Source organism: Pipistrellus hanaki, assembly GCF_964339955.1.
Source record: "Pipistrellus hanaki genome assembly, chromosome: 3".
In the NCBI taxonomy this organism is placed as follows: Eukaryota; Metazoa; Chordata; class Mammalia; order Chiroptera; family Vespertilionidae; genus Pipistrellus; species Pipistrellus hanaki.
Window position 1 is genome coordinate 90,503,737 of NC_140505.1, and position 72,089 is coordinate 90,575,825.

The 72,089-nt window shown below is 43.9% G+C and overlaps 1 protein-coding gene across 1 annotated transcript; it reads right to left on the reverse strand.

Moving 5' to 3' along the window:
• Window positions 1-27,727: 27,727 nt before the first annotated feature.
• On the reverse strand, window positions 27,728-36,760 carry AMER3 (APC membrane recruitment protein 3). The gene is made up of 2 exons (XM_084876427.1): window positions 36,674-36,760; window positions 27,728-30,374 (listed from the first exon to the last, which is right to left on the reverse strand). Exon 2 carries the CDS (start codon window positions 30,355-30,357, stop codon window positions 28,498-28,500), a length of 1,860 nt encoding a protein of 619 aa, XP_084732553.1. The 5' UTR covers window positions 30,358-30,374; window positions 36,674-36,760; the 3' UTR covers window positions 27,728-28,497.
• Between the last annotated feature and the right edge of the window lie 35,329 nt (window positions 36,761-72,089).

Sequence of the window (72,089 nt, forward strand, 5' to 3'; positions counted from 1 at the left end):
TTCAAAAAAAAAAAAAAAAAAAAAACAGAAGGAAGGCCAAATGGCATATGAAAATATGCTCAAAGTCACTAATTATTCTAGAGATGCAAATCAAAATAACAATGCGGTACTATCTGACACCTATCAGAATGGCCAACATCAACAAATCAACAAATGACAAGTGTTGGCGAGGTTGCGGAGAAAAATTAATCTTCGTGCACTTCTGGTGGGAATGCAGACTGGTGCAACCAGTGTGGAGAATAGTATGGAGCTTCCTCAAAAAACTGAAAATGGAACTCCCATGTGACCCAGTAATCCCACTCCCAAGAAACCAGAAACACCAATCAAAAATGTACATGCACCCCTATGTTCATAGCAGCACAATCTACAATAGCTAGGATTTGGAAACAGCCTAGGTGCCCATCAGCAGATGATTGGATCAAAACAAACATGGTACATCCACACAACGGAATACTATGCTGCCATAGAAAAGAAGGGATTCTTATCATTTGCAGCAACCTGGATGGAATTGGAGAACATCATGCTGAGTGAAATAAGCCAGTCAATGACATAGAAACACCACATGACCTCACTCATTTATGGATAATAAAGAACTGATGAACCAAAAGATAGATATAGAGACAGTAAATCAACAAGCAGACTGTCAAATTACAGCAGGGAGAGTAGGGAGATAGGGGGTGATAAGAGATCAACCGAAGGACTTTTATGCATGCACATAAGTTTAACCAATGGACACAAAGTTCTGGGGAGGGAGGCCATGTTTGGAAGTAGAGGTGGGGGCAATGGTAAGATTTGTACACATATAATAATTTAATAAAAAAATAAACTTAGAGTAGTTTTCATTCTGTAGATGTACCATGGTTTTTTAATCCACTCATCTGATGATGGGCACTTAGGCTGATTTCAAATCTTAGCTATGGTGAATTGTGCTGCTATGAACATACGGTGTATATATGCTTTTTGATTGATGTTTCTAGTTTCTTTGGATATATTCCTAGAAGTGGGATCACTGGGTCAAATGGGAGTTCCATTTTTAGTTTTTTGAGGAAACTTCATATTGTTCTCCACAGTGGCTGCACTAATCTGCATTCCCATCAGCAGTGCAAGAGAGTTTCTTTTTCTACACATCCTCACCAGCACTTCTCTTTTGTTGACTTGTTGATAATAGCCATTCTGACAGGTATGAGATGGTTCCACATTGTTGTTTTGATTTGTATCTCTCTGATGTGTAGTGACATTGAGCATGTTTTATGTCTGTTGGCCTTCCTTCCGTCTTCTTTTAAAAAGTGTCTATATAGATCAGTTGCCCATTTTTTGATTGGGTTTTTTTTTATGTTCTTTTTGTTAAGCAGCATGAGTTCCCTGTAAATTCAACCTTTATAGTTGATATCAATGACAAGTATGTTCTCACTTGCAGTGGGCTTTCTTGTTGTTTTATTGATTGTTTCTTTTGCTATGCAAAAGCTTTTTATTTTGATGTAGTCCCATTTGTTTATTTTTTCTTTAGTTTTCATTGCTCTATGAGCAGTATCAGTGAATAAATTTCTTTGGCATATGTCAGAGATTTTTCTACCTATAAATCACTCTAGTATTTTTATGGTTTCCCATCTTATGTTTAAGCCCTGTATCTGTTTTGTGTTTATTTTTGTGTATGCTGTGAGTTAGTAGTTTAGTTTCTTTCTTTCTTTCTTTCTTCCTTTCTTTTTTTTTTTTTTTTGCAAGTATCTGTCCAATTTTCTCAACACCATTTATTGAAGAGACTGTCTTGACTCAATTGTATGTTTATGCCTCCTTTGTCAAATATTAATTGTGCATAGTGATTTGGGTTGATATCTGGTTCTCTATTCTATTCCACTGATCTATGTGTCTGTTCTTGTGCCAGTACGAAGCAGTTTTGAGAAAAGTGGCTTTGTAATACAAATTGAAATATGGTTTAAGATCTCATGTACTTTGTTAATCTTTCTCAGGATTTCTGTGGCTATTTAAGGTCTTTTTTTATTCCAGATGAATTTTTGGGAAGTTCATTCTAGGTCTGTGAAATATGCCATTGATATTTTAATGGGGAGTGTATTGAATCTATAGATTGCTTTGGGAGCATGGACATTTTGATGATGTTGAATCTACCAATCCATGAACATGGTATGTTCTTCCATCTGTTTACATCTTCCTCTATCTCTTTTTTCAGTGTCATGTAGTTTTCCAGGTATAGGTCTTTTACCTCCTTATTTAAGTTTATTCCTAGGTATCTTAATTTTTTAAAAAATATATATTTTATTGATTTTACACAGAGAGGAATTGAGAGGGATAGAGAGTTAGAAACATTGAGGAGAGAGATACATCGACCAGCTGCATCCTGCACACCCCTACTGGGGATGTGCCCGCAACCAATGTACATGCCCTTGACTGGAATCGAATCTGGGACCTTTCAGTCCGCAGACTGATGCTCTATCCACTGAGCCAAACTGGTTTTGGCAAAAATTTTTTTTGGTGCAATGGTAAATGGGATTGCTTTTTTAGTCTCTCTTTCTGTAAGTTGATTATTGTGTATAGAAATGCCATAGATTTCTTGGCATTGATCTTGTATCATGCTGCCTTGCCAAATTCATTTATTAAGTCTATTAATTTTTTGATGGAGTCTTTATGGTTTTTTATGTATAGTATCATGTCATCTGCAAATAAGGATGGTTTTACTTCTTCTTTTCCAATATGGATGGCTTTTATTTCTTCTTCTTGTCTAATTGCAATGGCTAGTACTTCCAGTACTATGTCAAACAGGAGTGGTGAGAGTAGGCATCCCTGTCTTGTTCCTGTTCTTAGAGGGAGTGGTTTTAGTTTTTGCCCATTGAGTATGATGTTTGCTATGGGTTTGTCATATATGGCTTTTATTATGTTGAGGTATGATCCTTCTATTCCCACCTTGTTGAGAGTTTGTATCAGGAAAGGGTGTTGGATTTTATCAAATGTTTTTTCTCCATCAATTGATATGACTATCTGATTTTTATCTCTCAATTTGTTTATGTTTCTATTTTCTTGGGATATATTCCTAGAAGTGGGATCACTGGGGCACGTTTATTGATTTGTGAATATTGTACCATCATTGTATTCCCAGTATAAATCCTACTCGGTCATGGTGTATTATCTTTTTTTATGTACTGCTGGATCCCATTTGCTAGAATTTTGTTGAGGATTTTGGTGTCTATGTTCATGAGGGATATTGGCCTGTAATTCTCTTTCATTGTGTTATCTTTATCTGGTTTTTGTATTAGCATTATGCTGGTTTCATAAAAGGAGCTTGGAAGTGTTCCTTTTGAATTTTCTGCTATAGTTTGAAGAGGATAGATTTTAGTTCTTCCTTGAATGTTTGGTAAAACTTCCCTGTGAAGCCATCTGGCCCCAAGCTTTTGTTTGCTGGAAGCTTTTTGATGACTTCTTCAATGTCTTCCATAGTTATCAGCCTATTGAGATTTTTAGTATGTTCCTGAGTAAGTTTTGGAAGGTTGTATTTTTCTAGGAATGTGTTCATTTCCTCTTATTTAGTTTGTTAGAATAGAGTTGTTCTTAGTATTTTATTTATTTATATTTATTTTTAAACCTTTTTTCTCTTTATATTTTAGGATTCAATTTTTAAAAAAATAGTAAATCCTTATTGTTCAGATTATTACAGTGTTCCTCTTTCCCCTCTCTTCTCCCATAGCTTTCCTCCACCTGATTTCCAACTCCACCCCATGCCCTTATCCACGCCCCTGTCTTTATCCATAGTGTAAGATTTTTGTCCAATGTCTTCCTGCACCCCTCAGAATTGTTAGTCCAATTCCTTTCTATGTCCCTGATTCTATTATATTCACCAGTCCATTCTGTTCTTCAGATTTTGTATTCACTTGATTTTTAGATTCACTTGTTGGTAGGTATGTATTTGATGTCTTTTTGTTGTTCATAATTTTTATTCTTACCTTTTTCTTCTTCCTCTTCTTAAAGAATACCCTTCAACATTTCCTGGTTTGGTGTTGATGAACTCCTTTAACTTTTTCTTGTCTGTGAAGCTCTTTATCTGACCTTCAATTCTGAATAATAGCTTTGCTGAGTAGAGTAATCTTGGTTGTAGGTTCTTGTTCATCATTTTGAATATTTCTTGCCACTCCTGTCTGGCCTGCATAGTTTCTGTTGAGAAATCAGCTGACAGTCGTATGGGTACTCCCTTGTAGGTAACTAGCTGTTTCTGGCTTGCTGCTTGTAAGATTCTCTTTGTCTTTTGCCCTTGGCATTCTAATTATGATGTGTCTTGGTGTGTTCCTCTTTGGATTCCTCTTGTTTGGGGTCCTGTGCGCTTCCTGGACTTGTAAATCTATTTCTTTTACCAGGTAGGGAAAGTTTTCTGTCATTATTTCTTTCAATAGGCCTTCAATATCCTGCTCGCTCTTTTCTGGCACCCCAAAAATCTGGATGTTTGTATGCTTTAAGCCGTCCCAGAGGCTCCTTACACTATCCTCACACTTTTGGTTTCTTCTTTCTTTCTGCCTCTCTGGTTGTGTGATTTTTTTTCCCCCTTATATTCCAGATGTTTGGTTTGATTCTTGGGGTATACTGATCTATAGTTGAGTTTCTGCATATTCTTTATTTCAGACATTGTATGCTTACTTTATGACTGGTCCTTTTCCAATTTTTTGGTATTCTCATTAAGGTCCTTGAAGGTCTCACAAAGCTTCTTGGAGGTCTCATCAAGTTTCTCAAAGGTTTTTAGAAGATTCTTGAGTAATCTTATAAAGGTGATTCTGAACTCTGTGTCGTCCAGTAGTTTACTTTCCTCCATTTCTCCCATTTGTGACACATTTCTGTGTCTCCTCATTTTGGCTGCCTCCTTGTGTTGATGTATGTGCTTTGTATGGTAGGTGACCTATAGGGGCCAGTAGTTCAGCTTCCCCAATCACCTGAGGTGGTCACTTTTGGTATATCCCTCTGTGGGCTGAGTGCAAAGTCTTGGTGTAATTAAGCCTTGATTGCTGTTGGTACAGTGGGAGAAATTGACCTCCAGGCAAATTGTCTGTGAGGACCTGCTGTGTCTATAAAGGAAGAACTGCTGCGCTGGAGACATGCTTTGTTTCAGTGGGGCTTTGGTGCTCACTGAGTCCGCCTCTCAAATATGTCACTTATGGGTGTGAGTGGTTGAAATTGACCACTAGGAACACTGGCTTCTGGATCTCCAATGGGATGCAGTTCAGCTACTATCTGAGACCACCCTGCAGGAGCTATCGAAAGAACTACAGTTTTCTCCTGTTTGCTTGAAACTTGGCAGTTTTGTTGCTGGAGATGCAGTTTATATCATTAAGCAGCCACAATACAGGCCATTTATATGCAAAATCAGCTGTGTGGTGCCTGGGCGGGTCTGTAGAATGTCTGGTCGGGGCCTCAGGGCAGGGCCTCGGGGCAGGGCAGGGCTTCAGGGTGGGGCAGGGTCTCAGGACTTCACTAGGTTGAGGCGTGGCTAACAGTAATGGCTGCCCTTAGCTGTCTCTGCCCTTCTGTATTTCCAAGTCCCCACTTCCCTGCAATCCAGCACAATAAACAATGATTGCTGCATGCACCTCTGCAAGACAGTCACCGTACTTTCGGATCCAATGGCTGACAGACCAGCTTCTCCCCGTAGGTGTCTGGGTTCCCCATGTGGCCCCAGAAACTGGATTTCAAAATGATCGGGAGCTTGTTTCTCTTGGGGTTGAAACAAAAAAAGCTGTGCTCCAAGTTGCCCACCACCAGCTCAATTTGAGAGCCTTAGTACCTAGGCTCCTCAGCTTTTCAGCGCTTGTGCTCCTTTCTCTTTCAGCCATCCTTCCCATGGTTTTGGGTGATAGATGTCTTTTATATTAGTTTTAATTTTTAAATTGTTGTTCGAGGCAGCAGACCAGTTGTTTACCTATGCCACCATCTTGGTTTCTCTCTCATAGTTTTTTTTTTTTTTTTTTTTTTAAATATCCTTTCAAAGAATCAGCTCTTGGTTTTGTTGATCTTTTGTATTGTTGTTTTGTCATTCATTTTTGGTCTGATCTTTATTATGTCCTTCCTTCTGCTCACTGTGGGCTTTTCTTCTTCTTCTTTTTTAAAAAAATATATTTTATTGATTTTTTTACAGAGAGGAAGAGAGAGGGATAGAGAGTCAGAAGCATCGATGAGAGAGAATTATCAATCAGCTGCCTTCTGCACACCCGCTACTGGGGATGTGCCCGCAACCAAGGTATATGCCCTTGACCGGAATCGAACCCGGGACCTTTCAGTCCACAGGTTGACGCTCTATCCACTGAGCCAAACTGGTTTCGGCTGGGCTTTTCTTGTTGCTCTCCAAATTGTCTCTCTGTGTGTGTGTGTTTTTCCTGTTTTTTATTTATTTATTTTTTTTATTTTATTGATTTTTTACAGAGAGGAAGGGAGAGGGATAGAGAGCTAGAAATGTCAATGAGAGAGAAACATCGATCAGCTGCCTCTTGCACACCCCCCACCGGGGATGTGCCCGCAACCAATGTACATGCCCTTGACCGGAATCGAACCTGGGACCTTTCAGTCCTCAGACCGAAGCTCTACCACTGAGCCAAACCAGCTTCGGCTGTTTTTCCTGTTTTTATTAGTTATCTTTCAGAGTCCAACTCTCCAAGAGAAAAATACCTAAATAGGTTGGCATCAGAGATTTCCCATCAGAGATAGCCCACCCCCAACTCTCTTTATTGAGCTCCTGAGTCAACTAGCACTCATATACCCCCGCCCCTGCATAGGGCTACTCAGCAGCTTGCTTTTATGCACTGTTTTTTATATTCTTTAAGCAATTATAGGAACATGCAAAGGTTTTAAGTGGTCAGTATAATGCCTCTTGACAATTGTATACACCTGGGCAACCCATACCTCACTCAAGATATAGCACATTTCCATCTTCCCAGAAAGTTTTGTCATTCCCCAATCAACAACTCCTTCACCACAGAGGCAACTGCTGTGCTAGTCAATCTCTTAGACATGAACAGATAACAAGGAGTCATCAAGATTTGAGAAAAACCTCTAATATAACAAAAACAAATAGAATTTTGAGGAAAACATATGCGGGGGGGGGGGGGAACCTTAAAAAAAACTATTATTACTTGTGGGGGCCAGATGCAGCTGGGGTCAAATATGGCGGGGATCTCTATTTTCTGTGTCCAGCACAGAAAAGGAGATGAATGAACCGGTTCTAATTGGAGGTGGCCAGGGACTGAGAAATAATAGAAAGAAAGAAAGAAGATGCAGAAATGATTTAAAAGCTGGGACCTGGGTGGGATGCCATCCTTCCTCTCTGATGACGGCAACACATGCCATGCAGTGCATTTATTTATATAGGCCTAGATTTACATATATAGTCCTGCCCCTGCTGACACCTGGGCTGCTATGAAGTCAGAACTGATTAACATGTCCAGCCTTATTGGGGAAGCATGTTCCCTGGGCATGGCCCTACCTATGCCATGAGTTCAGCAGATGATAATTAAAGAAAATTGCCCATGTGCCTTCCTAGGCAGTCCTCTACAATTATTATATGCAGACTTAGGAAAATATATGGCACATGTGAAATAAAAATTAGATGCTGTTTTTTTGGGGTGGAGGGGAACACTCTGAGAATGAACAAAACAGAACAAAACAAAACAAACAAACAAACAATAACAAAACAGTTTGTAATATCCTAGCAGAAATGCAAACTTAAAAGGGATTAGCAGCCCTGACTGGTGTGGCTCAGTTGGTTAGGCATTGTGCCCTGCACTAGGAGGTTGCTGGATTCCCTGTCAGAGCACATGCTCTGTAGGCCTATTGATGTTTCTCTCTCTCTCTCTCTCTCTCTCTCTCTCTCTCTCTCTCTCTCTCTCTGTTTTCCCATTCCCTTTCTCCATCTCTCTAAAAATCAATAAACCATTCTTTAAAAATCCTACATAATAAAGAGGTAATATGCAAATGACACTCAGATCCTTTGCACAAGATGGCCATCCCCATGTGGTCAAAGATGGCCATGACAAGATGGCCAGCAGGGGAGGATAGTTGTGGGTGATCAGCAGGGGAGGGAAGTTAGGGGTGACCGGGCTATAAGGGGAGGGCAGTTGGGTGCGATCGGGCCAGCAGGGGAGCAGTTAGGCATCAATCAGGCTGGGAGGGGAGTGGTTAGGGGGTAATCAGGCAGGCAGGCAGGTGGGTGAGTGGTTGGGAACCAACAGTCCCAAATTATGAGAGGAATGTCCAACTGCCAGTTTAGGCCAGATCCCTGTATGCAGTCAGACATTCCCCAAAGGGTCCCAGATTGGAAAGGGTGGAGGCTGGGCTGAGGAACACCTCCCCTCCCCCCCACCCCAGTGTACAAATTTCATGCACTGGGCCTCTAGTAATAAAATAAAATAAAATAAAATAGAGAGAGGTAAGATGGTGGAAGAATAGATGGGCAGATTCTGAGCCCTCTCCCGAAGCAGAAAGAGAGAGCAACAGATGGTCTTGTGCTGTGAGTGTTTATTAGCAAGCTGGGAGACAGCGAACACCAGAAGAAACTGCTGGGGGGCCGCTGACGGAGGTACCCCTCACAGGGAAGCACCCACGCGGGCTACTTCCCTGCCCGGAGCTACCTACTGGCTTGGACAGGGGAAACCTCGCCATCTTGAGAGGAAAATAGGATCGTGTCAGAGGCCTGAATATCCACAGCCGCAGCGACCACCAAGCAGCTGTGACCCTCAGAACGTGGATCCCAGGCGGCTCGAACACCTGACTGCACTGGAGTGTCCCACTGCTCGGCGAAAAGGTCAGATTTCGAGGGGAGAGGGTGGAGAGTGCTCGCGGTGAAGACAAAAAGCCTGCGCGCACAGAGCGCGCTCGCAGAAGCTGGAGGACAAGGGCGGTGATTACAAGTAGAAGCCCCCGCTGTTGGGCAGGTGTCACCCGTGAAAGTGGATGGGGCTCCTAACAGGGGAGATATCTAAAGAGCAACACATTTGGATCTGGCTCGGAGGGATATCAGAGAGTTGCGGGAGATTGCAGTTGCTGGGACCTGCCCCCTCCCCCCTCCATAGTTCCTGCTGCCTAGAGGGCAGAGAAAAAAAGCTGGAGAGGCTTTAGAGTCTGGGAAGTCAACCCAGAAACACTGCCCCCAGAGGCTAATTCAGAAATTGACTCTAGTGTAATAAGAACAAAGCAAAACCTGCCTAAAAATCAGGACTGGATCATAACAATAGAGGAAGTGAATGACCTTCATTACTGCAAATTTTACTTAAATTTTTTAAATTTTATTATTATTATTTTTTAATTTTTAAATTTTTGTTTTTTATTTTTGTTTTCATTATTTGCAACGTTTACTCAAGAAACTAATTTTTTTCTTTTTCCTCACTTGATTTTATCTTTATAATTATTACATTGTATATGTAATCAACATTATTACTACTATTAATTTACCTCTTTCATCTTATTTTCTTTTGTTTATTTTTATGATTTTTATTTCATTTGATTAAATAGATACTTTTTTTATTTCAGGATTACTGTTCTACAGTCTTTATCTATCTTTCCTTCTCCAACGCTTTATTCTATCTCAACCCTACCTTTATGCCTTCACCCTCTTTCCGATCTTTTCCTTTGGTACCCCATTTATCTTAACCCTTTCCTGCTCTAGATTTTCCCCATTCTTTCTGTCTACCCCCTCCTAAAATTTCACCCTACTTGTATATATCTAATTTCCAACTACCTGCTCCAAGCCCATTCACACCTCCCTCGCAGTTGTCCTAAAAACGAAACAAAACAAAAAAAACAGTCTTTCTCTCTAACTCTTTGAAGTTGTATGTTGAATGTTAACTATACTGAAGCTGTATGCTTTTTTTTATAAGATTGATTTGCCTATGCTTTTTGTTTGATTGTATGTTTTTGTTAGCTGGGTTCTAGTCACCATTATTGGTGGTTATTAATATCGCAAACACATTTCTATTCAGTGCCTTGTGTGTTGTACCTGGTTGTGTTGTATTTTGTGCCTTTAAATCAAAGCAGGAGAGAGAGAACTACACAACCAGACATCCTAGATCATGGGAAGACCAAAAAACAGTCCGCAAATGAAAGAAAAGCAGGCTTCACCAGAAAAGGAAGTAAACGAGATAGAGTCAAGCAACCTACCAGAGCAAGAATTCAGAGTAATGATCATAAGATGGCTAAAAAGAATGGAAGACAAATTTGACAATATGAGTAAGATCCAAGAGGAAATGAAGAAGAACCAAAAAGAATTGAAAAATGACATTGCTACTGTAAAGAACTCAATAGAAAGCATCAAGAGTAGATTAGAAGACGCAGAGGACCGCATCAGTGAGCTAGAAGACAAGATGGAAAAAAATACCCAATTAGAACAGCTTCTGGGAAAAAAAATTAAAAAACAGGAGGAAAGTCTAAGGGGACTTTGGGACAATACAAAACAAAGCAATATTAGAATAATATGGGTTCCAGAAGGAAAGGGAATTGAGGAAGACATGGAAAACGTATTTCAAGAAATAATGACAGAAAACTTTCCTGAGATACAGAAGAAAAAACCCACACAAATCCAAGATGCTCACAGAGTCCCAAGCAAAATGAACCCCAGAAAACCCACCCCTAGGCACATTATAATTAAGCTGGCAAATACCAACGACAAAAAAAAGAATTTTAAAAGCAGCCAAAGAGAGACAGAAAGTTACATATAAAGGAACCCCCATCAGACTAGCAACTGATTTCTCCACAGAAACTTATCAGGCCAGAAGGGAATGGGATGAAATATACAAAGTCATGCAAAGGAAGGGTCTGAATCCAAGAAAACTGTACCCAGGAAGGCTATCAATCAAAAGTGAAGGTGAAATCAGGAGCTTCACAGACAAAAACAGACTAAGGGAATTTATCTCCACCAAACCAGCAATGCAAGAAATGCTAAAGGGTCTACTATAAAATTAAAGAAATTGAAAGCAAAGAAGGAACACAGGGGTATTGAATAAAAATGGCATCAAATCAGTATCTATCAATAATAACTTTAAATGTAAATGGACTAAATGCTCCAATCAAAAGACATAGGGTAACGGATTGGATAAGAAAGCAAGACCCATACATCTGTTGTCTACAAGAAACCCACCTCATAAAAAAAGGTGCACACAGACTGAGGGTGAAGGGATGGAAAAAGGTTTTCCAGGTGAATGGAAATGAAAAAAAAGCTGGGGTAGCAATACTTATATCTGACAAATTAGATCTCAGAGTGAAGGACATAACAAGAGATAATGAAGGCCACTTCATAATACTAAAGGGAGCAATCCAACAAGAAGAAATAACCCTGGTAAATATATATGCACCCAATACGGAGCACCCCAATATACAAAAAAACTGCTGGAGGACATTAAGGGAGAGATTAATAGCAATACAATCATAGTAGGAGACTTTAATATCCCACTGTCACCCTCTGACAAATCATCTAAAGAAAAAATCAGCAAAGAAATATCAATCCTAAATGACTCACTAGATCAGAAGGAATTAATCGACATCTTCAGAACATTCCACCCCAAAGCCACAGAATATACATTCTTCTCAAGCGCACATGGGACATTCTCAAAGATAGACCACATTTTGGGACATAGGCAAAGTCTCTTCAAATTCAAGAAGATAGAAATCATATCAAGCATCTTCTCAGATCATAGTGACATAAAACTGGAAATTAACTACAATGAAAAAAATCCAAAGAAATCAAACACATGGAGATTAAACAGCATGCTATTAAACAAGGCCTGGGTTACCAAAGAAATCAAGGAAGAAATTAAAAACATTCTGGAAACAAATGACAATGAAAACACAACTATCCAAAATCTATGGGACACAGCAAAGGCAGTTTAGAGAGGGAACTTCATAACCCTACAAGCCTATTGCAGAAAACTGGAAAAAATGGTAACAAATGACCTAACTCTACAACTGAAAGAGTTAGAAAAAGAGCAAAAGAAAAGTCCAGTGTAAGCAGAAGGATGGAAATAACAAAAATCAGAGCGGAGATAAAAGACATAGAGACCAAAGAAACAATACATAAGATCAACAAAACCAAGAGCTGGTTCTTTGAAAGAATAAACAAGATGGACCACTAGCCAGACTAGATGGACCACTAGCCAGACTAACCAAGAACCAAAGAGAGAGCACTCAAATAAACAAAATCAGAAACGAAAGAGGTGAAATAACAACAGACCCCGCTGAAATACAAAGGATTGTTACAAAATACTCCAAAGAACTCTATTCCAACAAACTGAACAACCTGGAGGAAATGGACATATTCCTAGAAAAATACAACCTTCCAAAACTCAATCAGGAAGAATCTAAAAATCTCAATAGAGCAGTGACTTGGGAAGAAATTGAAACAGTCATCAAAATCTTCCAGCAAACAAAAGCCCAGGGCCAGATGGCTTCACAGGAGAGTTTTACCAAACATTCAAGGAAGAAATAAACCTATCCTCCTCAGACTATTCCAAAAAATTCAAGAGGAAGGAACACTTCCAAACTCCGTTTATGAAGCCACTATCACTTTAATACCAAAACCAGATAAAGACAACTCAATGAAAGTGAATTACAGGCCAATATCCCGCATGAACATAGATGCCAAAATCCTCAACAAAATTCTAGCAAATAGTCTCCAGCAGAGCATCACAAAGATCATACACCATGACCAAGTAGGATTTATTCCAGGAATGCAAGGTTGGTACAATATCCGCAAATCAATAAACGTGATACATCACATAATCAAATTGAAAGATAAAAATCATATAGTCATATCAATTGATGCAGAAAAAGCATTTGATAAAATCCAACTCCCTTTCCTGATAAAAACTCTCAACAAGGTGGGAGTACAAGGATCATACCTCAACATAATAAAAGCTATATATGATAAACCCACAGCCAACATCATACTCAATGTGCAAAAACTAAAACCATTCCACCTAAGAACAGGAACAAGACAAGGATGCCCACTGTAACCACTCCTGTTTGACATAGTACTGGAAGTACTAGCCATTGTAATTAGACAAGAAAAGGAAATAAAAGGCATCCAAATTGGAAAAGAAGAAGTAAAGTTATCCTTGTTTGCAGACGACATGATATTATATATAAAAAACCCAAAAGACTCCATTAAAAAACTAATTGACTTAATAAATGAATTTGGCAATGTAGCAGGATACAAAATTAATGCCAAGAAATCTATGGCATTTCTATACACCAACAGTGAACTTACAGAAACAGAGACTAAAAAAGCAATTCCATTTACCATCGCACCAAAAAAATTAAGATACCTAAGAATAAACTTAACAAAGGAAGTAAAGGACCTATATGCGTAAAACTACACGACACTGAAAAAAGAAATAGAGGAAGATGTAAACAGATGGAAGAACATACCATGTTCATGGATTGGTAGAATCAACATCATCAAAATGTCCATACTTCCTAAAGTAATCTATAGGTTCAATGCACTCCCCATTAAAATACCAATGGCATATTTCACTGACCTAGAAAGAACTCTCCAAAAGTTCATTTGGAAAAATAAAAGAACCCAAATAGCCACAGCAATCCTGAGAAAGAAGAGTAAAGTAGGAGGGATCTCAATACTAGACTTCAAACTGTATTACAAAGCCACTGTTCTCAAAACAGCCTGGTACTGGCACAAAAACAGACATATAGATCAATGGAATCGAATCGAGAACCCAGATATCAACCCAAAACACTATGCTCAATTAATATTTGACAAAGGAGGCACAAATATACAATGGAGTCAAGACAGTCTCTTCAATAAATGGTGTTGGGAAAATTGGACAGATATTATACATGCAAAAGAATGAAACTAGATCACCAACTTACACCATACACAAAAATAAACTCAAAATGGATACAGGACTTAAACACCAGACAGGAAACCATAAAAATACTAGAAGCATCCACAGGCAACAAAATTTCAGACATATGCCAAAAGAACTTCTTCACTGATACTGCCCCTAGGGCAATGGAAGCTAAAGAGAAAATAAACAAATGGGATTACATCAAAATAAAAAGCTTTTTTACAGCAAAAGAAACCATCAACAAAACCACAAGAAAGCCCACTGTGTGGGAGAACGTATTTGCAAATGTTACCACTGATAAAGGTTTAATCTCCAACATCTACAAACAGCTTATACAACTTAATAAAAGGAAGATGAATTATCCAATTAAAAAATGGGCAATGGACCTAAATAGAATATTTTCAAAAGAAGACAGTAGGAAGGCCAAAAGGCACATGAAAACATGCTCAAAGTCACTAATTGTCCGAGAGGTGCAAATCAAAACAACAATGCGGTACCATCTCACACCTGTCAGAATGGCCAACATCAACAAATCAACAAATGACAAGTGTTGGCGAGGTTGTGGAGAAAAAGGAACCCTCGTGCACTGCTGGTGGGAATGTAGACTGGTGCAACCACTCTGGAGAACAGTGTGGAGTTTCCTCAAAAAACTGAAAATGGAACTCCCAGTTGACCCAGTAATCCCACTTCTAGGAATATATCCCAAGAAACTAGAAACACCAATCAGAAAGGATATATGCACCCCTATGTTCATAGCAGCACATCTACAATAGCTAGAATCTGGAAACAGCCTAGGTGCCCGTCAGCAGATGATTGGATCCAAAAACCATGGTACATCTACACAATGGAATACTATGCTGCCATAAAAAAGAAGGAATTCTCATCATTTGCAGCAACCTGGATAGAACTAGAGAACATCATGCTGAGTGAAATAAGCCTGTCAATGAAAGAGAAATACCACATGGCCTCACTCATTTATGGATATTAAAAAACATTATAAACTGACAAACCAAAAGATAGATATAGAGACAGTAAAGCAACAAGCAGACTGTAAAATTACAGCGGGGAGAGTAGGGAGATGTGGGGGAGATAGGAGATCAACCGAAGGACTTGTATACAGGTATATAAGTACAACCAATGGACACAAAACTCTGCGGAGGGAGGGTATGTATGGGGGGGGGGGCAATGTTAAAATATGTACACAGATAATAATTTAATAAAATTAAAAATAAAATTAAAAAATATAAAATAAAATAAAATAAAATAAAATATAAAATAAAATAAAATAGGTCAGCAAACTACAGACTGCAGGCCAAATGCATTTCCACCTGCTTTTGAAATAAAGTTTTATTGGAACACAGCTACACCCATTTTTTTTTTAAAAAAAATCTTTATTGTTGAGACTATTACAATGTCTCCATTTTTCCATCCATTGCCCCCCTCCACCTTGTTCCTGCCCTGCCCAAGCCCTTTGCCACCCTATTGTCTGTGTCCATAGGTATTGCATATCCTAATATATAAAATCCCTGGGTCATAATGACCAGAGGCTGACCAACCAAAAGTCAGTGATGGCCCAACCCCAAACAAGTGGTTAGGGGCAATCAGGCAGGCAGGCAGGGAGAGGGATTGGGGTGATCAGGTAGGCAGACCAGCAGTTAGGGGGATCAGGTAGGCAGGCCAGTGGTTAGGGGTTATCAGGTAGGCAGAGAGCCCCTCTCCAGGCTGGCCCTGCCCCCAAGCAAGTGGTTAGGGGCAATCAGGCAGGCAGGCAGAGTGATTAGGGGCTATCAGGTAGGCAGAGAGCCCCTTACAGGGCTGGCCCCGGTCCCCAGCAAAGAAAGAGGGAGGCCCAAGCCATCCAAGCCATTGTACCTCAGCCTGTCATTTGCCCAGGAGGTGGGGGAGCACTGCACAGATGGCAAGCAGTGGCAACAGTGGGGCTGGGGCCTGCTGCCTAAAGCCCAGGGAAGGAAAGCATTGATAAACCCTGATCTCAGGCCAGATCTAAAATCCTACCCAAGGGGTCCTGAATTGTGAAAGGGTGCAGGCCATGGCTGTGAAGGCCTACTCTTGCATGAATTTTGTGCATCAGGCCTCTAGTAGTATTATAAACTGGAGCTGGATATGTTCCTTTTATTGTGGTGTCATTTCTTTAAGGGCCTATTAGTAGACAGAGCTAGGACATATATGTATGTATACTAAACTGTATGTTACACACATATCTATAACTAGTTTTATATTTGTCTATCAGTACCTACATTAATCTAAACACAAGTTCATACTAATGTCTCTGACTCTACTCTTGCACTTCTTGCTTATCTGTGTACTTCAACTCCAATAGTGAGAACCTGGCTCCCACCATCTGTCAGCTATCATCCCTTTACTCATTTGTTCAGTCCCTGTATACATATACAGTAGATTCTGAATTGTTAACCTGTGCCTTCATGGAAAAATACTTTGTATAATTACTATACCTTAAGTTGTGTTTGATGGCCAATATGTGGTCTATTTTCACGAATGGTCCATGTATGCTTGAGGAAAAGGTGTGTTCTGCTATTATTGGATGGAGTGTTCTATAAATGTCAATTAGATCAAAGTTGATTGATAGTGCTGTTCAGGTCCTTACTGATTTTCTGCCGGTTTAATATATCAATTACTGACAAAGGAGTGTTACAGTCTCCAACTATAATGGCCTTATCTTTTTCTCCTTTTTAGTTCAATCAAGTTTTGCCTCATGCATTTTGGTGTTCTACTGTTGTGCATATCATTAGGATTGTTGTATCTTCTTGAAGAGTTAACTTATTTTTTAAAATTTCTTTATTGATTAAGGTGTTACATATGTGTCCTTATGCCCCTATTACCCCCACCCCACTCATGCCCTCACCCCCCTGTTGTCTGTATCTATTGGTTAGGCTTATATGCATGCATACAAGTTCTTTGGTTGATCTCTCTCTCTCTTAACCCCACCCTCCCCTACCTTCCCTTTGAGATTTGATGGTCTGATCAATGTATTTCTGTCTCTAGAGAGTTAATTTCTTTATAATTATATAATTGTCCTTTTTACCTACGTGATCTTCCTTGTTCTATAATTAGTTTTGTCTGAAACTACTAGTAGTAAGCTACTCCTACTTTCTTTTGATTAGTGTTAGCATGGTATATCTTTCGCCATACTTAAAAAAATAATTTAAAATAAATTTTTATTGTTCATATTATTACAAATGTTCCTCATTTTTCCCCCCTCCATTGCTCCCCTCCACCAGGTTCCCACCCCACCCTCTGCCCTTTCCACACCTCCCATTGACCTCATCTATAGGTGTACAGTTTATGTTCAGTCTCTTCCCACACCCCCGACTCCCTTTTCCCTGAGAATATTCAGTTCACTCCCCTTCCATACCTCTGATTCTATTATATTCACCAGTTAATATTGTTCATCAGATTTTTAAATTTCCTTGGTTTTTAGATTCACTTGTTGATAGTTACCTATTTGTTGTTCATAATTTTTATCTTTATTTTCTTCCCCTTCCTAAAGAACCCCCTTCAACAATTCATATAATTCTGGTTTGGCAGTGATGAGCTCCTTTAGTTATTTTTTATTTGTGAAGCTCTTTATCTGGCCTTCGATTCTGAGTGATAGCTTTGCTGGGTAGAGTATTTTTGGCTGTAGGTTCTTGCTATTCATCACCTTGAATATTTCTTGCCATTCCCATCTGGTCTCCATGGTTTCTGTTGAGAAATCAGCTGACAATCATATGGGTGCTCCTTTATAGATAACTACCTGCTTTTTTTCTTGCTACTTTTAATATTCTCCCTTTGTCTTTTGCTCTTGGAATTTTAATTATGATGTGTCTTGGTGTGGTCCTCTTTGGATTCCTTTTGTTTGGGGTTCTGTGCGCTTCCTGGACTTGTAAGTCTATTTCTTTCCCCAGGTTGGGGAAGTTTTCTGTCACTATTTCTTCTCATATGTTTTCAGTATCTTGCTCTCTCTCTTCTTCTGGCAACCCCATAATTCTGATGTTGGTTCGCTTGAAGTTGTCCCAGAGGTTTCTTACATTATCTTCAACTTTCTGGATTCTCTTCTCTTCTTGCTTCTGCAGAGGAGTGTCTTCTGGCTCTTTATGTTCCAAATCTTTGACTTGATTCTTGCGATCTTCCATTCTGTTTTTAGGACTCCATATAATATTTTTTATTTCAGATAGTGTATTCTTTATTTCTAGTTGATCTCTCTTTATTTCTAGTTGATCCCTTTTCATATCCTCATAGGTCTCATTTATTTTATCAGCTTTTCTAGGAAATTCTTGAAAAATCTTATAACTGTGGTTTTGAACTCTATATCCAGTTGCTTGTTGTCCTTCATTTTTTTCTCTTGTGATCTGTTTTCTTGTTTCGGCATTTTCACAGCTTCCCTGAGTTGGTAGGGTGGCTTTGTGTGCTAAGGTGTCCTATATGGTTCAGTGGGTCAGTCTCCCAGTTACCTGAGGTGGACACTCTTGGTGCACCCTTTTGTGGACTGTATATACAGCCTTATTATAGTTAAGTCTTGATTGTTGTTGGTATCACTGGGAGGAACTGACCTCCAGGCCAATTGGCTGTGAGGATCAGCTGTGTCTATGCTGGGAGACAGCTTTATTCAACTAGACTTGAAAATTGCAAAAGCCTCTGTGTTCAGCTTGGATGGAGTGGAGTTTCAGGGTGGAGCCTACAGCCTTGGCTTCATGTCAGCCCCACCCTATGAGGTTCCTGAGTCTCAGTGTTTCTCAGTGTCCTTTGGTACTCGCTGCAAGCACCTCTGAGAGAAAGGTGCACTCAATTTTTGCCCACTACCAGACAGTCTAGTCTCTCCCCCAATGAGCCTGGAACTTGGGTTCAGTGCAGTCTATAGCTTTTGTCTCCTTCCTGCTAGGGCAATCTAGCATCAGAGTCAACAGTCCGACCTATGTGCGCAACGTGCACCATTCCAGGGCTCTGCCTTTCGCAGCTCCTCTGATTTTCTGCCTTTCAGCCTAGAATCCCTCTGTATGAGCCAGGGTCTTGCCCAGAACTGGGGTTCAGTGCAGTCTGGAGCTTTTATCTCCTTCCCGCTAGGCAATGCCAGTCAGGCACTCAGGTGCCCCCTCCTCTCTGACTCCGTCCTCTCCCCATGTGCACACCATATCTCTGTACCTTAGGCTTTTACAGCTCCTCTGATTTTCCTTCTGGTTTTCTCTTTCCTTTTATTTGTAGAATTTCCATTCAGTCTACTTTCCTGTAGTTCTGGATAATGTCCATTTTGTATTTTAGTTGTATTTTTTTTTTAACTTGTTGTGTGAGGCTGCAGTTAGGCATTTACCTATGCCACCATCTTGATTTCTCTCTCTTCTTCTCCTTTCTCCATACTTTTACTTCTAACCTATCTATGACATATTTTAAGTGAGTTTCTTATAGACAACATGTAGGTGGATCTTTTTAAATCCGTTCTCATGATCTCATTCTTTTATATGCTGTTCTCATTTAATATTATTGTTGATATAATTGGAGTAAAATCTGTCATTTTTGGTGTGTATTTATTCATTGCATTTTTTGTACCTTTCCCTTCATCCCCCACACACTTTTTCTGCCTTTTATGATTTTAAGTATCTTATTTGATTCCTTTTATCTCCATCTTAATATCTAATTTATATTCATTTTAGCTCATTTTTAGTGTTTGTGCTAAGATATGCATAACATAAAATTTACCATTTTAGCCATTTTTACTGTACAATTGAGTTGCATCAAATGCATTCACAATTTTATCAAATTGGTACACTATAAATTTTCAGAACTTTATTTTTTATTGTTCCAAACAACACTACCCATTAAACAAAAACATACTATTTTTCCTCCCCACTACCCCCAGCCTCTGGTTACCTGTATTCTACTTTCTATTCTATGAGGTTGCCTAGTCTAGGTACATCACATAAGTGGAATCATACAATATTTGCCTTTTCGTGTCTGCCTTATTTTACTTAGCACAATGGTTTCAAAATGAATCCATGTTGTAACATGTATCAAAATTAGTATCTTTTTCAAGTAGAATAATATTCCATTGTATAAACAAAATGTGCTACAAACATACAATAGAATTGTTGAACATTTGGGTTGTTTCTATTTTTGCCTAAAAACAGTGATAAACAAATATCTGTTTGAGTCCCTGTATCACTTCCTGTGAATGTACACTTCTGAGTGGAATTGATCAGTTATATGGTTCTATGTTTTGTTTTGTTTTTGAGAAGCCACCGAACTGTTTTCCACATGGCTGTACCACTTTATATTCCACCAATGTACTAAGGTTTCAATTTCTTCATATCCTTGCCAACACTTGTTATTTTTCTTTTTTTAATGTATATAAATAGCCACTCTGATGGTTATAAAGTAATATCTCGGTGTGGTTTTGATCTGCATAGCCCTAATGATTAGTGATGTTAGGCACATTTTCCTGTGTTTACTGATCATTTGTGTATTTTCTTTGGAGAAATGTCTATTTTACAAAAGGCCTTTGCCCCTTTTTAAAATAAAGTTGTTTATCTTTTTGTTGTTGAGTTATAGGAGTTCTTCATATTAATTTTTTCTCAGACATGATTTGACAATATTTTCTCCCACCCTATAGGTTGTCATACTTTTTTAAAAAAATTTTTCACCTGAGGATATGATTTATTGTTGTGTGTTTTTTTAAGAGAGAGAGGAAGGGATATAGATTGATGTGAGAGATAAACATTGAACGATTGCCTCCCATACATGCCCTGACTGGGGACCAAACACACAAACCAGTTATGTGCCCTAACTTCTAACTTGGCCAGGGTTGCATGTGTTGATAGTTTTCTTTGGTGCACAGAAGTTTTTAATTTTTGTGAAGTTCTTTATTTCTATTGTTTCCTGTGCTTTTGGTATCATATATAAGTCATAGCCAAATTCAGTGTCATAAAGACTTTCCCTTATGTGTTCTAATATACTTATAGTTTTAGTTTTTACATTTAGGTTTTAAATCCATTTTTAGTTAATGTTTGTATTGGAATATAGTTAGGATCCAACTTTATACTTTTGCATGTAACTATGTTTTCCATTATCATGAATTAAAAAACAACAACAATCCTTTCTCCCTTGAATATTTTGGGAATCCTTGTCAAAGAGAACCAAATATGTACAATTCTATTTCTTGTTTCTGTATTGGAGTCTTATGTTCTGTACTAGAGGCTTGGTGCACAAAATTCATGCAGGGGTGGGGGTGCCGGTTCCTAAGCCCAGCCTGCACTTATGTTCTGTATATTTGTCCTTATGCCAGTAGTACCTTGTTTTGATTACTATAGCTTTTAAGTAAATTTTCAGGTCAGGAAGTATGAGTTCTATAATTTTGTTGACTTTCAAAATTGTTTGGCTCTTTACATACCTTGAGATTCCATATGAATTTTTGGATTTTTTTTTCTCCAAAAAGAAAAAAAAAAAGCTATTGCAGTTTTCATAAGGATTGGATTGAATTTTTAGATTGCTTTAGGCAGTAATGTTATATTAACAATATTCTTTCCCAATCCATGAACATGGAATGTCTTTTTATTTATTTATGTCTTTTAAATTTTCTTTTAGCAATGTATTATACTTTATGATGTACATTTGTTTGCCGCCTTGGTTAAATGTATTCCTAAGTATTTTTAAGCTATTGTAAATAAAATTGCTTTATTAAAATTTTTTAATTGTTCATTGTTACTATACAAAATTGCAATGATACTTATGTGTTGATTTTGTATCCTCCAACTTCCTGAACTAATTTATGAACTTTAAGTTTTTTTTCTTGTGGATCTTTAGAATTTTCTACATGCAAAATTATATGGTCTGTAAACAGAAATAATTTTAATTCTTTTTCAATTTGGATACATTTTCTTTTCTTGCCTAACTACTCAAGTTGAAACTTCTAATACTACATTTAAAGAAGGGATCTAAGTGGATATCTTTGTCTTGTTCCTGATCTTAAAGGAAAAATTTTCAGTCTTTTACCATTTAGAATGATGTTAGCTGTGAGTTTTTAATAAATTATCTTTATCATGTTAAAGTTAGGGGCTTGTATGCATGTTTCATTCTATTTCTAGTTTCTTCAGTATTTTTATTCACAAAAAGGTGATGGACTTTATCAAATGTTTTTCCTTCATTAACTGAAATATTCATGTGCTATTTTTCCTTCACCTTATTGATCTGATTTTTGTATGTTAAGTCAACAAGAATAAAACTTACTTGGTCTTCTTGTGTAATCTTTTTAATATTCTGCTGAGTTCAGTATGCTAGTATTATATTGAAAAATTTTATATCTACATATTTATAAATAATATTGGGGTATAGTTTCTTATACTGTCTGTTTCTAGCTTTGGTATCAGGCAGTGATGGCCTCATAAAATGAGTTAGGAATTGTTTTTACTTCTATTTTTTTTTTTTTTTTTTTTTTTTTTTTTTGAAGAGCTTGGGAAGGAATGGTGTTAAATCTTTAAATGTTTGGTAGAATTCACTAGTGAAGTCATCTTGTCTGGGGATATTCTTTGTTGTGCAATTAAAAATTACTGATTCAATTTCCTTACTAGTTATATATAGGTGTGTTCAGCTTTTCTATTTGTTCATGACCCAATTTGGTAGATGTGTATTTCTAGGAATTTTCCCATTTCATCTAAGTCATCCAATTTGTTGACATAAATGGTTATAACATTTTCTTATAGTCTTTTTTGTTTGTTTGTTTTGTAAAATTGGTATCATTTTCGCCACTTTTGTTTTTCATTTTAGTATTTTGATATTTGACTCTTTTGTTCTCAGTTAATCTAGTTGAATATTTTTCAATTTAGTTGGCCTTGCCAAAGAACCAACTTTTGGTTTGTTTACTAAAAAAATAATAGAAAAATTATTATTTTAGTATATATTTTATTTATCTTAAGGTATTTTCTAATAAGACTCCCTGATTCTTTATTTAACGATGTTGAGTATACTGATGAACCTATAAAAGGAATTATACATTGCTGTTACAGCATCTGATTTTTAGCATTTTCACTTGATTTCTTTCATAGAATACTTCCTGTCAACTTATATTATCACCTGTTCTTGCAATATTGTCTACTTTTTCTTATTAAAGCTCTAAACATATTAGCCATACTTATTTTATAATCATTGTATAATCATTCCAACTTCTGTGAGTCTGATTGTGATGATGGCTTTGTCTTTCAGATTTTGTTTCTTCTTGCCTTTAGTAGGTTTTATAATTTTTGTTGAAAGCCAGATATGTTATAAAGGATAATAGATACGAAGTAAATAGGTTTTTTAATAGTAAGAATATATGTTAATTTAGCTAATCTGTCATATACATAGGCATCAGAGGTTTGATATTACTCTAGTGGGCTTATTTTTTTTTTTTCCTCTCCATTCTTGTGACTTTCTTTTCTTCTGGTCTTTGGAGATAATCTTTGTCTCTTTTAGTTGTAATCTACTATTAGTATTACTAGAGGTTTATTTGTGTTGATAGGGTGAGTGAGTGGGGTAAGAAGGGGAGGGTTATTCTATTATATTCTAAGATTCTACTTAGGTTTCAGTCTTTTGCAAGCCTGTGCCTTGGGGGTAGGGTTAAATTTTTAGAAGCCCTAGTCCCTTCTGGCCTACCATTTCCAGCCTGCTTTTTTTTTTTTTTTTTAAATTATCTACTATTTGACTCTCACTTGCTTGCTTACTTATTTATTTATTACATTATGTGAGATGGGAAGGCTGGGGAGGATTGTTCCTTCCTTCAGTTGGAGAAGATTCTCAGAATAGACCTGTTAGAAAGAAGGGTCTGAAGGGTTTTACATGGCTACTTTTGCTTTCTGCCAGGCCCATGAGGAGATATTTTTCTACCCTTACCCTAAAAACTAGTGTGATTCCTGGAGGAAAAGCCTATAAAAGTATAGGCTTACCTTTTACTATCCTGCTCCCCACCCTCAGAATCTTACTTAGCAAGAAACAATTTGTCAAAATTACTCTCTAACTGTTCCTACCAGTTTTTGGTATCTTGAGGTTTCTGCTCCAGGTCTTGGTTATTGTTTTTCTCTAGATGTGCTTGTATGTCCAGAATTCAGAGAAGTTGTTTGCCCTACAACTTCTGATAGGTCAAGAAAAGTCATAGATATTTAACTTGTCCAGATTTTTCTTATTGTAAGAACGGGAATGACAACATCTAAGGTTTTACAAGTTATTTAAAACAAAACACCTTTCCCCTCTGAAATATGGATGTGTGTCTGTATCAGCCTGGATCCAAGACCATTAACATTAGGGCCTTAGGACAACTGGGCAGTGGAGTAAGGACATGAAAGCAGGATAGCAGAATGCATGGTTCTTCTTCTTTTTTTAACTCATCTTTTCATTATTGAGGTAAGTTTCATTCTATAGTTTTAAAGAAGGCTTTAATAGAGAGCATTTAGGATACTAAAAGAGTAAGAGAAGTATTGTTTATAACAGCAAAATGGGAAATAACTTGAATATTTATCTACAGGAGAGTTTTTAAATTAATTGCTACCTATAGGAGACTATTGTGCAGTTATTCGAGAGAAGAGAGAAACTACCTGCTACTGGTGTCTGCTAAGAAGATGTCTGCAAGCTGCTGCATAGTAAAAAAGATTAAAGTTCATGCATATGTTTAGGCCATAAGCATAGAAAGGGTCTGAGGACACACTCAGGGAGAAGAGGTTCAGCACTTTGTGGTGTTTTGGATTTTTTATTAAGAGACAACCGTAATATATAAAATCCCTGGGTCCAGCACATCCACAACTACTGGGAGGCTCCATCAACTGGAAGTCAGTCCTGCAGTCAGCGGCTGACTGCTGTGGCTGCAGGCACAGTGACTCAGCACTGACTGCTGAGGGGGCTGTGAATCAGGCCCAGAGAGAGGCCTGAAGGGAGAAGCAGGGTCTGATCTGTCTGCACTTGCCTCTCTATCGCTTTCTTTCTAGGCCTGGCCAGCAGCTGTGCCTCCATTTCTCTCCAGGTCTCTATCAGGGCTGCTGACCAGCCCTGCCTTTCTGATCAGGCCCTGTTGATAGGCCCAGAGATGCTGACTGGCATAGAAACTGACTAATCAGAACCAAATCTGGGTCAATTGTGAGGAGCCAATGGCTGCCTAAGAGGTGGAGCTTTTGATGGGCTGACTGGCATAGGAATCGACCAATCAGAACCAAATTGGCCAGCAGAGGAGGGAAGTTGGGGGTGAGGTCAGCACTGCAGGGGAGGGCAGTTGGGGGCAAGATCAGGCCAGCAGGGGAGGGCAGTTAGGGGTGATCAGGCAGGCAGAGGCAGTTAGGGGTGATCAGACTGACAGGGAAGGGCAGTTGGGGATGATTGGACAGGCAGGGGAACAGCTAGGTGTTAATCAGGCCAACAGGGGAGCAATTAGGTATTAATCAGGCCAACAAGGGAGCAGTTGGGGGTGATCTGGCTGACAAGCAGAAGCAGTTAGGGGCAATCAGACAGGCAGGCAGGTGAGTGGTTAGGAGCCAGCTGTCCTGGATTGTGAGAGGATTGTCTGTCTGCCAGTTTAGGCCTGATCCCTATGCTCTACCTTGCCGGTGAGAGTCTTCAGTCCATGTAACTTTAAGGAAATGCTTCATTAGTATTTCTGCCAAGATAAAACCTTAACTCTTCTTAGCAGACACATGCCTCATAATCAATAAAAAGTCAGAAAACCATATGCAGCCTTTTTATACTTTATTCTTTCCACAACTATTTACTGAACACCTGCTTTGCTCAGGTGCATACAAAACGACAGGGCTATGACTGATTGAAAGGCATCTTTTGTCTCTGGTGTTTAAGCCTAATTACAGGGAGACACAGGCTGGCACTCAGAGTGTGCGCAGACATCTGTGCCCTTGAAGAAAAGAGAAGTGAAGGCTTTGAAAGAGACATTCAATATCACATGATCAACATAATTTGATGAACAAAATAGATCCAGAGACAAATGATGGTGGTGGGGGAGGGAGGGAGAGGGTGTTTAGAGAGCAACCAAAGGACTTGTATGCATGCATATTAGCATGATCAATAGACACAGACACTGGGGCTGTGGGGGCTTGTCCAGGGTGGAAATGGCTGAGGGAGGGGTCAATCAGTGAAAAAGGAGATTATAGGTAAAACTTTACACAATAAATAGAGAGGAGAAGAAGAAGAAGAAGAAGAAGAAGAAGAAGAAGAAGAAGAAGAAGAAGAAGAAGAAGAAGAAGAAGAAGAAGAAGGAGAAGAAGAAGAAGAAGAAGGAGAAGAAGAAGAAAAGAGACATTCACTGCAAGAGCTCAGTGAGAGTAGTTCTGGAGTCTGGTGAAGAGCTGGCCTTTGGAGCCAGTGGTTGGGACTCAAATCCCATCAACCCCACTCTCTAGCCATATGCATCCAGGAGCAAGTAACATGCACCCTGTCCTTGATTTCCATGTCTGAGCACTGAGGATGTTAACTGAACTTAGGCTGATGCAGGGACGAGGTGAAGGATTCATTATTGATGTAGCCAGGCCCAATAACACTGTTGAGGTCATCTGTGGCAGGCTTGAGAGAAGGGATCATTGTGACTTATTTCAGTGTCCAGGTTTGGGTGGGCCTGCTTAGGAACCTTGTTATAAGTTTTAGAGCCTACAACATACCACCTGCATCCTGTGCACAGTCAACCCCAGCAAGCACTTTGTACTGAGGGCTGCAGATCATTTTCTCATCTGAAACAAAGCCTCAGACAATCTGGAGAGGCACAGCTTGTGGTCAGCTGGCAGACTACATATCTCAGTGCTGACCTCTCCTGTAGAAATAATGGCATAGGCAGCCTGTGGCATCCCATCCTTAATGTCTCACTGTGGTGTGTCAGCAAGGTGGGATCTAATCACAGAGAAGCTTGATAGGCAGTCTTCCACTAAATCTCATGTCCCAACAGTGGACAGAATAGATGCCTCTTATTGATGAGGACGTGGGTCATCTTTTCTCTCCCTATTCTGAATGTTTGGTGCTATAGATGTGTTGTGGCTTTGGGATAAGGGGACAGAGGTCCAGTCCCATTTAAAGGTAAATTTTCCTGAAGGGGGAGGCAAGGATGCTGATGGGCCCAAGTGAAAGAGATGTGGAAAATCAATCAGTTCTTCCCAAACATTATGCTGTCCATGGCTCCCATTTAAAGAGTGCAAGTTGGGGGAAATTATTGTTTTTATGGGGTGATTTTTGGCCAGAGGCAGGTGGCTATATTGCACAGAAATATATAGTATCTGCTTGTTCAAGACTCTTGCTGAGATGAAGCTGATTCTTATTTTCATGGAAAAGTCCTTTGAGGCTCCCAATATTTCATGGCTGCTTGTTCTGGGAACAGAGAGCAGACGGGTGGGGCCAGAGGGTACTCCAAAGCTCATCTGTGGCTCTGTATCTTGCCTGTCACCAGCTCTCAATGTCCCACATCTGAATCTTGGACCCCACACTCACTCATTTATTATTCTCAACCCTTATGCAAATTTATTGGCTCCTCCACTTCCAATTAACAATATGGATGTGTCCTTCCCATTAGTTTCAGGCCTGAGCTCCTCTCTGGCATGCTGTATAAGGAGAAGCCAGGTGTAGCCACTTCACAGCCAACACTGGGAATAGACTATTTCCTTGTAGGAAATCAGTGAGACACATTTTGAAAGTACTGGCAGCTTCTCAGCTTTCCTTGGTCTTAGGCTGTCAGTACCTGGTCTGGATGAGCCTGTGGGTTCTGCCTCAACAATAAAATGCCCTGCCCTACTTGGCTGAGACCTGTCAACCCATCTCTCCCAAACACAGTTCTCATATCAAGAACAAAGGATGGAGGTTTTCATCTTGGGTTCTCTTGAATGTAGCCACAAAGATGCAGCTCCTGGTGACTACAAGGCCATCCTGCAATAGGAGTTCCACATTGGCTGACTTTGAGGCCTCTATTTCTGGTTGGTTGCAGAGGAGGCCTCTGTGAGTTAGGAAGATGCAACAGATTTCTGGGTACTTGAAGAGGAAACCCTCTCATATTGGCTATGATGAAGTGAGGCTCATAAGTCCTGACAGGTGGCTCCAAGGGCTCAGCTAGGTAGCAGGGCCAAGAGTACTACAAGTTCAACTGACTCTTAGGTGCCACCTGCTTTCTGGCCCTCAAGCTGAGCTACAAGTACTGCTCCTCCATTGAGACATGGGCCTGGGCATCCAGCCTGGTGGGCTCCATCCTGAGCTGGCTTATGTCCAGGAAAAGGCCTGGGCACTTCTGATCCTGTGCGCTGTGGAGTGGACTGGTCAAGGAGGGCAGGCTACAGACAGCAGCCACTCCAGGAAAGCTGTTAGACTGTTTCTGCTGCAAAACAGTAATGTCCCTGGCCTGAGACTGTCTACAGAGCCTATAGCTCATGTCCTGCCTTGGAGGCTGCACAGAATAGGACTTGCAGTCTGAGTGGATCTGTAGGGCCGCAACCTGGGCTACACAACCTTTCAGAGAGGACTCTGTATCCAGGGTAGTTTTTCTAAGACTTGTTCTCCGCTGATCTCGAAAACACCCCATCTTCCCAGGGGCCCTGAGCTCCTGGGACTGGGGCCAGGCAAAGGGGTTAATGATCTTGGTTTTGACCTTGTTTTTGCTAGAAGTGCCTATCATCATGGATATTGCAGATCCCAAAGAGGAGAACAAACCTTCGTGGCAACCTCATGTCCCTTCTTCCCCTGAGACCTGAACACACTTCAGAGATGGGTCCCTGGACATAGAGCTTATTTCCTGTTCAGGCCCTGCTAAGACCTTGCTCTCTCCAGAAAGCAGGCCCTTGATACTTGAATGTACCCACAGCTCCTGCCTACTAGGTTTTAAGCTGACTGTTAACCCACCTGCATTTGAAGCATGGGCCCTTCTGACCTCCAGCTTCACTAGACCTGGGCCTTTCTTCTCAGAGTCAGATCCCAGATTCTCCACCAATCTCCTGAATGGGGTTGCAGGATCCTCAGGGGTTGAGATAGGAGGAGCATGGAACTCAGGACTACGGCGAAGCCAGTTGACAATACCCATGGTGATGTTGAGCTCAGTGTCACAGAGCTTCAGCAGGCACTCCTTGCCCTTCCAGGAGCTCAAGAAACACTGGCTGAGCAGGTCTGGGCTTGGTCCTAGAGCCAAGTTCTCCTCTGCCCCCATGTGAAAGCTGCAAATAGACAGTGGCATTCCCAGTGCTGGCTCTGAGAGACTCTCAGACATGCACAGGTCATCATCAAGGCCAACAGGGTCCTCACTGGGGTCACAGAAAAGCTCATAGAGGGCATCTCCACTATAGCTATCCTGAGGGAAAGCAGTTGCAGGGGTACCTGGGTTCAGGACTTCCTTCCTATCCTCCTCAAGGCAAGGTGAAAAGGCATCATAGTAGCCCTCATCACTCGTGGACACAGACGCTGGCTGCTCACTCCTAGTGGTGCCTATATATTTGGAGCTGGCTTTGGAACCACTGAGGAGATCCCTGCAGGGACACAGAGGGAACTCAATGAGGCCAGCTGAATCAAGCCCAGGCTGAACTGTATCCTTTCCTTGAGGACCCTCCAGACATGGGCCCAGTAAGGTGCGCTGTTGGTGCCTCACAGAGTGACTCACACTATCCCAGAATTTGGCAAAGTCAGATATGTCATCCTGGGCAGGAGACACCAGCTTTTCCATGCTGCCCTGAAAGGGGCCACTAGAATCCTTGCTCTCAAGGGCCTGTGATGACTTGGCTGAGCTCTCCATGTCCTCATTCAGCTCCAAAAATGGCACTGAGCTTTCATCCGCAAAGATCTCTCCACAGCCTGTGAGTGAGTCAAAGCTCTTGAGTGAAGCCACGTCCTCACACAGAGCCCTGCAGAAGTCAAAAGAGGAGTCAGGCAGGAACTCACTGTCAGATAGGTCCTGGCACAAGCCATCCAGCCCCAGTCCCTCACCCAAGGGGAAGAAGGCTTTGCCTCGCTGCCCTCCTGCCTCTGACAGGTTTCTGGGGGAAGGCAGGCTCTTTCCCTTGATTGCCAGTGAGGCCAAGTTCTCAGTCTTGTTTCTATGAATGTGGAATAGGTTCTGAAAGTACTTCTTGGGTCCTTTCAGGGAAATCCTCTTTCTCGGGATGCTCTTAGCCACGGCTGGCACAAAAGGCATTTGGGGCACAAAATGGCGGTAATCAATGATGTGCTGGCTGCCAGAGGGCCCTGGAAAGCTTGTGCTGCCTATCAGTTGCTTTGTGGCTGCAACCATCCTGCCAGCCCCAGGCACACTGTTGTGAGTCTTGCTCTTCCATACCAATTTGAAGGTTGCACCACAGAGGTCTGTGGCACCACCCTCAGGCTCTGGCTGTGCCCCCCTTTTGGAGCATATGTTATATCCATGGGTATTGGGACTGGCTTGGGGGCTTCTCTCACCATGGATCTGCTGCTGTCCTCCAGGTGAGACTGACCAGGGGTCTTCATCGTCCCAGGCTGGGGCAGCCGCTGCTGGGCCAGGGTACTTCTCATGAGAAATGTGAAGGTTGGATTTAATGAAAGTCTTTTCTCTCTTTAGTTCCATGCTTCCAGTGCTGTTAGCTGTTGTGGAGGAAAGCATGAAGCACTTAGTAACCATGGTTTTAGCCCACAGTGGTGTTGGAGCTGAACTCTCACATCTAAGCTTGGATCCTCCTTGGAGGTGATAGAGAGGGAGATAGGAGCAGCCCATCCATGCTCACTTATCTAGCCTTTATAGACAACTAATGCTGAGAGAAGTTAAGTCACATGATTAAAGGTAACTGTAGTACCCAAAATGATTGCAGAAGTGTCTGGTGCTCTTGCATTTGTGATCTCTTGACTCACCCAAGCATCCTCTCAGAGATGTCTGGCCAAGTCAGACTCTCATTTCTAGGCTCAGGCACTCTACATATAGCACCACATACTTGTAGGGAAGTATTTTTGTCCTTGTATTTGTATCATGGTCCTGTGAATGGAGCTGATAATTAAATAAAAAAGTTGCTGCCTATGTCTAAGAGACAAAGCTCAAAGGGAAACTCAAGCCTGCTCCCTGGATTGGATAGAGTCAGCCATCAGCCAGAGGGAAAGGCACATATACTGTCCTCTAGGACTGTTGCATCTGTTTGAGGAGGCAAGACTCAATCAGATGCCATCAGACGAGGCACAGTCAAGCATCTGATGGTGCATGCAGAGCTTGATCACTGAGATGACAGAGAGTATCATGGTAGAAAGCCAAAGAGAGGAGGCAAGCATGAGATCAGGAACAGGCAGATTGGATAGACACAGAAAATCATTGCTGAAAAAGTAGGTTGTGTCACTTTTTTGTGCAAAGCCTAACTGAAATATATTGATGCCTGGAATGCCATCCAGGTAAGGTTTCTGATGCCCATGCTGAGTTCAGTGGGCAAAGGTGCTGAGATCTCTTGTTGATGTCTGTCCAGGGTGTGGAACTGAGAAGGTGGTGAAATAGCTACCAAATTGATTATATTCACACAGCTGAGGGTTTGGCCTTACCCTGAGATCAACAAAGAAGTATGAAAGTCTTCTGAATGAATGAGTGGAAGCAATGCATAAAGAAGTTGGTAGTCTATACCATTCATCTGAGTAGGGACAGAATAAATTAAGAGGGAGGCTCTGAACAAAGAGGTCTCAAATAGACAGCTAAAATGGGCTGACTGTATAGAGATAAGGTCCAGATGGAGGTTATAGTCATAAGCATGAAAAATAGATGTCAAATTATATGGTTTTTTCAAAGAAAGAAACACTAGGGTTCAGCAACTGAATACAGAAAAAGAGGAAAGCCAGAAGTTATAAACATTGAGGCCTAGATTGATGCCAAGAGAAGGGAATAATGAGAATTGAGGAAAGGCAAGAAAATGGAGAACTGAGTGAAGATGGGGAAAGGGCCTGTGCTAAGCGCTGGTTGAGGGAGAGAAGAAAGGGTTTAGTTTTAAATATGTTACCTTTAGGGTTTATTTGGAGACCCACAAGACCACACCAAAAGAAGGGAAGACTTGAGAACCATCCCAACTCCCCCCAGCACCCTCACAGGTGCCCATTTCACATGCTCAGTCCTACCCCATGGCAGTGAGTGATCTACAGGTTGGGCCTCTGTCATTCTGGCCAGGGAGAGATCAGAGAAGAGAATTTTGGGCTGGTTTCTTTTACTTTTTTTCCTGCTCCATAGAGAGCACTTGAATTCACTTCCTCTCAGGCCACAGCTTGTGAAAGAGGAATGAAGCAACTGTGAAAGCATAAGGCTCTGTCAGCTTGCATACCTTTCACACTCACTGACAAGGAAGCCTCATAGCTATCTCCAGAGAACTGTTTTGACAGCTATAAGCTGGCCAGAGTCAACTCCAGGGTCTCTAAAATGCTTTAACATGAGGACCCAGAGGCAGGAGCAGGAGCTGCCTCACAGCCCAGTAGATAACATTAAAGCCAAAAAGGATGAAGAGGTGTGGCAAAACTGGCATTGCAGAGATTCACTGGAGTTCTCAACTCTACTTCCCACCCAAAGCAGTGCTTCCTCTCCTGCAGCAGGACACTTTTAACTGAAGAATTAGAAAAAGAGCAGGCACTATGCCTGGGAATGCCACAGAACTTGGCCTTGGGATTAGCTAGAGTTCAGCTGTTGGTGGGCACATCCTGCTCAGCAGGACAGTGCTTCAAGCTACTTACTGCTTTCTGATACCTGCCAGGTGTCGCATGTACCCAAACCTTTCCCACTCTGTACCTGTAGACCCCATTTCTGATCCCCCCAAATCTTTTGTGGCCTAGATAAGGCCTCCCTCAGCTCTGGGGGTGGGAGGGTGGGGTGGCTGCACAGAGCATAGTTGTTATTAACTGAGTTTTAGGGTCTGAGGACCAATATGAGTCTTGGTTACATTTACTTAACTAGGCAGAATACTTGTCCCATAACTTTATAAGAGGCACAGTAGTATAACCCCATTTTATAAACAAGAAATTAAGGTCCAGAAAAGCCAATGGATTGGTCCAGGTCACACAGAATCGAGTGGTAAGTGATAGAGTTAGGATAAGAGCCTATGCTCTTAACAATGTTAGATATTTTATGAACAAACTAGAGGCTCAGTGCATGAAATTCGTGCTCGGATGTGTGTGTGTGTGTGTGTCCCTCAGCCCAGCCTGCACCCTCTCCAATCTGGGACATCCCTCTCACAATTCAGGACTACTGGCTCCCAACTACTCACTTGCCTGCCTTCCTGATTGCCCCTAACCGCTTCTGCCTGCCAGCCTGATCACCCCTTAACCACTCCCATGCCACCCTAACTGCTCTCCTGCCAGCCTGTTTGCCCTCAACTTCCCTCCTCTGCCGGCCTGGTCACCCCTAACTGCCATCCCCTACAGGGTTGATCGCCTCCAACTGCCCTCCCTTGCAGGCTGGTGCTTCCCAAGTGACCTCCCCTGCTGGCCATCTTGTGGTGGCCATCTTGTGTCCACCTGGGGGCAGGATCTTTGACCACATGGGGGCAACCATATTGTGTGTTGGAGTGATGGTCAATCTGCATATTACTCTTTTATTAGATAGGATAGAGGCCTGGTGCACAGGGGTGGGGGGTGGAGGGGGAGTAGAGACAGTTGGTTTGCCCTGAAGGGTGTCCCAGATCAGGGTGGGGGTTCCTTTGGGGCTTGGGGCAGCCTGAGTGAGGAGCTTGTGGTGGTTTTCAGGCCAACCACACTCCCTGGCGACCCAAGCAGAGGCCCTGGTATCTGGAATTTATTTACTTTATACAATTGAAACTTTGTAACCTGGAGCGGAGCCAAGCCTCCTGCTCACTCCGTGGCTGGTAGCCATTTCTGTTTGGATTTGTTTACCTTCTATAATTGAAAATTTGTAGCCTTGAGTGGAGGCCTAGGCAGGCAAGGGCAGGTGGAAAGCTTGGCTTCCTTCATTGCCTGGCAAACGCAAGCCTCCCTCCTGCTCTCTGTGGCTGTAGCCATCTTGGTTGGGTTTATTTGCATATCACTCTGATTGGCTGATGGGCGTGGCTGGTGGGCATGGCTTGTGAGTGTAGCGGAGTGGTGGTTAATTTGCATATTACTCTTTTATTAGGTAGAATAGCTGAAAGTCCCCTTTCATGGCAAATCTAAAAGTGGAATAATAAATGTGGTTTCATGAGAGATTTTTGAAAGCATAATAAAAATTAAGATTAAAACAAAAATGTACTTAACACAAATTTAGAAAAATTGTAATTGAAGACAGTATAATTTCTGTGGCAAGAAATTTTGGAGATATTATGACATATATATTAAATTTATTCTTTTCTGTTTTAGAAAAATGTTTTTATTACCATACTCTTGGAAATAATTTCAAGGCATGATAAAATTATTTCACTGTGAATTTTGCAATCACAAGAATTAAGATGATTCATTTGCTATTGATCTCTATAAATAAAATTACTGGTTTCTTAATTATTGGAAATGTTAATTGATTTAAAATCATGAACAGTTGGAAATGTCACTGCACTCTAAACTTGGAAAATGATAGATCAAAGTAAATGTCATTGCTTTAGAAGACTGGACTCAGTCACTAATATTGTTCACTCTGTTTTCCGAGTTAATTTAACATTTTGCAAGATATGATAATAAGCACTAAGATCAACAACAATTAACCAGAAGCTTGCAAAATTCTGGAGCAATCATATGAAATTCAGTCCAGTCAGTTTCCACATTATAATATTTTATCAGAGCATGACTCTTTGGGTGGGAACTTTCTGAGATGTCAGAGGGCTCACTACTCAAATGGAAACAGGCTGAGCAGTCACCTTCCATGACAGTTTCAGGGTCAGAGTGGGATTTATTTGGATAGCCAGATGCTAGCACTGTCACTGCCTGATGGCAGAGGCCAAATATGACCAGGTTCTCAGCTGCAAAAATGCACATTCTGCTTTGTAATCCTCTAGCTCAGTGGTCGGCAAACTCATTAGTCAACAGAGCCAAATATCAATAGTACAATGATTGAAATTTCTTTTGAGAGTCAAATTTTTTAAACTTAAACTATATAGATAGGTACATTGTTATTAACTTAATTAGGGTATTCTTAAGCTGGCCTTTACTAAAAGCTCAAGGGACCAAAGAGCGCATGTAGCTTGCGAGCCTCAGTTTGCCGACCACTGTTCTAGCTAAAAGGTCCTATCAGTGGAGTCCAGGATTAAGCTATGTGCCAAGTCCGTCCCCAAAAGAGAAAATAGACCTGTCCCTCCCCTAGCTTGGTGTCTTCTTTTCTATAACACTCAGTCATCACTGGAGCCTCACTATGGGGCTTGCTTGATCTTCACACTCCCCAATGATGATGAAAATTTCTCAAAGGTTCCAGACTCCAATGTAGTAACTAGAGCTGCTACTTATTTAAATGAAGTATTTATGTTTGTAGAGACATCTTAGCCATATAGTTACATCTAAGTTTCCTAAATAGAATGTTGGGTCTGGAATTTTTAATTCTACAGTTTATGCACATCATTTTCTAAGATAGGTCTCTATGATACCAAGACCCTGGATTGAGTCTTTCACCTCTAAAATGAGTTTGCATATTCCATGAAAACAGGAACCACACTATGTACTTACTTAATCAATTCTGATTCAAGTATGTATTATTTAAACCAAGATCTAAAAGATAGCTGAAGACAACCAGGCAAATGATGAGGGGAACATATTCCAGGTAGTGGGAACATCTGAGAAAAGGCATTAAGGATCTTGGGAGGGAAGAACAGTTAAAGATCTAAAAGCAGGCCCAGGTGACCAGAGCAAGCAGTGGGATGAAGCAGGAGATAGGCAAGGCAGACCACACCTGGCCTGAGGTGTCAGGGAGGGTTGTGGCTTTTATCCTATGTGCCATCAGGAGCCAGTCTTGAAGGGTGAGTGACATGGGCCAATTTTCAGTTTTAACAGATTACTCCCACTGTAAATGAGAATGGAAAGTAGGGGCAGGAGTAGAGGCAAGAGTTCAAGTTAGGAGCCAGAGCAATGTCCAATGGAAAAAAATGTGGTGGCAGAGATATCCCACATGTATAAATCCTTCTTTTTCAATGTTTTACACAGAGAATGCACAAACATATAGATTTATTGCATATAAAGAAAATAAAATAATTCTAACTGGCTGCTTTTCTTGTGATTACTGACTTTATCTCAACAGCCTGTGATTCTCTTTTCCCTTTGGTAAGATCTGTGCTTTTCTTTCCCCTTTTAACATGAAAGTGACTGGGTGTTTCAAGGAGCAAAATAAAAACCTTGAGATACACTACAGAAATGATTTCAAGACATAAAAATATTTTTGATGAATAGTTTTGGTATATGCCAAGCTTTCTCCTGTTTCATCCCTAACTTCCAGGTGGGTAGTGATAAGAAAGCAGATATCTCTCGGATGGAAGAAGTGAAGGTCATTGTGGGGAGAAAAAGCTTCCATATTCTCAAGTGAGTGTGGGGTGGGGAACAGAGCAGAAAGTGCAGTGAGCATCACCAATTCATCCAACCCCCACGCTGGGGAGACAAAGGGCCCTTTGCAGAGCAAAGGTTTTGGCCCACCTCCTCTAAGGGAGTCTTTGGGTATCCCTGGCCTGCCCAACTAACAGAATATAACTCCAGTCTTATCTCCTCTTTCCCAATTCCCGCAATGGCAACTAACCACGGACCGAGGGTTTCTTCCCTCCCCTAGTGCAGACCTAAAAGGATCATCTTCCCCAGACTCCAGACCCCAAACATCCGCGCAAGGCACCATAGAGTGAAGAGAGTACAGACCTTAGTCCCTCCACCATCCCTCCCATTATGCGAAAGAACGCACAAAAATTTCCAAATCACTGCTCTCCCTCCCTACCCCTCCTCCCGCTCCACCCTACAACCTCCAGCAGGCCTTGGCGATTTACCTCTGGGACTGGGATTATCTAAAGACGCTGCCTGAATCTGGTCAGGAGCCACTCCCCACGCCCAGCTGCGCGGTCAGCACCACAGCCAGCTCCCACTTTCAGCCCGGTGGTTTGCAAGCCCTGCTGGGCAGCCTCAGCAGCAACTAGTTGGGCAGGGTTAATTCGAGAGAGGGCGGGCTTCTGCAGAGAATGTAGCGGTGGGAGGTGCCATTGCTCAGCAGTGGGAGAGGTGAAGCTACGGGGCTGGAATGGAAGCTGCAGTTTCTGTGCCCCATCGCTGCCCTGTCCCCACTGGATCTCGCTTTGTTCTTGTGCCTCTGTCTCTGCCTCCCCACAGGGATGTAGTTTTGCGTTCCTTAGGCCCTGTCTCCTGTGCTGCTGGAAGGGATATTAATCAGCCCAGTTGCCTCTTACCTCCAACCGAATTCCTGCGCTGGGACTTGAAGTCCTCAGAGCTCATAAATGTAGTTGTCCTTACCCTCTAGCGTCCAGGAAGATTTAACCCCAACCCCCTCGGAAGGCCTTGGTCACACGATGCCTAGTCACGAATCCTACCCAGAATTCGGAGACGGGACAGGCCAATTTCAGGACGCAGGGCAACCTTCCAGAACCTTCTTTACAGACTGCCTTTCTTGGGCCCAATTATATTATTACTGGGAAGGAAGAAGGCACTTCCCTTACCGCTATTCACTGTATGGGTTTACTGGGGCTACACCCTGCTGGTGTAGGACTCTATCCCTGAAAAGCTGAGGACAAAGGGTCTACACGCTGGGATGCAGGAATAAAGTATGGATTAAATTAACTCTAGAATGGCTCAGGGAGCAATGCCAAGAACACTGTGTGTAGAGGGTTATGGGGAATGAAAGTGCACAGCTGGTGCTGGTGAAATGGCTGATCCTAAGGGGTGGGGTGTGTATGTGTGTGTGGGGGGGGGGGGTAAGTAAGGTGAGGGGACTTAATCCACAGAGGTTGAGCACTGGCAATGAGCTATGAGAGGAAGGAAGGCAGGGTCACTCAGCCCAGGCTTGGGCTGAATGAGGTCCAAAGCAAGTTCAGGCTCAGATAAATGACAAAGGCTATGCCTTTCTTTGAAACTAATGGGCTTCCACCCGGTCCCCACTTAAAAAACCTGGTGCATAAACTGTACCTGATAGATTAAATAGAGAAGGTAGACTGGAGACCGGAATGGCAGGGCACAAGCTTTATTGGAGGAAAGGGTACCTCTGCCGGCTGCTTCCACGGAGAGGAGCGGAAGAGAGCGAGCGAGGGGCTTACAAGCACCTTTAAGGATTGAGGGCAGGCTTAGGGCACTCAGCACAACGCTGATTGATTAGGGACCTAGGTACTTAGGAATGGAGGCTTAGGGTATTTGGCAGATGCTGATTGGTGGTTCAGAGCTCAGGAATGTCTGGCTGCAGGTGGGGTTTATGTCTGTCCATCAACTGGAGAAGGGAGGATCTATCAGTATCACCTTGGCTTGGACTGGCTTTGTCATAGCACATATGCCTTTTTTATAAATTAAGTCATCTTGAAGTGGCTCTGCCACAGGTCTCTCTTCCAGCAAGCATCATCCACCACCTTTGGGTGAGCACACCTTCTTGCAGTTGAACCGTTTTTTCTACCTGATGACTGACTATGTGTGACCTTAGATGTCCTCCCTCCCCCCATTTTGGTGTAGTCCTGACTTTTCCAGGCAGTTTTTGATGATCAGATTTCCCTGAATCAATTCTTCTGCTGTTAGGTAGAAACAAAAAAAAAAAACAAAAAAAAAAAAAAAAAACAAAACGCATTTATGTTGCAATGTTGGCTGCTGAGTTGAGTTCTGACTTAGTCTTAGATTTTTCAAGATCTTCTTTGTGTTCTTTCTTAAGTAATTTTACTATCTTTTGCTCTCCCTTGATTTCTTCACATTGAGAACTTCTTCGGTTTCTTCCTCCTTGTCCTGGAAGCTCAGCAGGTTGGCCTGTGGCACCCCTTTGTTCTCCGCGGGCTCCTGCACTGTTTCAGCCTGTTGCTGGGGTCGGCACCGCTGCCCAGGAAGCAGCCCCCGGCCTCGGCTCCATTGCCCGTGCTCAGCAGTCGAAGGCTCGGGGGCACCCCTCCCCCCTTGGGGGCCCCGTCGCCCGGTTCCTTGCTGGCGCCTGGCTGGCTGGTGTCCGGCAGGGGCTCCTGCTCCTCGTCGCGTTCCTCCAGTCTGGAGCTTTTTTTCTCCTTCCTGCTAGGGGAGTCTAGCATCAGAGTCAACAGACTGTCCTCTGCGCGCAATGTGCGCGACTCCGGGGGCTCCGCTTTTCGCCGCTCCCCCAGGAAATTTTGTTTCTTCCCGTCAGGGCAATACAGCATCAGAGTCAACATTCTGTCCTCTGCTCCATTTTTCGCCGCTCCCCTGGGATTCCGCCACACAGCCCCGTTTCCCCCTGCCTGAGCCGGCTGGGACTCCTCTTTCCTTCCCTCCAGTGCAATCCCGCATCAGAGTCAACATTCCTTCCCTTGCAAGCAATGTGCGCGACTCCAGGGGCTCGGCCTTTCGCCGCTTTCCCAGGACTCCACCTCACAGCCCCGTCTCCCTCTGCTTGAGCTTGGGTCCCCAGGGATTGGCCCAGAACTGGAGTTCGGGCAGTCGGGAGTGGGGCCCAGCACAGCCGGAGGCTTTGTTTCTTCCCACTAGGGCAATCCAGCATCAGAGTCAACATTCCGTCCTCTGCGTGCAATGTGCGCGACTCCCGGGGCCCTGCTTCTCGCCGATCCCCTGGGATTCCACCTCACAGCCCCGTCTCCCCCTGCCCGAGCCTGGGTCTCCAGGGTCTGGCCCATAACTGGGGCTCATCGCTACGGATTCGGGGGTTCAGCCCAGGCTGGGGGTTTTATTTCCTTCCTGCTAGGGAACGCCGGGCAGGCACCCAGCCTTCTCCTCCTCTCTGGCTGCGGCCTCTCCGTGCGAGCGAGCTGGTGCGCAGCATGTCTCCGTACCTTAGGCTTTTTTCAGCTCCTCTGATTTTCCTTCTGGTTTTCTCTTTCCTTCTTGTTGTAGAATTTTCAGTCAGTCGACTACCTGTAGCTCTGGGCGATGTCCACTCTACATTTTAGTTGTATTCCATTGAAATTGTTGTGTGCTGCTGCAGTTAGGTGTCTACCTAAGCAGCCATCTTGGATCCTCCTCTGTCTTCTTGTTTTGTTGATGGTTTCCTTCAATGTACAGAACTATTTAGTTTTATAAAGGCCTATTTTATTTTATTTTATTTTTTAAATCAATCTTTTTTGTTCATATTATTACAAAGGTTCCCCATCTCTCCCCCCCTCCACCAGGCTCCCACCCTCCCCTCCCCTCCTCCCTACCCCCATTGTCCTCATCCACAGGTGCACAGTTTATGTTCAGTCTCTTCCCCCCTCCACCATCCCCTCTTTCCCCGAGAACAGTCAGTCCACTCCCCTCCCACATCGAGGACTCCACTACAATGAACAGCTATCATTGTTCATCAGGTTTTTCAATCTCCTTCTCCCTGCCGCTGCCGTTGTTGTGTTTTTTTTGTTTGTTTGTTTGTTTTATCAATAAACTTTTACACTTCTAGGAATAAACTTTAAAATCTAATAATTTCAAACCTTGTTTTTTTCCTGCCCTGGGAATTGAGAAGCAAACTTGTTTACATGTAAACTTGTCCTTAAGATATCAAAAGGTGTAGCCATTCAAGTGTAAATGGACACATTGTTTAAGGATAGCTGCTGGTTGGAATTGGATTACCTGTTCTGGGTGGGAAGGGCTTGTCTTCCCCATTCTCCATTAAAATTAAGGTGTTAGCTTTAAAACCTCTTTTTGGCAAGAGACCTTAAACTTTCAGAACTTTAAATTTTTCAGATAGTAAATCAGTTACTTAGCATTTTCTCAAATCAATAATACCTCCACATGCCCAAGGATACACTTCACACAAAAGACATTTCCAAATAGGTCAACCAACCTCATCCAGGCCGCACACAAGGCACTCACAGATCAACACCCCAGTGCTATACTAACTCAACACAACCAGATCTAAGCCTTCATCACTTGATTCAGCAGACCCTCAAGTTCCCCCAAAAGTTTCCAGCCATGTCTGAGAGGCAGCCTTGGGGCGGGGGCAGGCGAGGAGCAAGCTGTTCCAGGCCTGGCTGCTCTGGGCCTGGCCTCTGTTGCTCTGGTCCATTCCACAACCAGCTGCTCTGGGTCTGGCCACTGCTGCTCCGGGCCTGGCCGCTCCGGGTCTGGCTGCTGCTGCTCCTGGCCTGGCCGCACCCAATCCGGCTGCTCTGGGCCTGGCTGCTCTAGGCCCGGCCACTCCAGGCCTGGCCACCCCCGGCCTGGCTGCTGCAGCTCCAGACCTGGCCGCACCCGACCCGGCTGCTCTGGGCCCGGCTGCTCCGGGCCCAGCCGCTCCGGGCCTGGCCGCTCTCGGCCTGGCTGCTGCTGCTCTGGGCCTGGCTGCTCCCGACCCGGCTGCTATGGGCCCGGCTGCTCCGGGCCTGGCTGCTCCAGGTCTGGCCGCTCCTGGCCTGGCAGCTGCTGCTCTGGGCCTGGCCACTCCCGACCCGGCTGCTATGGGCCCGGCTGTTCCAGGCCCGGCCGCTTCGGGCCTGGCCGCTCCTGGCCTGTCTGATGCTGCTCCGGGCCTGGCTGCACCCGACCCAGCTGCTCTGGGCCCGACTGCTCCAGGCCCGGCTGCTCTGGGCCTGGCCGCTCCCGGCCGGGAAGCTGCTGCTCTGGGCCTGGCTGCTCCCAACCCGGCTCTCTGGGCCCAGCTGCTCCGGGCCCAGCCTCTCCGGGCCTGGCCACTCCCGACCTGGCTGCTCCAAGTATGGTTGCTGCTGCTCTGGGCCTGGCCGCTCCTGACCTGGCTGCTCTGGGCCCGGCTGCTCCGGGCCCGGCCGCTCCGGGTCTGGCCGCTCCTGGCCTGGCAGCTGCTGCTCTGGGCCTGGCTGCTTCTGACCCGACTGCTCCGGGCCTGGCCTCTCCAGGCCTGGCCGCTCCCGACCTGGCTGCTCCAAGCATGGTTGCTGCTGCTCTGGGCCTCGCTGCTCCCGACCTGGCTGCTCTGGGCTCGGCTTCTCCGGGCCCAGGCACTCCGGGCCAGGGTGCTCCTGGACTGGCCACCCTGGGCTTGGCCGCCTCCGCCTCAGGCCTGGCTGCCACTGCCCCAGGTCTGGCTGCTCCAGGTCTGGCTGTTGCTGCTCTGGTTCTGGCTGCTGCTGCTCTGGGGCCTGGCTGTTGCTGCTCCGGGCCCGGCTGCCACTGCCTTGTGCCTGGCCACTCTAGGCCTGGCCGCCGCCGTTCCAACATTCTGTCCCTTTTTTAAAAAAACACATTTATGTTGCAATGTTGGCTGCTGAGTTGAGTTCTGACTTAGTCTTAGATTTTTCAAGATCTTCTTTGTATTCTTTCTTAAGTAATTTTACTATCTTTTGCTATCACTTGATTTCTTCACATTGAAAACTTCTTCGATTTCTTCCTCCTTGTCCTGGAAGCTCAGCAGGTTGGCCTGTGGCACCCCTTTGTTCTCCGCAGGCTCCTGCGTGGCTGCAGCCTGTTGCTGGGGTCAGTGTCGCCCAGGAAGCAGCCCTCAGCCTCGGCTCCGTGGCCCGCGCTCAGCGGTTGAAGGCCCAGGGGCACCCCCCCTCCCAGGGGCCCCATCGCCCGGCTCCTTGCTGGCGCCCAGCTGGCCAGTGTCCGGCAGGGGCTCCTGCTCCTCGTCGCGTTCCTCCGAGTCTGTAGCTTTTTTTCTCCTTCCCGCTAGGGGAGTCTAGCATCAGAGTCAACAGACTGTCCTCTGTGCACAATGTGCGCGACTCTGGGGGCTCTGCTTTCTGCTGCTCCCCTGGGATTCTGCCTTACAGCCCCGTCTCCCCCTGCCTGAACCTGGGTCCCCAGGGTCTGGCCTAGAACTGGGGTTCAGAGCAGTTGAAACTGGGGCCCAGCACGGCCGGAGCTCCTGTTTCCTTCCCACCAGGGCAATCCAGCATCAGAGTCAGCATTCCTTCCCTTTCACACAATGTGCGCGACTCTAGGGGCTCGGCCTTTCGCCCCTCCCCCAGGACTCCACCTCACAGCCCCGTCTCCCTCTGCTTGAGCCTGGGTCCCCAGGGATTGGCCTAGAACTGGGGTTCAGAGCAGTCGGGACAGGGGCTCAGCACCGCCGGAGGTTTTGTTTCTTCCCGCCAGGGCAATCCCGCATCAGAGTCAACATTCCGTCCTCTGTGCGCAATGTGCGCGACTCCGGGGGCTCCGCTTTTCGCCGCTCCCCTGGGATTCCGCCTCACAGCCCCGTCTCCCCCTGCCCAAGCCTGGGTCCCCAGGGTCTGGCCCAGAACTGGGGCTCAGCACTGCTGGTTCTGGGGTTCAGCCCAGTCCGGGGCTTTTATTTCCTTCCTGCTAGGGAACGCCTTCTCCTCCTCTCCGGCTGTGTCCTCTCTGCGCACGAGCAGCATGTTTCCGTACCTTAGGCTTTTTCAGCTCCTCTGATTTTCCTTCTGGTTTTCTCTTTCCTTCTTGTTGTAGAATTTTCAGTCAGTCGACTACCTGTAGCTCTGGGCAATGTCCACTCTACATTTTAGTTGTATTCCATTGAAACTGTTGTGTGCTGCTGCGGTTAGGTGTCTACCTGAGCAGCCATCTTGGATCCTCTCTCATAAAGTCCCATTTAAAAAAAATTTTTTGCTTATGTTTCATTTGCACAAGTGTATATAACTAAAAGAGTATTACTAAGACTGATTGGTGTCAGACAGTTTGCTACCTATGTTTTCTTCTAGGAGTTTTATGGGTTTTGGTCTTACAGTTAAGTCTTAAATCTATTTTGAATTTATATTTTTGTAGATGGTGTAAGAGAGTGGTACAATTTCATTTTTTCCATGTAATTGTTTAGTTAATCAGCACCACGTATTGAAGAGATTGTCTTTTCTCCATTGTATATTCCTGACTCCTTTGTTGTGAGTTAATTGACCACACAAGTGAGGGTTTATTTCTGGGCTTTATATTCTATTGCATTTATCTATTTGACTGTTTTAGTGTGAGTACCTCAGTTTTATTTTTATTTATTTTTTAAATATATATTTTATTGCTTTTTTACAGAGAGGAAGAGAGAGGGATAGAGAGCCAGAAACATCAATGAGAAAGAATCATCCACCAGCTGCCTCTTGCACACCCCCTACTGGGGATGTGCCCGCAACCAAGGTACATGCCCTTGATCAGAATTGAACCCGGGACCTCTTAGTCCGCAGGCCGATGCTCTATCCACTGAGCAAAACCAGTTTTGGTGAGTACCACACAGTTTTAATTATAATAGTTTTGCAACATAGTTTGAAACCAGGGAGTGTTATATTTTCCACTTCGTTCTTTCTCAAGTTCACTTTGGCTATTTGTAGTACCATATACATTTTAGGATTTAGTGTCCTAGTTCTGAGAAGAATGTCATTCATAATTTAAAATTTTTTTATCCTCATGTGAGGATATGCTTATTAATTTCAGAGAGAGAGAGAGAGAGAGAGAGAGAGAGAGAGAGAGAGAAACATTTAGTGAAATAATTTAATCAATTGATTGCCTCCTGAACACTCTTCTACTAGGGAATTGAACCTGTAATCTAAATATGTGTCTATTCATATTTTGATAGGAATTTAATTAAATCTATAGATTTCTTTGAATAATTATGGTCATTTAATACTATTAATTCTGCCAAGCCATGAGCATGATATATTCATTTATTTATTTGATTCTTCTTTGATTTCTTTCTTCCATATCTTATAGTTTTCAAAGTAGAGGCCTTTTACCTTCTTGGTTAAATTTATTCTTAGGTATTTTAATCTTTTGATGCAATTTATATATATAAAAAGCCAGTCGGGGGTGGGGCCAGCCAGCCAACCGGCCCTGCCCCTGATTGCCCCCCAACCCCAATAGGGGTGGGGCTGGCTGGCCAACTTCCTGCAGCCCCTCCCACAGCCAGCTGACCCCCATGGGCCCCTACCATCCCTCCCCATGCTATAGATCCTGGTTATGTTCTAGGAGACTGGATACTCCAGTCCTGTGGTGGAGCTGTCTCTATTTTCTTTCTTCTTTTGGCTTTGTCACCATCCCAAGAATTACTTCTCCTCTGACCTTATGCCATAAGGCCATCTCCTCTGATATGAGTGCATGTGTCTGTGTGTATCCCCAGAGGAAATGACCCCACATGAGGTTGGTGGTTGCATGTCTCTCATCTCAAAACAAATACCATCTGCAGAGCGAAGCCCTGGTTTAGGAAAGCCAAACTCTCCCTTCATGTTAGCATTCTGCCTCTGAGTAGCCTGAGCCTATCCCTGCCCCTCTCTGGTCTTCAGTTTCACAATTGTGCATAGATGCATTGAGCAAGAAACTGCAGAAACTTGCACCCAGTCGATAGGCAGTCCAGACTACCAGATCTCTGGGAAAGGTGTTGTTGGGAGTGCCAGGAGCATCCTCTGACCTTCCTCAGAGGTTGGTGGTGCTCCAACAATTTTTTAGGCTCCCCTTATTTGCAGCCATGAAAGGATTTTAGCATTACTTAACCTTGTAAACAAGAGAGGAGAGGTAGTTCCTCAAAGAGAAACTGAGGCTCAGCAAATACTAGAAAGTGACATGTATGTGGAATGGGTAAAGGTATGGGGTGTTTAGAATACTATGTGTGATGTCACCATTGCATCCACCATGGTGGATATGAGAATGTCCCCCAGGGATGGGAAGTTACTCATCTAAGTTCACAAAATTTGAAGGCAAAGCTAGAAATTTCCTTAAGATTGGATGATTCAGGTACAAAGAAGTGGTAGATCACTGTCACTCTTGTTATGCCCAGATTTCGTGATCCCAAAGGACCACCAGGGAGCCGAGTCTGATGCAATAACAGAAAGCCTTTATTCCATGCTAGCATGGGCTCTGTCCCACTTACACCAACAACGGCGTGGCGGAAGAGCCCGAGCTTCAACAGATCAAGGGGTTTATAGGAGTAGTGATGTCACTGCTTTGGTTGACCCTGATTGGTTGGGTGAGGGCTAGGGTGTAATGCCCAAGTGTCATAAACCCCAAAAACTACCAGGGAGCCGAATCCAATGCAATTGCAGAAATCCTGTATTTATTTTGGACTAGTCCGAGCTCAGTCCCACTTACACCAGTGAGGGCATGGTAAGAAAGAGAAAGAACTTAACATATCAATGGGTTTTATAGAGAGGGTGGTGCCACTACGTTGGCTGACCTGATTGGTTGGGTTAGGGCTAGGGTCCAGTTACCGGGAACTGGCCCCGCCCTGCCCTGCCCTCTCACCCCGCCCTGCCCTCTCATTCCCCCCTTGTCTTGAGACTTAACAGGCCCAACCATGGGACCGTTTGCACTTCTGAAGGGTGCATAAAGTTCCTCCTTCCCAGTGCCCTGATCTGACATTTTGGGGGAGTCCACGAGATGTGTCTAGTGGAGACACAAGACTACACAGCAGGGTGGGGAGTGTCCAGGGCAGAAGTGAGTCTTCCCCTGCCCCCCCACCCCCAAACTAGTGTATGGGGTGTGGGGACTCCTGCAGCTGGAGCGGCCACAAACAAAATTTCCAGTATCAGGCAGGTTGAGTACGCCGTAACTTGAGCTTGAGGTTGTCTCGGTCTCGGTCGATGCTCCATCGGTTGGTGAAGTCTTCCCGGATTGCAGAGGAGTCAGCTGGCCGAACATGGGTGTGGTGGACCCAGGTCTCAATGCTGTCCACTTTGAGGGCGGTGGGCGTCGTCAGCACCACGATGTATGGTCCTTTCCAACGTGGCTCAAGCGTCTCTCGACAGTGTCTTTTGACAAAGACCCAGTCTCCCGGTAGGTATTGGTGGGGCGTCAGATTGGGCCAGCCCCCTAGATGGCCTGTAGGCATGGCCAAATGTCCTCATGCGCCTCTGGAGCCTTCTTAAAGAAAAAGATATTTCTTGGTTGTCAAATTCAGTTAGCAGTTCTGCCTTAAGATTGGGAATGATAGGCGGGGGCCTACCAAACATAATTTCATAGGGAGTGAAGCCTAGTGTATAGGGTGAATTTCTCACCCGGTAAAGAGCATAGGGAAGGAGAGCCACCCAGTCCCTGCCAGTCTCCATGGTTAGTTTAGAAAGGGTCTCTTTTAATGTTCTATTCATTCTTTCTACCTGTCCTGAGCTCTGGGGCCTATATGCACAATGTAATTTCCAATTTGCCCCTATAGCCTTGGCTACTGCCTGTGTTACCTGTGAGATGAAAGCCGGGCCATTGTCCGATCCTATCATAGCTGGGAAACCGTACCTGGGTAGAATGTCCTCCAGTAGCTTCTTAGCAATCGTCTGGGCCATTTCATGCTTAGTTGGGTATGCTTCTACCCATCCAGAAAAGGTGTCTACAAAAACTAGAAGATATTTATAGCCATACTTTTCCAGCCTTACCTCAGTGAAGTCAATCTCCCAGTGCACCCCGGGCTTTGTTCCTCTGAGCCGGGTTCCTTTTCCACTTGACCCGGCCCTTGCATTTGTAAGCTGGCAAGTTTTACAGGCTGATACAATTTGACCTATTCTGGCATCCAATTGGTGAATTTTGATCTTAGCATGCCGGACCAAATCCTTTAGTTTCTGGGACCCTAGGTGAGTCGATTGATGTATGTGTTTCAACATCGGGATCCCAAGCTGGTCTGGTAGCAGTAGCTTCCCGTCTGGAGCATACCACCAGCCTCTGACTTCCTTGTTCATGGGGTGGCTTTTGATTTGCTCTAATTCTTCCTGGGAGTATCCGGGCTGATCCGGCAGAACTGGGTTCCCTGGGTCGGGCAATTGCAGGGCCAGTGCAGGGACTGCAGTGAGGGCTACTTCTTTGGCCACCTGATCAGCCTTCTGGTTGCCCCTGGCTACAGGATTGTTGGCTTTCTGGTGTTCTGGGCAGTGGATGATGGCTAACTTGGCTGGGAGCCATAAGGCAGCTAGCAAGTCGAGTATTTCTTGTTTATTTTTTATAGTCTTTCCTTCTGCAGTCAACAGCCCTCTCTCCTGATAGATTGCCCCATGGATGTGAGCTGTGGCAAACGTGTATCAGCTATCTGTAAAGACATTGAGTCGTTTCCCGGCCCCTAGTGTCAATGCCTTTGTCAGAGCGATTAGTTCTGCCTGCTGGGTTGACGTTCCAGATGGCAGAGCCTCTGCCCATAAGGTGTCAGTCTCAGTTACTACTGCCGCGCCCGTGTACCTGTGCCCGCTTCTCATGAAGCTGCTTCCATTGGTGAACCATGTGGCCTCTGCATCTGAGAGGGGCTGGCCCATCAGGTCCTTCCGGAGTCCATGCACCTGTTCCAAGATCTCGGCGCAGTCATGTAGCGGGGCATCTAGGTCGGGGTCAGGCAGGAGAGTTGCGGGGTTGAGGGCTGCTCTGGGGCGGAACTGCACTCTGGGAGGATTTAGGTGGAGGCACTAGTAGTGAGTCATGCGTGCATTACTCATCCATCTATCAGGTAGCTGCTTTAGAACTCCCTCAACCACATGGGGGGTTGTAATCCAGATTTCTTGCCCTAGAGTTAGCTTGTCAGCATCCTTCACTAGGAGTGCTGTTGCCGCAATAATCCTCAAGCACGGTGGCCAGCCGGCAGCCACTGGGTCTAGTTTCTTAGACAAGTAAGCTACTGGATGGCTCCAGGGGCCCAAGGCTTGAGTTAAAATCCCCTTCAATACCCCTTTGCACTCATCTACAAAGAGGTGAAAGGGCTTTGTAATGTCTGGCAGTCCCAGAGCCGGGGCATGTAGGAGGACCTTTTTCAACTGATTAAAGGCAGCCTCCTCTTTCTCTGTCCATTCAAATGTTTTCCCCTCTCTGGTAGCTTCGTACAGGGGCCTGGAAATCTCAGCAAAACTCAGAATCCAGAGACGGCAGTAGCCGGCCGAACCTAAGAATTCTCTCACTTCTCTTCGAGAGGTGGGTGTGGGGATCTTTAGGACAGTTTCTTTTCTGGCATCTGATAATCGCTGCTGTCCGCCCTCTAAGATGTACCCCAGATATCTTACCATATCTGTGCCTTCTTCACCGATGCCCGATACCCCAGCAATCAGGATGTCATCTACGTACTGTAGGAGGGTGAGGCCAGGGTGCTCCCTTCTGTACTCACCCAGGTCTTCGTGTAGTGCCTCATTAAAGATGGTGAGGCAGTCGTGTCCAGGTGAGTTGTCCGCTGTAGCCCTCCTCTGGATCATGCCACTCGAAAGCAAACAAGGGTTGGCTTCTGGGTGCTAGCGGCAGACTGAAGAAGGCATCCTTTAAATCTAATACAGTATACCAGATTATGGTGGGCACCAGGGAGCTCAAGAGAGTACAACCAATGGACACAAAACTCTGGGGAGGGAGGGGATATGTGGAAGGGAGGGAGGGGGACAAAAAAAATCAATAAATTATATTTAAAAAAAAAAATAAATAAATAAATAAATAAGAGAGTGTATGGATTGGGGACAGTTGCGTGTATGTCCATGACTCTTTTATTTACTTCCCGGAGGTCTTGCACCGGTCGGTTGTCATTTGGGTGAGGCTTCTTGACCGGCAGTAGGGGGGTGTTCCAGGCAGATTGGCAGGGAACCAGCACCTCTAGACTCCGCAGTCTCTGGATGCGTAGCTGAATTCCCTCCCGGGCCTCCTGAGACATGGGGTACTGTTTGATCCTTACCGGACCTTCTCTGGCTTTAGCTCCACTAGGACTGGGGTCCTATGAGCAGCTAGTCCCACCCCTCCTGTCTCTGCCCAGGCTGTGGGGAATTCTCATAGCCATCTATCCATGTTATCCCCCCTTGGGAGTGCCTCCTGGTGGAGGTGGTACTCATTCTCTAGCCTCAGAGTCAGAACGTGGATGGGGTGGCCCTCGCCATCGGTGACCTGAGGCCCCCCTTGTCTGAAAGTTATCTAAGCTCCAATCTTGGTCAGTAAGTCCCGTCCTAACTGTGGGTAGGGGCATTCTGGTATTACCATGAAGGAGTGGGTTACCCGGCCCATCCCTAAATCCACTGTTCTTCGGGTAGTCCATGAATACTGGTTCATACCAGTTGCCCGTTGCACCCAGGACTTTTTGCTAGTTAGTTTTCCTTGTGGAGTGCAGAGGACCGAATGCTGCACTCCGGTGTCAACAAGGAAGTCAACAGGGGTCTCCTCCACTCTAAGAGTTACCCTGGGCTCAGGGAGGCGGTCCAAACCCTGACTCCCCTAATCACTTAGTTCATCAAGCCCCAAGACCTTTACTCGGTCTGTCTTGCTTTCCTTCTCACTGCCTCTCTTAGGACATTCTTGAGCCCAATGCCCTATCTTCTTGCAGTATGCACATTGATCCTTCTGCAGTTTCCACTTCCCTTCCCCGGAGGTCTCCTTACCCTTTTTTCGATCGTTTGCAAGCTGTCGGAGGTGGAGGTCCCGTTTCTCAGGGGAGTCCGTAGGGTGGCCCACAGGATCCTAGCCAGGTCTCAGGTCTGCCTGCGAGCCTGTTTATCTTCTGGGGGCTCCCGGTTATTGTACACCTTTTCAGCTACCACCACCAAGTCCTGCAGACTCTTCTCTCCCAGTCTATCTATTCTTTGCAATTTTCTCCTAATATCTGCAGCAGACTGGTTTACAAAGGCTACAATAACAGCTGCCTTACTCTCAGGAGCCTCTGGATTCATGGGGGTATAGGTGCGGAATGCCTCCATGATCCACTCTAAAAAGGCTGCTGGAGATTTATCTTTCTCCTGCTGTACGCTCCCTACCTTAGCCAGATTAGTCGGCTTTCTGGCAGCTACCCGGAGACCCCCCATTAGAGCCTGGCGGTAGACCCGGAGCTTCTCCTTACCTTCTGCTGTGTTGAAATCCCATTCAGGCCTAGTCAGAGGAAAAGAGGTATCTATCTGAGCCTGGTTGGTGGTAGGATTCCCATCCATGCCTGGAACCAGCTTCCAGGCCTCATTAAGGATCCTCTCCCTCTCCTCGGTGGTGAACAGGACCTGCAAGAACTGCTGGCAGTCGTCCCAGGTTGGCTGATGGGTAAAAATGATAGAATCCAACAGATTAATAAGTCCCGCTGGCTTCTCAGAAAACTCAGGATTTTGAGCTTTCCAATTATAAAGGTCGCTAGTGGCGAAAGGCCAGTAGTGATGGGGCTGATCGCCCCTCTCATCTGGGGGACCAGTGGCTCACAGGGGTAAAGTCTTAACAGTGGAGTCGGCGACAAAGGTGGATTGTTCCCTCTGGGCTCTTTGTCTGGTATACAGCGGGCTTCCCACTCTCATTGTGGCGACTGCTTCCCTTAATTGGGGAGGGTCAGGTCTCTCCTCCAGCACCCTAGGGAACTGATACGGGGGAGGAAAAATTAATTCTTCTTCAGTTCCCCCTGCGAGACAGAGTAGGGGGGGAGCTGATGGCAGGGTGATTTTCTTCTTTGTCCTCTCCATTCTCTGTAAGGCAAAAATAGGTTCTGGCTCCGAGGGGCGCAGAGCCATGAAGGGCTTAAGCCAAAAGGGAGGGTTCTCCACAAGGTCCTGCCACATTATAATGTATGGGAGCTGATCGGGATAACCTGTCTTGGGTTGAGAGATGACACTCTGAACCCGGCGAATGGTAGGGAGATCAAATGTTCCCTCTGGTGGCCATCCAACATTGAAAGCTGGCCACTCACTTGAAAAACAAGTCTGCCATTCGTTCTTCCAGACCTCCATACTAAAATCGTTAGCTCTTTCCTCTACTTCCTAAAAATGATTAATCACAATGCTCAAAAGAGTAATCTGAGTCTGTCCCATAACATCCATACAGTGAGTCCATAAAATAACACATAAAATTACAACAGCCACCAGGAGAACTCCCCACATCAACATTTTCAGTATTATAACAATTCAATACATTAAGCCGAGACCGGTTTGGCTCAATGGATGGAGCGTCGGCTTGGGGACTGAAGGGTCCCGGGTTCGATTCCGGTCAAGGGCATGTACCTTGCTTGCGGGCATATCCCCAGTAGGGGGTGTGCAAGAGGCAGCTGATCGATGACTCTCTCTCATCGATGTTTCTAACTCTCTATCTCTCTCCCTTCCTCTTTGTACAAAATCAATAAAATATATTAAAAAAAAACAACCCACAATTCAATACATTCAGATTTAAGTTTTTATAGCAAATTTACAAACAAGAGCAAACTGAAACCTTTCCCTAATACAAACATACATACAAACAAACAAACAAACAAACAAAGAACACAGGAACAGACGGGGGCCCCCAAGAACAATTCCGTGGAAGCAGCGCCTAAAACTAAACAACGGCCACACGCCGACTACCTCATCCTGAGAGGGAATTCTATGTCCCTCCTAAAGGAGGATCAAAACGTCTTTTGATCTCTCCAGCCCAGGGCCTTCAATAGCGCGTCTGCTAGACCTCTCGGGCACTTCCCACAGAGATCTCTTCACACACTTTTACCGAGGCCAGACAGGCTCTCTGGATTCAGAGTCCCTCAGTCTTGGAGATTCCGGACAAGGCCCCATATGTAATACCCAAGTGTCATAAACCCCAAAAACTACCAGGGAGCCAAATCCGATGCAATTATAGAAAGCCTGTATTTATTTCGGATTAGTCCGAGCTCAGTCCCACTTATACCAGCGAGGGCATGGCAAGAAAGAGAAAGAACTTAACATATCAATGGGTTTTATAAGGAGGGTGGTGCCACTACCTTGGCTGACCTGATTGGTTGGGTTAGGGTTAGGGTCCAGTTACCGGGAGCTACCCCCTCCCCCCCCACCGCCCTGCCCTCTCACCCTGCCCTGCCCTCTCAAGGGTCCAGTTACAAAATGTAGGACCAGGAGTTCCGCCCTGCCTTCTCATTCCGAGGAGTTAGCCCCGCCCTGCGCTTTCACTCTCACATAAGAGAAGCACCCTGTTTTCCCGAAAATAAGACAGTATCTTATATTAATTTTTGCTCCCAAAGATGTGCTAGGTCTTATTTACAGGGGATGTCTTATTTTTCCATGAAGAAGAATACGGTACACATTTATTGTTAAATGAAAATAAAGGAAATTTATTACCTGTATACGGTAGTATGATAGTTGTCAACACAAACCAGACAAACTGAATCCTACAGTATCAAGAATTTACTCATTTATTCATTGACAATCATGTCATCATCTTCTGGAACATCATCATAACAATCCAATTCCTGAATTTCCTGGTAAATTTCTTGTGACTCCATTTCTTTCAGAATCAGTGGACCAAATCTCTCATGTTTAGCCTAGGAGGGTCTTATTTTCGGGAGATGCCTTATATTTCACTCAGAAGGAAATCTGTCAGTAGGTCTTATTTTCGGAGGATGTCTTATTTTCGGGGAAACTCGGTATGTATGTGAACTGTAGGGAGTGATTATAGGGTTAAGCCTCGGACTGACCTGCTGGCAAAGTCACAAACAAGTCCCAACTTGGAGGGTACAGTCCTCTAAACATAATTAAGTTTGATCTTGTGACTGCTCTCTAGATCTTTCCTGGGTAGTTAATGGGCTGTGGGAGGTGCAGCAAGTGCTGCCAAAATAAGTGAAACTTATAAGAACATTGTAAATTACTGGGTTTACCTCTGACTATAAAACAAACCATCAGCTTGCAGTCTGGATCTGTTCTGTGGCCTCAGCCAGGCACAGAAGATCCACTAGACCCAGCTTATTCTCTTTGTCTGTCTCCATCCTTCACCTGCCCTCCCTCAGGCTCGCTCAATCCTTGGCTGTGCTGGTGCCCAAAACAGGACTGAGTTCAGCCCAAGTGGCATTCAATGCAGACCTTGTTGTGGGGTCGAAATCTGGGTTCAAAATAAGACCACCAGAGGCTGATGATTAATTTTAAAAGCAGGCAAGGATTTATTGAAATAATTGGCCAGGACAGCCGTGAGAGCACCACATGCAGGTGGTCTCACACGACTGCACTGTTTCAGGGGTAGGCAGTCCCTTTTAAAGGTTCAAACCACAGGAATTTTCCTTTGTTCTAAATTCTAAATCCTAAAGACTAAATTCTAAAGACTGGGGACAGCCCACAGGGTTGGTTCCCAGTCACATTCTGCTGGACATTGGAATGTGGCCCTATCTTGCGATAGCCGATAACATAAAAGCAGAGCTCAGCGGTTAGTCTCTAAAGGTTATCTACAGTTTCTATCCCTGAAGCTACTGAGTCAGTAGGAATAAATTTCCTGTGGTCCTGTTCCCAGGCAAGGGAAAATTGCCTTAGCCTCCAGGTCTCCATCCAGTGTTTTAATCAGATGCAAGAGCCAGACTTAGCAGGGTTAAAATTCAAACAGCAGTTTTTACCAAAGTATGGTTGCCACTATATTTCATTCCCCACTGGTTTTATATGCATAGTCAAATCATTGACTCATCCTATTTCCTTTAAGGGCATTCTCTATTCTTTAGTTCTTTAGTTTCATAGCACATTTAGTCTTACTTAGCCCTGGACTTTCTCACTGGCTAGCAAAAAAATGTTCTTAAAGTTACCAAAACCCCTAGTACCACAGGTCTCATTAGTACTGTCCTCACTGAAGTCCAATTCCCCTCCTGCAGGCATCAAGTCTCCTCCTGGCCTGTGTGGAGCCCAGGCTAGGGATCTCATGGGTGAGGCTGCTGGTTGCCAGGATCCAAGTTGTTTTCTGTGCAGGAGCTGGGAATGGTGTAGCCAGGTTTGAGTGCCGTTTACTTCAACAGCCGTGGGTGTGCTCAGGATAACAGTGTAGCATCTCTTTCAGGTTGGGGTGAGTCCTTGGGCAGTGAACTTCTTTACCCACACAGAGTCTCTGGGCTGGAAGGGGTGTACAGGGTCCACGGTGAGCACTGGCAGTGCATCTGGAACAATGCATTTATGCGTGGCTCTCTGGGTAAACTGCAGAGCCTGTAAGGACTTGAGCAAGGGAACGGTTATGAATTCTAGCTTTTAGTTTCTTCCTGACCCCAGGAAGGATGGAGGGAGGTCTATCATACATGATCTCAAAAGGGGGGGAGGGGACCTCTCCGGGTAGAGTGTACACCTGGCCCATAAGAGGGTGAAGGGTAGGGGGTTGGTCCAATTTTCACCAGTTTCCAGGACAAATTTAATTAAAATTTTAGAGTACTGCTCATGCCTGTCCTAAGGCTTGAGTTATATTTTGATATACCTTGCTACAAAGGCTGGGCTGTTATTTGATCCTATGACTACTGGCAGCTTGAATCTAGGTATAATCTCCTGGAGTAATTTCTTGACTACTATAGAGGCAGTTTCTGCCCTATGCTTCAACCTAATCTGAGAAGGTGTCTATAAAAACTAGTATGTACTTGTACCTCAATGCTGGTAGCTTAATATCTGCGAAATCCATCTCCCAATGCTTTCCTGGGGAATTTCTCTGGGCCCGAATTCCCAGGGGGACCCTCTTAGCATTTACCTTGTTTAGCATTTACCTGTGCACAGACAGTACTTCTAGTGACTATGCTTTTACCTTACCTAAGCTTTGTAGTATCTGCCTCACAGAAATTCAAAAGTCTTGGTGACACCTAAGTGGGTAACCTGGTGTAACTGGGCAGCTACCGTCTGACCTAGAGCCTCTGGGACCAACAGTCTGTCATGTGGTAGGGTCCACCAACCATCTGGTCCTTTGATGGCTTGCTTCTGTTCAGCCAATTCCTTCTCTTGTTTGGTGTAGGTCAGGGTCTGGCAGGGTTACTAAGACTTGTAAAGGTCCCACTGGTTTTGGGCATCTTCCTTAACAGTTTGGTCTGTGACTCTGTTTCCTCTGGCTTCAGTTGTCTCCCCTTTCTGATGTCCTTTGCAGTATACTATTGCAACTGCTTTTGAAAGTCAGATGGCCTCAAATAAGGCTAAAATAATGTCTTTTCTGACTGGAGTTGGTAACCCTCTTTCCCAGTGGATGGCACAGTGTCCCCATCAAAGGGCCTAGATTAAGGCCAAAAGTTTACTGATGTTTCTCTCTTCAGGAACTGTGCCCAAATGGTGTGGTCCATGGTGACTACTGCTGCCCCTGTATATCATATCCCATCCTGAACATAACTGCTCCCATCAGTGTACAGTACCTCATCTGGTGATGACGGCAGGACATCTGTCAGTACTGCGTCTGTTACCTCTTTGCAGTCATGAATGGGTTCCTCTGGATCATCTGGAAGCAGGCTGGCAGGGTTGATGGCCAGTGTCTTATGGAACCGGATGCAGGGCTGGTCCAGGAGGAGAGCTTGGCACTGAGTGATTCTCGTGTTTGACATCCATCTCTCTGGAGTACTTGAAGGAGGGCCTCAATGGCATGGGGTGTTGTTAGGGCTAGCTCCTGGCCCACAGTCTGCTTATCTGCCTCCTTCACCAGCAATGCTGTGGTGGGCACTGCCCAGAGGCACACTGGCTACCCTGCTGCCACAGGGTCTAGCCTCTTAGACAGATAGGCAACAGGTCTCTTCCAGGGACCGAGAGTCTGAGTGAGAACACCTTTGGCAATGCTCCTTACCTCACTCATGTAGAGGTGGAAGGGCTTTGCGACATCTGGCAAGGCTAGGGCAGGTGCTGAGACGAGAGCCTTCTTTAGCTCCTCAAAGGCCCGTTGTTCCACTTTGGTCCAGTTCAGCGGCTGTGTGCCTCGAGTACGTGTTCCTTCTTAGGTCCACAGTCCTTCTTGATATCCAAGGAAAACAGTTTGTCTGGTGGCTCCCTGGATTGATATCTTCCTAGAGGTCCCATCGGCTCTGTCAAGACTGAATAAACTGCCCCAGTGCTCACCAAGAAATTAATATGTTTGCCTCTCACTTGTAAGGTTACCCATGGGGGCTTAATGGAAAGGAGCCCCGGTCCTGTCAGTCCTCTTCCTCTAAGTTAGAAAAAACAAAACAAAACATTTGGAGTCTAAGTCTCCCTTCTTGCCTCTCCAGTTAACCTGCCAGGATGTCCTTCCTTCCAGTGTCTTATTGGCTGCTGGCTTTCTTTTCCTTTCAACCCTTTCCTATTCCCCTTCTCATCACATGCACTACTTGCACAAAAACCTTCACTATTTCAAATTAACCTTCAAACCTTCTTTCTATGTTCTTCAAAAATGCATAACCATGCCTCAAAAATCTATTATTTTAAAATATTTAGAAAAGGCAGAGGGAGGAGGGAGCAGGCTCAGTACCCTGTTCCCAGGTCTCCAGCTGCTTGAAATTTAAAGTGACACATTTTCCTACAGATAAGGATCTCAGTTTCTGAAAAGGGGAACAGGAGAATTTCTAGCTGCGCCTTTAAGCCCCCTAACAGAACACGGTGAAAAGTGTCCAAGCAGTCACCGGGGGTTTTGGGGTCTCATTGGGGTACAGGGGGTCACAGGGGAATTCCCCTCACCCACACGCAGCGCAGCCGCTGCCTCCAGCTACTCTAAACACCCCCTGGAGGGTATAGACACCAGGTGGGTGGAGGCAGGGAGTGCGAGGGTCCCAGGTGGCGAAGGAGGTGCTCCACCTAGGCGAGGCATTTTCATCTGGCAGTCCTCTGAAAAAATCGCTTGCCTCCTGCCGATGCAGGACCTCTATACTGCAATCATACTCCCGGACCTTTCTGAAAAGCTCTTACTGATTTTAAAATTATAACTTAAGAGTTGACACACACACAAGGACCAAGTGGCCTACAAAATATTTTCCTTTTCTTTTAAAGATTTTACAATGTACTATAATCATTAATTACATTAAACTTAAATGGCCAATTGAAACAAACAGTTCTGAGACCGTTCCTCCACCACTGATCAAGACTGGGTGGTGGCAGAAATAAGAGTCATTTAGTTTTTTGAGCTTGCTGGGCAGACTTGGTGACTTTGCCAGCTCAAGCTTCCTTCTTGTAAATAGTTAACTTTAGAATTTGGTTTCCGCTTTTAACTTTTTGTACCACAATTATTACAACTTCATACCTTCAAATTAATAAACATATAAATCCTGTTAGGCGGGCCGATTCCCCTCTGACAGAAAACAAAGCACCCCAGGGAAAAACGAATCCCAGTGGCCACTTGGGGCAGTTTGCTAGCCGTCAGAGCACTCAGCTTTAAACAAATTAAAGGTTTCTTCTTTCTTTTTATTTTCTTTTTTTTTTTCACACTTACATGAACAAATAATTATACCCAAGCAGACAAACAAAATATCAAACAAACGTCTGTATTTATACCCTTTCAATAAACAAGTAACATTACAATGTTTCAGCAAAACAGAAATGGCACTCATGTTGGACAAAGGAAATAAGACTAATACTCTAGGAACTGTGAGGGAAAGTTATCCTACAGACCCGCATTAACCTGGGAAAAAGAGTGGTTAAATCAAAAGCATTAACATCAGAGTCGTATTCGTCCGCCCGTTTCTTGAAGTCCTAAAAATTTTTCAAAATACATTGTAGTGGGGAACACGGAGACATAAATGAACCTTGAACATTTTGACGGAGACCAAAACACAAAACAAATAGGCCTGACACAAACATGACAAAACACAAGACAACCCATCTGGACACCTGGGGCCGAGGACACCTTAGTGTCCCCCCTGAGCCGAGGACACCGTCGTGTTCTCCAACTAGAGTCTGGAGGGTAAGCTGCATCCAGCCCTCCAAGGACCCTTACCCGTTTTGAGATCTCAACCATAACCTGGGTGCCTTACCTTATGAGACCAGTCTCCCCGATTTCAATAAATCCTTCCGGCTTCTGTCTCCAACTAAGGTCCTTAAAAGGAGGGAGAGCCTCCTGTGGAGTACAAGTCTCCTGCCCCTTCTGGGGGGTCCCTCTCTCCTCTCTTTCGGGTATCTCTCTGGGGCCTCTAAATGTTGTGGGGTCGAAATCTGGGTTCAAAATAAGACCACTGGAGGCCGATAATTAATTTAAAAAGCAGGCAAGGATTTATTGAAATAACTGGCCAGGACAGCCATGAGAGCACCACACACAGGTGGTCTCACACGACTGCACCATTTCAGGGGTAGACAATTCCTTTTAAAGGTTCAAACCACAGGAATTTTCCTTTGTTCTAAATTCTAAATCCTAAAGACTAAATTCTAAAGACTGGGGACAGCCAGTTGGTTGGTTTCGTCACATCCTGCTGAAGTCCTAAAATGTGGCCTTATCTTGCGATAGCCAATAACACAGAAGCAGAGCTCAGCGGTTAGTCTCTAAAGGTTATCTACAGTTTCTATCCTTGAATCTACTGAGTTAGTGGGAATTAATCTCCTGTTATTAAGTCCTGCTCCCAGGCAAAGGAAAATTGCCTTAGCCTCCAGGTCTCCACCTGGAAGCTGAGGTAAGTACCCAGTGTTTTAATCAGATGCAAGAGCCAGACTTAGCAGGGTTAAAATTCAAACAGCAGTTTTTTACCAAAGTATGGTTGCCACTATATTTCAACCTGAGTGTGAGGGAACTGCAAATGTCAGGTGAAAGGAGGCCCTAAGGCATGCACACGCATTAAATAAGGTAGGGGTGTAGTACTAGATAGGTTTAAAAGATGGGAAATTCAGAATCACGGGGAAAGAATGTATACGTATCCATGCTTAAGGCTATGCTCCAAGCAAGGGGCTGTTCTGTGAGGTATTAACAAATTTTCAAATTTTTGTATTTTGTGAGTAAAACCTGCACATGGTTTTCTGAGGAAGAAAAGGTAAATATAGAGGCATGGGAGAAGGTAGGAAAATAACTTCATGATTGTTATTAGCTGAAGGTTCAGAGGAAATGCCTGCCTCTACTTTCAGTCTGTGGTCCCTGATTCAGGACTGCCCAGAGTCCACTTTAGAAGAGGAGTGGAAGAATGTGACAGGGAAGTGCAAATCTTGGCCAAATTGGGTGATTAGTTATTACTTCAGAAAGCAAAAAAGAAAGAAAAAAAAGTAAGATCTGTCTTTATATATTAAGCATGAAAAGAAATTTGGCCAGATCTGTTGCTTGAAACTTCCCCTGAAGTAAGCAGAATGTGGGGGAAGGGAAACATGTGGCGATTCAATATGGAAGCCCACTCTCTCAGTAGGCTAATTTAAAGTTTCCTTTTTTGCCATGAAAAATTCTTAAAAATTTAGAAATGTGTTTGGAATTTCTGTGCTTATGGGGAGAGAATCTAGCTGAAAGACAGAATGTGCACATGGTCTGATTTCAGACATTTAGATTGTCTTAAGCTGGAATCTCTCTGCAAAAGCTAAAGAAAATGAAATACCCAGAACCGGTTTATTTTCCTAAGAAAAAACGGTAAAAAAGTCTTCTCGAAAGAAATTCAAGCTAATTTCAGCAACAGGATTCACATTTACATAATAAAGAGTAGTTTTCAAAATGCTAATGAAACTTGTTAAAATTTAACTTTTAAGGCCTTCAAGAAAACCAGTAAATTCTGTTATAGAATTTATCCAAAATAAATGCCTTAAAATCATTGGAATTTGAATCTCAAAAAATTGCTGAAATATAAATAATGTATTAATTATAAAGATCTAAATAGCCCAGGTAACTGGCTGTGCTCTTTGTTAATGGAGGAAGTGGTAAACACCCTTCCCCCAGTAGATAGGTAATGTAGTTTCCTGCCAGGAACCATCTTTGAAAAATGTGGTAATTTACATTTGAATAAACCAAACTAAAATAAGACACTAAGAATATTCATCTCAGGTAAAAACTGCTATTTGAATTTTAACCCTGCTATTCTGGCTTCTGCACTTGCTTAAACAATAGGGTAGTTGCCTCAGCTTCCAGATTGAGACCTGGAAGCTAAGGCAATTTTTCTGTGCCTGTGGACCAGAACTACAGGAGATTGATTCCCATTGACTCAGTAGCTCCAGGAGTTGAAACTGCAGATAACCTTTAGAGATTAATTTGGCTCAGTTCTGCTTCTGTACTATCTGGTTTCGCAAGATAGGTCCACATTCCAGCCTTTAGAATTTAGAATTTAAAACAAAGGAAAATTTTTGTGGTTTAGACCTTTAAAAGGACTGCCTACACCTGGAACTGTGCAGTCGTGAGTGTGAATTCTACCTACATGTGGTGCTCTCGCAGCCATCCTGGCCAGTTCAATAAATCCTTGCCTGCTTTTTTAAAATCAATTAGCAGCCTCCAGTGGTCTTATTTTTGACTCCAGGGTTCGACCCTCACTAGCAAATAATAAGTAAAGTTTAAATTTGTCTCATAAAAAAACCTAGAGAACAGAATTGAAGCTACTGATAGATTAAATAGAGAAGGTAGACTGCAGATCGGGATAACAGGACACACACAGGCTTTATTGGAGGGAAAGGTACCCCTGCAGGCTGCTTCCACAGAGAGGGGCAGAAGAGAGCAAGCGCCAGGTGTACAAGCACCTTTAAAGATAGGGGCGGGGCTTAGGGCACTCAGCACACGCTGATTGGTGATTAGGGACCTAGGGATTTAGGAATCGGGGGCTTAGGGCATTTGGCAGGTACTGATTGGTGGTTCAGAGCTCAGGAATGTCTGGCCATAGGTGGGGTTTATGTCTGTCCATCAACTGGAGGAAGGGAGGATCTATTGTAAGGTTGAGTAAAGCCAGAATGTAATATTTTATGACAAACATTAAAGCAGGGCTAGGTCCCGAGGGAGGGTTTCATCCTGTAGGTGCAACATCTCATGATACTCATCTTATGACGATCGACTTGACCGCTGTGGAATTCTCCTCCCGGGAACTGAACTGAGCTGACCACCACGGAATGCACCTCCCGGGAACAGACCAGCCTTACCTATAATTACGAGAGATGACCACCCCGGAGTTGCCGAAATGGCGAAAGAGGACTTACACAAGGGAACGGGGAGGGAGGAGCCAAAGGGTGCTTGCTTGCATAGCTGGGCTAGAGTATAAAACAGAAATAAACAGTGCGGGGTCTGAGTTTGGAACAGGTGAGTGCCACTGCGCTGGTGCCCTGGCTCAGACCCTAACCCGGGTTAGCTTAATAAAGACTTTCTGCATTTGCATCAGACTCGGCTCCGTGGTGGTCTGTGGGTTCCAGAATTGACCGGCCAGAACAATTATCATTCCAGGCTTCTGGTAATACCGTGTTTCCTTGAAAATAAGACATCCTCCAAAAATAAGACCTACTTCTAGGTTTCCTTCTGAGTGAAATATAAGGCATCCCCGGAAAATAAGGCCCCCCCTAGACTAAACATGAGAGATTTGGTCCACTGATTCTGAGAGAAATGGAGTCACAAGAAATTCACCAGGAAATTCAGGAATTGGATTGTTATGATGATGTTCCAGAAGATGATGACATGATTGTCATTGAATAAATGAGTAAATTCTTGATACTGTAGGATTCACAGTTTGTCTGGTTTGTGTTGACAACTATCATACTACCGTACCATATACAGGTAATAAATTTCTTTATTTTCATTTAACAATAAATGTGTACCGTATTCTTCTTCATGGAAAAATAAGACATCCCCTGTAAATAAGACCTAGCACATCTTTGGGAGCAAAAATTAATATAAGACACTGTCTTATTTTCAGGGAAACAGGGTATTTAAAAAAATTGAGAGTACAGGCAAGGTCAGAGGGTGAAGGTCAGTCTTCTATAGCTACTTCCAGCTGTGAGGGGGCGACGTCTTTTAGAGTGTCTACCCGGGGTGTCAAAGATTCTGGTGTTCGGTTCTGAATTCAGTGCCAGATAGATCTTTCCCACCTTCTGGTTGGTGAATGCCTTCATTCTGTTCTGCAAGAAACTAGTGAAATAACACATGAGACATGGACCAAGAGCAAGCTTAAGAATATAGATACCAGTGGGCCTATTGTAGGAGGAGCCATGGAGTAAGTGAGCGAAAAACAGGTAGTATTTCCTTGCTGGACTAAGGGTGCAGCAGCATGATTTCCCAAGAGACTGGTTGGTGATGTCTTGAAAGTGATCCTGTTGAGTCACTGGGGAGGTAAAAGCTGGTCCTGAGGCTGTCATGGTATCACTTGTCTGGTTTTGCTGCTTTTCTGGGCCTGGAGCTAAAAGACAACCTGGGGGGTAAGATTCTTAGGGAGGTAAAAAGGTGGGGCTCCTTGGTGTAGCCCTGATTCCAGTCAGGACCATGGGCAGAAGATCCGCCTAGGAGCTGCGAATTTCTAGAGAGAGAGAGAGTTTAGTTAGATGGTCTTTAAGAAAGCCATTGCTCTTCTGGATCTTACCCGATGAATGTGGGTGGTAGGATATGTGCAGTTTCCAGGAGATGCCACAGATTATATGTGTTATCCTCAGCAGTTTCCTTGCAGGTAGGGAAGGCCTCTGCCCACCCTGTCAGGGTGTCTACCATGGTGAGCAGATATTTGGTCTTCTTGTGGGGAGGCATATAGGTGAAGTCTACCTGCCAGTCCTGCCTTGGGAGGTGTCCCCTTCATTTGATGGGTAGGAAAGTTGGGGTGCATTCCTCCCTGGAGTGAAGCAGCTGCACAAGTGGAGCAGAAAGAGCAGGCACTCGTGACTGCCTCTCATAGTGTGGGCAAGGTGAAGAGGGATGAAGGCCATCTCCAGGGTCTGCTCGAGTGTTACAATCACGTAGGAGGCTTTCTGATGTTCCTGGGGGTCTAGACAAAAGCTTCCATTCATAAACAGAGTTAAATCAGGATTAGAGAGAGGAATCTGAGAGTCCCGCCTGAGGTTGAGTGAGGGCCTTTGAAAACCTCGAGGCTGGAGTGCTTTGCTGCAGTTTGGGTAGAGGCAGCAGGAAGGAGAGTGGCTGAATTCAGGGCTGGGGTCTGGGTTAGGGAGATGTCAGAACTCTCGAGGAACATGCGAGAGGGGGTAAGGAGAGATCAGGATCGGTGTGACAGAAGATCGTATAGTCTATGGGTGGAGAAGACCTGTAAGGGTTGCCTCCTTGTTGAGAACAGCAGCTGCAGCCAAAGCCCAGAGGCAGGGCTGCAGTCCCCAAACTATGGGATCAAGCTGTCAAGACAGGTAGGCTATTAGAGATGTCCGGGGGGGAGAGAGAGAGAGAGAGAGAGAGAGAGAGAGAGAGAGAGAGAGAGAGAGAGAGAGAGAGACCGAGAGCAGAAGGGTGTCCTGGAGTTAGAAAAAGCTTGGTGAATGAGGGAGTGTGAGAAGTCCTGGTATAAGGGCTTAGCTAGGAGAGAAAATTTGAGATCCAATGATGGAGAAATTCTACCAGTGGAGGCCAGCTGTATGCCTTTGAGACATGTAGTCCTGGGTTCTAACAAGCATTCTTGGAGGTCTCTGAGAAAGGCCTGGCCAAACAGATGACTGTCTCTGAACCCCAGGGGCAGGATTGTCCAGGTGAGTGGGAGAAGATCTGGAGCTGAAAGATAACTGAGACCTAGATGTTATTTTTAGGGGGAAAAGAGTAGGGGTCTTAATTGCCTCACTGGTGATATGAAAGGGGAGAATAGGTTACTGTTGAAAGTAGATTCTTGTTTTTCCATTTTTGTCCCTTGCTGGGCATCCACATGTTTCTTGTAGTTCCTGAGACAGGGTTTCATAGTAGGTAGAGCAGTGGTTAAGCTCCCTTTGGCAGTTCCAACTCCTGCTGTGATGTTAAGGGTTAGAAGGAGAGGGATGATCTGGACTCATCTTTTGTCAGATATGATGGATATGGGGACAGGTAAAAACTGATTATTGAGGCTGCATTTACATTGTTGAGAGATAGATGAGAATACAGGTTCCTGTCCAGCTGATGGGGGACAGATATATGAGTTTTCCCCACAGAGGAAGGAAAATCCCTGATGATGGAGACAAGCTAATAGATGTAAGGAGAAGAGGTGGACTAAAGGGTATGAGATTCCTTTTTCTAGTTCTGAACTTCAAGCTGAGAGAGTAGTCACCATGGCACTAAGAGGTGATAGATGAGTGATTGAGACTGTATTGCAGTGAAAGTGGGAGGGAAAAGGAAAGGAGAGGAGTAGTGAAAGCCAGGGACCTGGATCCTGGATGGTTGGATAAGAGGTTAGATACTGAATATTCTGGTTTAGCTTAAGAAGTGTCCAGCAACCTTGTCCTATCAGGCTTGGAGACTGAAGCCTCACTTTCTTGCAGAGAGTACCTTACTTACTCTTTCTTTCTTTCTTTCTTTCTTTCTTTCTTTCTTTCTTTCTTTCTTTCTTTCTTTCTTTCTTTCTTTCTCTCTCTCTCTCTCTCTCTCTCTCTCTCTCTCTCTCTCTCTCTCTCTCTCTTCTTTCTTTCTTTCTTTCTTTCTTTCTTTCTTTCTTTCTTTCTTTCTTTCTTTCTCCTTCTCTTCTCCATCTCATCACATGCACAAACCTTCACAAAAACCTTCACAATTTCAATTAGCCTTTAAACCTTCCTTCTATGTCCTTCAAAAAATGCATAACCATGCCTTAGACCTTCCATTAAATATTTCTAAAAGACAGGGGTTGAAGGGAGACAGGGAACAGGCTCCACAGCCATTTCCAGGCTAGGCAGGCCTCTAGCCACTAGAGTTTTTAAACTGCCTGCATTCTTCCTAGAGATAGAAGAGATAAGATTAGGGGCTTACAGTCACAGGAATGGTTTGGCCTTTTAGATTGAGAGTGAAACTGAGGTAGGTGACTGAGGTTTAGGAAAACTGGGTTTTATGAAGGGATGCATGATAGCCATGGAGGGGCACCGAGGTAGAATGAGAAAAGAGTGAATGGGGAAATTTGAGGTGGTTAATGGCTGTGAGACTGATCTGTCAACCTCCATAATAGAAACTGAGGAGGGGACAAGGGTCCCAGTGAATTCAGAGAGGGCAGAATGAGTGGCCACAGTGTCAATGAAAAAGGAGATCAGCTTACCTGCCACCACAGTCATTACTCGAGGCTCTGTGCTGGTGATGTAAGTATGTGAGGCCCTGTCAGGGCCTGGGCAGCTTCTTCGGCTGGATACAGAGGGTGGCCATGTTGGACTGGCTGAGGCCAGACTGGAGGGCCAGACGACAGTCTGATTTCCAGTGGCCTTCCCTCCACAACTTGGCAGGGCCCAGGCAGAGATCTCAGGTTTGAGCAGGTCTTGGCTCAATGTCCTTCCTTGCTCCATGCGAAGCATGGGCCTGGAGGAGGCTTAGCCCCTGACTTAACTGCAGTAGGACTGGCACTTTGTTTGGGGTTGGTGAGAATGGTGGCTAGGAGCTGGAAGACCTCCTAATGGGCCTCAGCTTTGGCTTGATCTCGCCTTGTTGTTGGATTTGGGTGTTCTTGTTTCTATTATTAAAGATCTGAAAGGTCATATTAACTAGGTCTTTTTGAGGGCTTTGGGGACCTGAAGTTGTGGCATATGTCGGGGACTAAAGGTGGTCAGTCAGTGGAAAAAGAGCATGGAAGAGAGCACGAAGGAGGTGGCTGCGGTTAGAATTCTCAGGTAGGAATGCCCTACCCTACATGGGCAGGACTTGGAGGGACTGCTGAGGAGAGGCCTGCAAACGCAGCTGCTTTCTGGCTCTGCAGCCACGTGGCTGAAGACCAAAAAAAAGTTAAAACTGCTCCCGGAGTACACGCCAAGGACTCCCGCACTCAGGGGCCTGCGCGACCTGGGAAAAAATGTTTAGTTAGAAAGGGACAGGTTTAAGGTTGTAGAGAAAGGGGTTTTAGAACAGATTTGAGAGTGCAGAGAGGATTTACAGCTGATAGAGGAACATGAGTGAAATACAATGGCAACCATACTTTGGTAAAAACTGCTGTTTGAATTTTAAACCTGCTAAGGCAATTTTCCTGTGCCTGGGACCATAACCTTTGGAGATTAACCACTGAGTTCTGCTTCTGCAAGATAGGGCCACATTCCAATGTCCAGCAGGATGTGACTGGGAACAACCCTGCTGGCTGACCCCAGTTTTTAGAATATAGTCTTTAGGATTTAGAATTTAGAACAAAAGAAAATTCCTGTGGTTTGAACTGTTGCAGAGTTCCCCAGCGGTCGATGGTGCAGGGGGAGAGTTTGGAGAGACTTGCTTTGTTCATTGGGCGATGGGTTTAGGGAGGATGAATTCAAATTCTAAGCAAGGTTACAGGCAGAACTTCCTTCTTTTTTATTAAAAAGCCAGCCCTATGTGCACTTAGTGGTTATCTCAATGCTGGCCTTGAAAACAATACAGGTCTATCCAATTGAAAAAGTGCACCTGGCATGGTATTGAGATTGTGGGCATATCTGGTCTCTGGCCTACAAGGTCAGGCAGCTAAGTTTACCTTCATCATTCTTCAAACGGGATAAAGCAAACTAGAAAGCAACATTTTGTTTAGGAAGAACAGCAGAAAATTCTAAACAACAGTTTGTTGCAAAATAGGGATTTTCCTTCTCAGAACCTTTAAAAAGAACTACCTGCCCTTGAAGCAGTGCAGTCATGTGGAGTCCGCCTGTGTGTGGTGCTCTTGCAGCTGTCGTGGCCAGATATTTCAATAAATCTTTGCCTGCTTTTTAAAATAAATCATCAGCCTCCAGTGGTTTTATTTTGAACCCAGGGTTCGACCCCACGACAATGAGGAGTAAAACGAGGTGGGAGAGTGGGGGTGAGAGGGGAAGGGGAAGCCTGTTTGTGGGAATCTCTGAGGCTTCCTTGTCTGGTGGCAAAATTATCTAGTTCAGAATACTGGAATGCCGTTTTACGAGGCTGTTTGGCAGAGGATAGACCAAGGGTCGAGAGATTGGTGAAAAGACACCTTAGGGGAGTCTGGATTGAGAGGTTCCCATGACCAGAGGGGAAGGGCCACCGAGAAGTTGGGGAGGGAATAAGAAGCGTCCTTCTTTTCCCCCTAGTCAACCTGTAGATAAAGAGACGAGAAAAAGTCCCAAGGTCGTCACCCTGAAACCTTTCCCGTGGTGTAGAACAGAGTTTTCCCGGCCAGGCGCCTGGGCTTTCGTAGAACGTAGGATTTAGAACAGGAATGTAGAAAATACAATGTTAGCCGAGTAGACGAGAAAACTCTGAGGCCCTTCCAGGTCAAGGGAACAGGAGTGGGGAGGTGGGGAGGTCCCTGAGGCCTACCTGTAAGAAAGCAATGAGATTCCCACGTGTCCTGGTACAGCAGGGTTCCAGAAGTGTTCTGAACGGGCCAATCAACTCAGGACCCTGCCACCGAGCATGGCCAGAGGATTTACCATGTTCACCCGAGTCTGAGGCACCATAATGATAGATTAAATAGAGAAGGTAAATTGGAGATTGGGATGGCAGGACACACACAGGCTTTATTGGAGGGAATGGTACCCCTGCAGGCTGCTTCCACAGAGAGGGGCAGAAGAGAGCAAGCACCAGGAGTACAAGCACCTTTAAGGATAGGGGCAGGGCTTAGGGCACTCAGCACATGCTGATTGGTGATTCAGGACCTAGGGACTTAGGAATCAGGGGCTTAGGGTATTTGTCAGGTGCTGATTGGTGGTTCAGAGTTCAGGAATGTCTGTCTGCAGGTGGGGTTTATGTCTGTCCATCAACTGGAGGAAGGGAGCATCTATCAGCTATAATTGATTATGTCTTGTATTTTTCTTAAAAAATGTAAAGTGTTATTAATCTAAGAAATGCTAAATATATTTAACCTGCCAGCTTTAAAAATTCAAAGTGCAAATTAAATTGGGAGAAATTATAGTTGTGGATATTAAATTCCTAAAGTATAAAAACTTATTTTTGAGAAAATAAAATGTGTTTTCTCTAATAATTAGGAATTCAAAATAAGTTGCTTATTATTGGTCTAATTGAAAAAGAGGATTAATTCGGTAATCTCAACCAAAATTTTTCTACACAAAAACTAGTTTAAAATATAATTGACATCTTAAGATATAATAATTAAATTGTAATATTTAAATCATATATAGATATTTGTTTGATGTTTTCTTCCATGTTAAAATTTCAATGCTTGGTGGAAGTAAAATGGCAGCAGAATAGACAGATATGTCCTGAGCCTTGTCCCAGAGCTAATAGAGGGAGCAGCTGAAATGAGTGGAAACCAGCCCGAATTGGTGAAGGAGACACAGCTGGTGAGACAGTTTGCAGCCAGGAAGGGCAGAGATCCCCTGGAAAAAGGAAAGGTAAAATCAAGGATCTGGGCAGTAGAATCTGTGGGACCTCTATGCCCAGAAGGTCAGGGAAAAACTACACAGCACCAAGCTGCACCCCTGAGGACAGGCAAAGCATCTGTGAGAAAAAGAGTCCACAGGTCTGTGGAGGTAGTGGATTTTAGACCTTGGAGTCTGGATTTGGGATCTGAACTCAAAGGCAGCCCTGAAGGGCTAGCTGCGCAACCATGCAGTGCCTGCAAGAGAGGAGTTTGTAAAGACGAGTTCCCTCCTCACACTGGGTCCTGTGTCTTTCTCCACTAAACCTAGTTCGTAGGACCTTTCGGAGACAGACACTTACCTGTGGCTGAGGTGCAGGAGAAGGGGTGGAGCTGTGGAATCTATGGAGTGTAGGTAGTGGACAGTCCAGGAGAGGTGTAAGCATGTCTGGTGCTGAGTCATATCTGGTCCCTGGTCACCATTTTCTCCTGAGAGATAGCCTCTCCCTCCAGTCTCCAGGCAACCAATATATCCACACCTAGATTCCACCCTGACGAACACCATGGAATCTGAATACTCCCTGAGGCCATAGGTACTGCGCAAAAGAAAAATCTTTAGAAGCTAGGCACCTCAATTACACAGTTACACTGCCAGGGCCCTTCAGAGTGCTTCAGTGTGCCTTGTTGGCAAACTTACCGTGGGTGCTCCTGTGAACCGCCACTGGGAATAAGTGCCTATCCACCACAGGTGAAGCAGAAAAAGTTGAGTCTGCTCACCCCACAACTACAGAATTCTGGGCAACACAGTCATGCTTTTCCAAAGTGCAGGTGCCCTGAGTCACATCACCCCAACAGACAGTTCCTACGTGCCACTGTGAGTCCCCACTGGGCATACATGATTTCAATTTAGGGTGCAAGAGAGCAAAAATTGGGGTACTCCCCTCCACAATTGCTGACTTATAGACACTGTAGTTGTGCCTCTCAAGCTCGCAGGCCTACATAAAAAGTACCCAAATAGCTCAAGTAGGGAACTATACTACATTACCGATTCCAGAAGAACTGAGAGATTATACCAACAGCAGCACCGCCAAAAGAAACTGGGTAGCAAAGCAATTGGATCTACAATTAAAACATTACTGGAAAACATGGGGAGACCAAAAAAAAAAAAAATCCAAAAAAAGAAAGAAAAAGAGGAATCAACAAAATAGGAGTTAAATGAACTTGAGGTTAGCAGCTTAACAGAGAGAGAATTTAGAGTAATGGTTATAAGGATGCTTAAATGGGTGGATGACAAATACATATGACCCAATGAGAATTCTAAGGAGCTGAATGAAAATGTCAACAACATGAAGAAAAAAAACAACAACAAAAAAAAACAAGAGCAAATGAAGAATGACATAGCTGTGGACCTCTTTCAGAGCTATGGACTCAGGGGGAAAACTACTCTATCTTACAAGAAAAAGTGGATCTTATCTGAAGCCTGAAAAATGCAAAACAGTGGAGACCACCAAACAGCTGTAACGCCCCAATCGACACAAACATGTGGATTCAAGGGAGTTCTTCAATCACCCAAGGAAAGGAGAGAGAGAACTACATAACCAGACATCCTGAAAAGATGGGGAGACAAAGAAATAGCACACATATGAAAGAAAAGCAGGAAACACCAGAAAAGGAAGTAAATGAATTAGAGACAAGAAACCTATCAGAGCAAGAATTCAGAGAAATGATCATAAGATGGCTAAAAAGAATAGAAGGCAAATTTGACAATATGAATAAGAAATAAGAGGAAATGAAGAAGAACCAAGAGAAAATGAAAATGAACCAACAAGAAATGAAAAATGACATCACTACTGTAAAAAAAAAAAAAAAAACTCAATAGAAAGCATAAAGAGTAGACTAGAAGAAGCAGAGTACCACATCAGTGAGTTAGAAGGCAAGATGGAAAAAAAAATACCCAAATAGAGCAGCTTCTAGGGAAAAAAAAAAATTAAAAATTAGGAGGAGAGCCTAAGGGAAATTTGGGACAATACAAAACAATACAGTATTAAAATAATAGGGGATACAGAAGGAAAGGAAACTGAGGAAGACATAGAAAACCTGTTTCAAGAAATAATGACAGAAGAAAAAACCCACACAAATACAGAGTCCCAAACAAAATGAATCAAAAAAGACTGATGCCAAGGCATATTATAGTTAAATTGGCAAACACCAACAACAAAGTAAGAATCTTAAAAGCAGACAGAGAGAGACAGAAAGTTACATATAAAGGAACCCCCATCAGGCTAGCAACTGATTTCTCAACAGAAACTCATCGGGCCAGAAGGGAATGGGATGAAATATACAAAGTCATGCAAAGGAAGGGTCTGAATCCAAGTATACTGTATTCAGCAAGGCTATCAATCAAAATTGAAGGTGAAATCAGGAGCTTCACAGACAAAAAAAGACTAAGAGAATTTATTACCACCAAACCAGCAATGCAAGAAATTTTAAAGGGTCTACTGTAAAAATAAAACAGAAATAGGAAGCGAAGAAGGAACACAGAGGCATAAAATAAAAATGGCAACAAATAAGTACTTATCAATAATAACTTTAAATGGAAATGGATTAAATGCTCCAATAAAAGACATAGGGTAACAGATTGGATAAGAAAATAACCCATATATCTGCTCTCTACAAGAAACTCATTTCAGGAAAAAAAGACATACACAGACTGAGAGTGAAGGGATGCAAAAAGGTTTTCCAGGTGAATGGAAATGAAAAAAATAAATAAATAAATAAAAGCTGTGGTAGCAATATTTATATTTGACAAATTATATCTCAAAGTGAAGGGTATGACAAGAGATAACAAAGGCCACTTCATAATACTAAAGGGAGCAATCCAACAAGAAGAAATAACCCTGGTAAACATATATATACACCCAATATGGGAGCACCCAAATACATAAAAAAAAAAACTGCTGGAGGACATTAAGGGAGAGATCAATAGCAATACAATCATAGTAGGAGATTTTAATACCCCACTGTCACCTTTGGACAAATCAACTAAACAAAAAATCAGCAAAGAAACATCAATCCTAAATGGCTCACTGATGGAATTATTGACATCTTCAGAACATTTCACCCCAAAGCCACACAATATACATTCTTCTCAAGTGCACACGGGTAATTTTCAAAGATAGACCACATGTTGGGACATAGGCAAAGTCTCTTCAAATTCAAGAAGATAGAAATCATATCAAGCATCTTCTCAGATCATAGTGGCATAAAACTGAAAATCAACTACAATAAAAATAATCTAAAGAAATCAAACACATGGAGACTAAACAGCATGCTATTAAACAAGGACTGGGTTACCAGAAAGATCAAGGAAGAAATAAAAAAAAACATCCTGGCAACAAATGACAATGAAAACACAACAATCCAAAATCTATGGGACAAAGCAAAAGCAGTCTTGAGAAGGAAGTCCATAGCTCTACAAGCCTACTGCAAACAAACAACAAAAAGGGTTAATAAATAATCTAACTCAACAACTCAAAGAATTAGAAAGAGCAACAAGAAAAGCTCACAGTGAG

Coding starts and splice junctions, on each gene's coding strand:
- AMER3 (XM_084876427.1), bottom strand. CDS start 30,357: ATGGAACTAAAGAGAGAAAAGACTTTCATTAAATCCAACCTTCACATT.